The 63,191-nt window shown below is 38.6% G+C and overlaps 11 protein-coding genes across 18 annotated transcripts; 5 read left to right on the top strand and 6 right to left on the bottom strand.

The window, feature by feature from the left end:
• Window positions 1-4,878: 4,878 nt before the first annotated feature.
• Window positions 4,879-8,546, bottom strand: LOC103419668 (internal alternative NAD(P)H-ubiquinone oxidoreductase A1, mitochondrial-like). The gene is made up of 9 exons (XM_008357767.4): window positions 8,339-8,546; window positions 6,992-7,674; window positions 6,633-6,846; window positions 6,362-6,522; window positions 6,197-6,262; window positions 5,950-6,113; window positions 5,736-5,850; window positions 5,347-5,526; window positions 4,879-5,236 (listed from the first exon to the last, which is right to left on the bottom strand). The coding sequence occupies exons 2-9, from the start codon at window positions 7,586-7,588 to the stop codon at window positions 5,084-5,086; spliced, it is 1,650 nt and encodes a 549-aa protein (XP_008355989.2). The 5' UTR covers window positions 7,589-7,674; window positions 8,339-8,546; the 3' UTR covers window positions 4,879-5,083.
• Window positions 8,547-9,865: 1,319 nt separating this feature from the next.
• LOC103408832 (endonuclease 1) lies at window positions 9,866-11,191 on the bottom strand. Its single transcript, XM_029103222.2, has 6 exons — window positions 11,126-11,191; window positions 10,912-10,995; window positions 10,723-10,818; window positions 10,577-10,641; window positions 10,392-10,465; window positions 9,866-10,280 (listed from the first exon to the last, which is right to left on the bottom strand). The coding sequence occupies exons 1-6, from the start codon at window positions 11,174-11,176 to the stop codon at window positions 10,138-10,140; spliced, it is 513 nt and encodes a 170-aa protein (XP_028959055.2). The 5' UTR covers window positions 11,177-11,191; the 3' UTR covers window positions 9,866-10,137.
• A 950-nt stretch (window positions 11,192-12,141) lies between these two features.
• Window positions 12,142-15,802, bottom strand: LOC103408833 (endonuclease 4-like). Its single transcript, XM_017325115.3, has 9 exons — window positions 15,548-15,802; window positions 15,010-15,190; window positions 14,658-14,768; window positions 14,510-14,565; window positions 14,116-14,199; window positions 13,858-13,950; window positions 13,653-13,720; window positions 13,499-13,572; window positions 12,142-12,900 (listed from the first exon to the last, which is right to left on the bottom strand). The coding sequence occupies exons 1-9, from the start codon at window positions 15,659-15,661 to the stop codon at window positions 12,779-12,781; spliced, it is 903 nt and encodes a 300-aa protein (XP_017180604.2). The 5' UTR covers window positions 15,662-15,802; the 3' UTR covers window positions 12,142-12,778.
• Window positions 15,803-15,867: 65 nt separating this feature from the next.
• Window positions 15,868-19,592, top strand: LOC103435053 (uncharacterized). 2 transcript variants are annotated; one of them, XM_029103221.2, is made up of 6 exons: window positions 15,868-16,272; window positions 18,195-18,374; window positions 18,477-18,558; window positions 18,631-18,738; window positions 18,860-19,018; window positions 19,249-19,592. In XM_029103221.2, exons 1-6 carry the CDS (start codon window positions 15,868-15,870, stop codon window positions 19,443-19,445), a joined length of 1,131 nt encoding a protein of 376 aa, XP_028959054.2. In that variant the 3' UTR covers window positions 19,446-19,592. The 2 variants fall into 2 exon arrangements, with proteins under 2 accessions (XP_028959054.2, XP_070677626.1); XM_070821525.1 differs by lacking the exon at window positions 15,868-16,272 and adding an exon at window positions 16,917-17,378.
• Window positions 19,593-21,364: 1,772 nt separating this feature from the next.
• Window positions 21,365-24,185, top strand: LOC103434719 (uncharacterized). Its single transcript, XM_008373067.4, has 5 exons — window positions 21,365-21,708; window positions 22,427-22,756; window positions 22,848-22,970; window positions 23,090-23,380; window positions 23,787-24,185. Exons 2-5 carry the CDS (start codon window positions 22,493-22,495, stop codon window positions 23,991-23,993), a joined length of 885 nt encoding a protein of 294 aa, XP_008371289.2. The 5' UTR covers window positions 21,365-21,708; window positions 22,427-22,492; the 3' UTR covers window positions 23,994-24,185.
• A 686-nt stretch (window positions 24,186-24,871) lies between these two features.
• On the top strand, window positions 24,872-29,191 carry LOC103434720 (ADP-ribosylation factor GTPase-activating protein AGD5-like). Of its 5 annotated transcripts, none has more exons than XM_008373069.4 (11): window positions 24,872-25,430; window positions 26,208-26,266; window positions 26,479-26,569; window positions 26,710-26,764; window positions 26,861-26,951; window positions 27,069-27,264; window positions 27,401-27,725; window positions 27,866-28,044; window positions 28,151-28,381; window positions 28,465-28,523; window positions 28,689-29,191. In XM_008373069.4, the coding sequence occupies exons 1-11, from the start codon at window positions 25,380-25,382 to the stop codon at window positions 28,846-28,848; spliced, it is 1,497 nt and encodes a 498-aa protein (XP_008371291.2). In that variant the 5' UTR covers window positions 24,872-25,379; the 3' UTR covers window positions 28,849-29,191. The 5 variants fall into 5 exon arrangements, with proteins under 5 accessions (XP_008371291.2, XP_070677623.1, XP_070677622.1 ...); XM_070821522.1 differs by having other exon boundaries at window positions 27,866-27,960; XM_070821521.1 differs by having other exon boundaries at window positions 27,869-28,044.
• A 9,719-nt stretch (window positions 29,192-38,910) lies between these two features.
• Window positions 38,911-41,022, top strand: LOC103434726 (uncharacterized). Its single transcript, XM_008373079.4, has 2 exons — window positions 38,911-39,787; window positions 40,319-41,022. Exons 1-2 carry the CDS (start codon window positions 39,046-39,048, stop codon window positions 40,720-40,722), a joined length of 1,146 nt encoding a protein of 381 aa, XP_008371301.2. The 5' UTR covers window positions 38,911-39,045; the 3' UTR covers window positions 40,723-41,022.
• A 1,086-nt stretch (window positions 41,023-42,108) lies between these two features.
• LOC103434725 (uncharacterized) lies at window positions 42,109-46,971 on the bottom strand. The gene is made up of 5 exons (XM_008373078.4): window positions 45,180-46,971; window positions 44,327-44,511; window positions 44,079-44,249; window positions 42,950-43,402; window positions 42,109-42,799 (listed from the first exon to the last, which is right to left on the bottom strand). Exons 1-5 carry the CDS (start codon window positions 46,681-46,683, stop codon window positions 42,350-42,352), a joined length of 2,763 nt encoding a protein of 920 aa, XP_008371300.1. The 5' UTR covers window positions 46,684-46,971; the 3' UTR covers window positions 42,109-42,349.
• A 497-nt stretch (window positions 46,972-47,468) lies between these two features.
• On the top strand, window positions 47,469-49,447 carry LOC103434724 (vacuolar protein sorting-associated protein 28 homolog 2-like). 3 transcript variants are annotated; one of them, XM_008373075.4, is made up of 3 exons: window positions 47,469-47,781; window positions 48,204-48,278; window positions 48,482-49,447. In XM_008373075.4, the coding sequence occupies exon 3, from the start codon at window positions 48,584-48,586 to the stop codon at window positions 49,211-49,213; it is 630 nt and encodes a 209-aa protein (XP_008371297.1). In that variant the 5' UTR covers window positions 47,469-47,781; window positions 48,204-48,278; window positions 48,482-48,583; the 3' UTR covers window positions 49,214-49,447. The 3 variants fall into 3 exon arrangements, with proteins under 3 accessions (XP_008371297.1, XP_008371296.1, XP_008371298.1); XM_008373074.4 differs by having other exon boundaries at window positions 47,492-47,998; XM_008373076.4 differs by lacking the exon at window positions 48,204-48,278 and having other exon boundaries at window positions 47,578-47,781.
• A 1,004-nt stretch (window positions 49,448-50,451) lies between these two features.
• Window positions 50,452-52,018, bottom strand: LOC103434723 (syntaxin-124-like). Its single transcript, XM_008373073.4, has one exon. The coding sequence runs from the start codon at window positions 51,755-51,757 to the stop codon at window positions 50,846-50,848; it is 912 nt and encodes a 303-aa protein (XP_008371295.2). The 5' UTR covers window positions 51,758-52,018; the 3' UTR covers window positions 50,452-50,845.
• Window positions 52,019-52,651: 633 nt separating this feature from the next.
• Window positions 52,652-60,412, bottom strand: LOC103434721 (B3 domain-containing protein Os07g0563300-like). Its single transcript, XM_008373072.4, has 14 exons — window positions 60,059-60,412; window positions 58,602-58,683; window positions 58,263-58,361; window positions 57,789-58,134; window positions 57,338-57,656; window positions 57,069-57,165; window positions 56,752-56,926; window positions 56,389-56,468; window positions 56,047-56,094; window positions 55,684-55,947; window positions 55,069-55,118; window positions 54,374-54,487; window positions 54,200-54,270; window positions 52,652-53,983 (listed from the first exon to the last, which is right to left on the bottom strand). Exons 1-14 carry the CDS (start codon window positions 60,184-60,186, stop codon window positions 53,166-53,168), a joined length of 2,691 nt encoding a protein of 896 aa, XP_008371294.1. The 5' UTR covers window positions 60,187-60,412; the 3' UTR covers window positions 52,652-53,165.
• Between the last annotated feature and the right edge of the window lie 2,779 nt (window positions 60,413-63,191).

Below are 63,191 nucleotides of genomic sequence, written 5' to 3' on the forward strand. Positions count from 1 at the left end.
AAAGAGAAGAATTTGGATGGATATTAGGAACGACTCTTTACTTTTTCAGATTTTCCGGTAACTCATATTTTGCATATATAGCAAGTTTTACTTAAAAATTAACAGATAATTTGCATTTAGTGTACACTGTTCAGTGTGGTAAATCTCCCAATTTGTAAGAAATTTGTAACTCAAATAGTACATAACGTTTAACCGGGTATTTGAGGTTTTATGCTCAAATCCATCATCCCACAATATTGCTTCTATACATAAAACAAAAATTCTGCTTATTAGGCCTTGAATTATGGATTTTGATGGAGCTATTACAACGAGAGCTTTTTATGGTTTGTCATGCGTAGTGTATCGTAATGGTTGATTTATGGTAGGCGGTGTGTGATTTATGATCGATTCATGTATCGTAAAGCTCAAATTAATGATAATCAACATTCACCCACACAAAAATGATTGACTGTATATAAATCCAAAATACAATATTATCAAAATCCAATATCTAGGAATACATTAGATTGAATAATTCGCTAAATTCAATCCTATCATAAGTTCATATGATCCAAATTGTTTATGCAGTATTCAAATCTTTTTCACCCAAAACCTTTTGTGACATCTTTGTGGTCTATCTCAGAATTTGACACCGTCCACCTAGAATCCTCTGTATAAATGTCGTTGACCCAGAAGCCCAACCGTGTAGCGTGAAACCCAAGTGATATGTGATTAATGGCGTTTAAACATAAAGTTTGGAGAGTACATATGTCAAACTCTGAGATAAGTCACAGATAGATCATATAACATTTGGGGTACACAAGATTTAAACTCATTTATGCACTAGGGTATATGATATAATTTGTAAGATATGGGTAGATTACGATATGAAGAAAACCGAACAACCACCAACCCACCTCTTACAAATATCAAAACAATCTCACTTCCTAGATCGAATCTATGCCTCTTTTAACACAATCTGACATGCTTAAAACACTTGTTCCTGCATATACTGGACGAACGTACATATGAACCAAGTCCTTTTCAATATAAGATTCAGTGCATGCATCGTACCATACTATGATTTGCTCTCCTAATAGTTAGTAATATAACTTTGTTTATGGCCGTGCTGTAGGGTTTCACGTCCTCCACCGAGTGCATATAGAGAACAATTTTTATGGCACAAGTGCACTGTTATTGTAATGTTTTGTATTAATAATACAATGCGACTTAAAAAAACATGATACACAATATTATATAACTAACTCAAAAGGTTACGATTCTAATATACTTGTGACATGAAAGTCATTCTCAAATATTGAACATATACTCTTCTTTTCCAAAGCGCACTGATTATTATATTAAAATGGGTGACTCTAAGCCAACAATACTATCCGCGTTGCAGGATCAGGGAAGGAGAACGTTTATCGTACGCCTTACTCTTACTTTGTAAATATTTTTTTTTACGACACGAATTCGTAACCTTTTGGTCACAAAAGAGTAATCTTTTTATTGTGTTAAGACTCGTCCTGAACTGATTGTTATATTTATCGGAAAGAAATTTAAAATCAAAAGAGAGAGATTGCAAGATCTTTGTTGATGAAAGGCTATTTGATATTTTTTAACCCTCGAACTAATAAATAATTGCAAATGAGTCCTACACGAGGAGACGCAACCAAGTTTCACTTTTGGAATACATACGTCTTTTCTTAGTGGGAGCAAGCAAAATGGTCATGTGATTCATGTGTGGACCCTAATACTGTTTTCGCTTTGATTAACTGAAACTTTACTGCTTTGATCGTCTAATAATATTCAAATTCTTTGCTTACCAGGTTGTCGTGTTCATATTTACTGGTTTCTTTTGTTGGTTTTCCATTTGATGATTTGGTGGCTATGGAACTCAACAGCTGGCAGGGTCAATGTCGCCAACAAATAAAAACAGTGAGCCGTAAAGAAATAATGACGCAGCACAAAATACATTGTAACCCATTGAAGAACAAAGTTCTATGAAATCAATCAGAGTTGGGAGAAAACAGAAACTTTTTATTAAATAATACTTGAATGATGATTACAATACCAGCCATAAAGCATAAATATACTTAACTCGATTATTAGAACTATTTGGAGAGTCGTAGAGAATGTAAAAGAAGTAAATTGAACATAAAATGAAGTCTGATTTTTATTACAAACTTTAAAATGCAATTTTGGAAGTTTAAACGACCTCATATAGTTAAAATCAATTGTACATCTTAGCAAATCGGTGCGCTTGAACTGGAACATCGCGCTCTTTTGGGGATGGTATTATGCGTCCGAAACGGAGTTCGAACGCTAAATTTGTAAATGCTCACTGTGTCTTTTTGTCTTCCCTCGCTCCATTTCATCTTTATTCCACTCGACCATCTGTTCTACTGCATCAAATAAATTGTAAAAAGTATCCATAAACCCAAAGATCAATTTTGAGATTGTCAGACTTGGTAGATGATTATTTTAAACCTCACAAAAGTATGAACTTCTTCTATATTTTGATCTTATCAACGTCACATTGGTTTTATTAATGGGAGAAAATTATCTTATGTGGTAAACGTATACAACATCTATTTATGCATGAATAAACGACCACGTCACAAAAATATGAGATGGAAGCTTCTGTATGGCTAGTACAAACATTGTCCAAATCAAATAGTCACATCGAAGTTTCTTTCCTGGTATAAAGTTACCGTTTCATGGTGCTCAGTTCTAACTACTAGAAAAACATTTGCACTTTAGAAAAAAGAATTAGCATAGCTGTACTTCTTTCATTTATTTTGAGGAAAACTAATGAAAAGGGATTGAAAACTTTGAGTTTTAATGATAAGGACAAAATAAAGGATAAAGTGAATAGTAACAAGATTGACTTTTTTGTGTAAAAATGTGGTTTTTCGTTAAAGTGAACAGTACCGGGTGCTTTTCATTAAAGTTCCATTTATTTTGTTCGTAATCCAAATGATTAGACCCAAATCTCCTCCTTTCCAAACATAATCTGACATAATTAAAATACAATTAAGGTGAAATACAAAGAATCAAGGTGTTCCCCTCCACTATCAGATTCAGTGAATGGTATTAACAGTTTACGTTTAATTAATTAATTATATTAGTGGCAGGGACATTATGTTTAAACAGGTTTTAATCACTAGGCCTTCATTGACCAAAAAAAAAAAAGAGGTTTGAGCTAGGGGAAAGGGATCATCTCAGGATCTTTTTCTCCTAATCTATCAATTTCGAGAATCTAGATTGTTGAAATTTAATCCAATAATTACAAATAAGGGCTCACTTTAAAAGTTATAATAACTTTAGCAGTTGGATCAAATTTCAATAATCTGAATTTCTGAACTTGATGAATTAGGAAAAAAATGATCATTCTTGAGTTAGGTGGTACTGAGTCCTGCGGGACCGGGCGGGCCCACTTGAATTTGAATCTAGAACATGCCCTTATGGGACCGGGCTGGCCCGGATCCAGGATTAGCTTTGGCTCTTCAGAAAAGGTAGAGCTAAAGACAAATGGCCATGTGATTTTTATGCATTATTTCTTTTTCATTTTTCTTTATAGTTGTTGAAATTTTATAATAATATATAATCGTGTTCACATTACCTAGCCAGTCATTTTCTCTATTATTAAATTTTAGAATAATATAAAATTCTTGTATATAGAAATCAAACTCACATAAATCGTCGTAAAATACATTACCACTCACAACCTTGATCATCTCCACGTATTTTCTTATTTATACAATTTTTAAAAAATGAATCAACTAATAGCTTTCTTACGTCAATTTACTTTTTTTAGGATCAAAGAAATTCACCAACGTTAACAATTAAACTCAAAACGTTCCGTTTAAAGTACTGGCTTAAATTCATGTTCAACGATTGAAGTTGAACCTGTGGTGGTTCGTTATGTATGATTTATGTTGAAGGACTTTTCCTGGTCAAGCCGTTGTGAAGAATGAAGGGATAAGCTATTTGATTTATGAATTCAAGGAGCAGAGGGAATAAACGATTTGTAAAATATGAAACTGACAAAGCAAAGCCAGTGAAAATGTGAGGTGTGAACACGACCAAGAAGGTCAAGATTGTCTTTATCGGACCAAAAAAATAAAGAAAATACAGTCAAATTAAAATATTAATTTCCCCAAAATAAAAAAAAACAAAAAACACTGATGTCCTTGGCGCTATATAAACCCAAGCAAGAGAACCCAAATCACAAAACAAACTCACAGCTCAAAAGCTTCAAGCTTTCAAGATCCAAACGTCCATTTCTTCTCTCTTTCGTAGTAGAAAGACTGATTTCAGCATCGAGAAGAGCTTTCGAAGTGTAGAATATTCGATTATTAAGATAATCAGAAGGGAAAGAAGAGATGGAGGGTTCAAGGAGTGCTATGATCAACGGGGGGAGTTTCTCTGGCCGTCTGATCCCCAAGAGGGGTCAGGTGAAGGTGGCTATTGTGGGGGTTCTGCGTCACTCTCTCTCATCCATTTTCTCTGCCAGCAGCCGCCGTGGCGGCGGCCGCTGTGAATCCGGCGATGCTCATCACTTCTCTTAAGTGGTCAGATCAGATCATGTGATGGTCAATCAACCAGTCCAGATTTTTGGTGGAAGAGTTGTACTTTTTAGATGAATGTGTGACAGGGAAGGGTAAAGGTTTTTTTAGCTCTTTTCTTGCAACAAAAGGCTGTAAAATTTTTGTAGTTTAAACATTATGATGAGTGGAATATGTTTTAATACTCTTGGTTTTTTTATTTTTTATTTTATCATTTTTCAATCCGGCCGTTACAATATGAGCATCCAACTCAAAACTAATCGACGATGAATACAAAAATGCTCGAGATCTTTTTAAGTATCAATGCTACAAAGTGGACGCGAGATACTCTGAACATCGACAATATTTTGCAACAAAAGATTGAGAGATCGAGTTTAACCTGAACCAAATATTTCACCCAATTCAACAAATTGAGGGATCAAGGTCTCAAGCCTCTTAACATATGTATTTCGAATAGGCGAAACGAGGAGCGTGAAAATCACTAGCCTATAACATATGGCAATGTGTGTGGTGTGACTTGTAGCATCAACCTATATTCTTGAGTTATCTCTGCCAAATACAAGAGTAGTGGCCCAGTTCACTGCAACATAGAACCTGTTCCTCCAGCTGACAACACGCGTCAGATAAGCGGAGCGCCAAATTAACCAGCTGAGAAATCCGGCAAGGGATATGCCCTTTGCATCCTGCAAAAATTTAATCAACAGGTTAAGGAAAATGCTTGGTAGAAAAGCACTTTGAAAGTGCTCGGCGGAAAAGCACATTGCCCTTCAGCATAAAGGCAAAGAAAATCTACCTTAGACTGGCGCAGATCAACCAAAGCCTTATAGCCTCCAACTGTTGCCATGCTTCCTAGGTGCTTGTACACAAATTGCTCCCCGAGAGGAATGTCTTTCGCGCTGAAGGCCTTCCCGGCATCCTGCTTCCCAATCCTGTTAAACAGCTCCACCAGATACTTTCCTTCCCTTTCTGCCACCTATTTGAAACGAAGGGAACTTGGTTAGTTCTAAGGTGGCTTCACATTTGCTCATTTGCTCTTTCTGCGTCGATCTATCAGCAAGTTCAAAAGTCCGAATTCGGTTGAAAGATTTTACTATAAATTGTCACTTATATATAAGGAATGTGTAGGAAATATGACAGGCTTGAACAGCAATGTGTAATTTCTGGAGCAAACTAAAAGTTAACCTGAGCTAAAGCCGGAAGGACTGGCCTCCCCGTCTCCTCGAGAAAACCGGCACAATCTCCCAGTGCAAACACATCTTCCACTGAAGGAACCCGCATCCACCCATCGACACCAATCCTGTGTCACTCAAGAAAATATTATTTTAGATCCTTGCTCCATTGAACATAAAAAAGAAACCAACCGAAAAAATGAGCAAAGAAATGCTGGTGGATATACCTTCCGCCTGGGGACTTTGGAAGATCGAGTTTTTTCACAAACTCTGAGGGACCAACGCCGGTAGACCAGACCAAAAGGCCATATGGAACATCAGTGCCATCGTTGAGAACTATCTTCTTCGGATGCACTTCTTTCACAACGCCTCGCATAAGGCGAACGCCAACCTGGTGAAAAGGTCCACATTTCAAATCCATCCCAAGAATTAACAAGAAGTAGCCTTCAGTATTAGAAGGCAGACCAAACTTACCTTGGTCAAGTGATTTGTTGCGTATTGCCTTAACCCAACATCGAACGATGACAAAATCTCATTCGCCTGTCACAAAAAAAAAGAAGAGAAAAAGATCATTGGTTTCATAATTTATCTCCGCAAGAAGCCAATCCATAAATATATGTGAGAATTACAAATAAGTACCTCAATGAGAGTGACTTTGATGTAATCCTTAACGTGACTAAACCGTTCTTGTACATCTTTCATGATGAAATCGCTCAATTCGCCACTGAACTCCACCCCTGTAGGGCCACCTCCAATAACAACACAATGCAGGACGCGTTTCCTTTCTTCCTCCGATATGCCTGCGAAGTAAAATGCATAAGATGTTAGAGGTAGGAACACTGATTCTTGGCAATTGTCCTCACTCAAGTCCTCGAATATCTGTATACTCTGAGACGCATATAACACTCACCTGGATGTTCCGAAAGCATGAGGTTCAAGAGAAGCTTCTTCCTAATCTCTTGGGCATGATTCACCTCGCGGAGGAAAAATGCATGTTCCTTCACACCCTTGATGCCAAACGTCAGGGGTTCAGCTCCGGCAGCTATGATGAGTTTGTCATACGCTACTTTGAACCTGTAAGGTTCATGAGATAAACCGCCATTGCTAATTGTCTCACAGTAAACCTAGCAGAAAGGAGAAGATTAACCTTTCTACTGATATGACTTAACAATGCTGCACTAGTCAGTGTGCCATATGTTACGATAACTGAACTATACAAATATTTTCCAAATTCGAACGAATCCAGTTGATAACTATTAATTCACTCACCTCATGTTTGTCAGTGTCAAGGCCGACGCAGGAAGCCATGTAAAAGTATGAACTGGGACTCGCTGCCAATGCAGATTGTATACGACTAACAGGTTCAGCTACCGAGCGAAATTCCAGGGTACCAACGCAAGTTGAAGCAAGCAAAGGAGTGAAGACCATGTGATTTCTCGGCGATATGCAAACAACATCATAAACCTTGGTGTCTAGTCCTTTGAGGAATCGACATGCAGCCCAGCCAGTACCAAGGACCACCACTCTTGGCTTTTCACTCGGCCTGGTTGCTTCTAGTCCCGGATACTTGGGGTCATTACACTCCGAATCGGACTCCTCAACAATCCTTTCCGCAGAAGGGAATTGATAATTCGGGGTTATGCTTATTCCCCTGCTCCAGAAACTATTGTGATTCACCTTTGAAATGCTGGAGAGATACGAAAGATTGTTGTTTCTCTTCTCCCTTTCGAGTGAAGGTACGGAGCAATATTTGCGTGTGGATGCTCGCTCACACAACATATCCTTCTCAGTTGTGCGCGAAGATGCTCCTGATGGCGACCTTCTGAATCCATGTCGAGCAGTCCTAGAAATCCTTTCGAATGCCATGTTCAGATTGAGTACTTCCCCCCAAAGCACGAGTGGCAAGTACTCTTTGACCCTCCTAAAGGATACCAAAATGGTGCGTGCTCAACCTGTTGGAATTGAACCAATGGAAGTGAGCTACGAAAATCGTTACCACTATATAACAATTGAAGGCAGAAATATTTATAGGTAAGCTGAACTGTCGCTCCAAACAGATGATGAGGTGAAGACAACAGGCAGGACAATTAGAGCACCACTCCAAACAGATTATTAGCATTTGACAGCAACTCGTGTCGAAAATACTACTTGGCTCGAAAACATAAACCAGTTGTATTTAGCCACAAGCTGATGGGGGAAACAAAGAGAAAGGCTCTTGTAAATTCAGGAGGAGTGAAAGATCATAAAAAGCAGTAGTATAATTCTATGCATTGCGTATAGACATTAACATTTAATTAGCACACAAAACACAGATCACACACACAAACACACCCGCGCTTGATCGCTTGTATCAAACATTAAAAAAGAACCCGGATGAATCCATACAGCCAGATTCATGAAATTTTAAAAAATTCAATCATTTGGCTAAAAAAATTGTATGGCATCAAAGCAACAAAGCTATATAAACATCCCTGCCAAAGATCAACACCAAAGGCACAAAAAAAAACACGACCCGAAAGCGAAAAAATACAGACTTTCAAATCCAGAAATCAAACTCAAATCTAACAGCAACCCATCGGCATCGTGAAGCAGAAATTGAATTAAAAGAATATTTACAGTAAATTTGGAGCGATGAAATCAATGAAAGTTGCTTGCTTTGGAATATCCAAGATTCTTGGAGCAGCTTCTTAGGACAAAAAACGAAAAGGGTTTTCGGTGTCTGTTTATATAAAGTTGGTGGGAGATCACAAAATATAAGAACTGATCTGGAAAGTAAAGGTTTGGGAAATCAAGAGAAAGTTGGAAGGGCACCGACTTGCGACGCAAGGAAGGTTGTTGGGATTCGATATGTAAATATTATTAAACATTAGGCAGTAAAAGAGTGACTAAAGTCCATGGTTGGCATTTATATTTCACTCTCTGGGAAATCAAAAAGTGGAAACTGGAAAGGAAAAAATGCAGAGGGAAAGGAAGAGGAAGAGAGTGGTAGACAGTACGACGAGCGTATGTAACACATTGTGGTGTCGTTTTGTTCAGTGGGTCCCACTTTCATGAACCATTTTCCACGAATGAGTATCCTCTTCAGATCTTCTTTACACGTCTGAGAATTTTCCAATCATATATGTTCATTGTATATGATCAGTTTTCATCAATTACCGTTTATATTTAATTTTAAATAAAAAGATTTACAATAATTTTTAACCGTACAATATACAATAAACGAATGTGATTGAAATTTTTTCATAATCCTCACAAAAAGAATTCGAAAAGGATGCTCATTCATTTTCCCCAGCTGTATGCGTAAATTCGAAAAGGATGCTCATTCATTTTCCCCAGCTGTATGCGTGTGAGTGTTAAACCCTAAGCCCGAGTTGGTAAGTGAGAGAGGAGACAAAAAATGGCGGTCGGTCAAGATTTGAGGTAGGTAGGGCGTGATTGAGTACAGTACAACTGTCTTGTCTCCCACAATTTCAGGGCGTCCTTTTGACTTTCCTTTTCCTAAAATTTTATGGGTCTCAGAAAATGGGCCCACTACTAGTACCCAAAAACCATAACTCAAATTGGGTCTATGACTACGAGGGCCAATCCAGGTCTTTTGATTGTTTTTGTGTGGCGGAAGTCCTTCGAAAATAAGTTTTGTGGTAATTTTTGGAGGAGAAATGCAAAGGGAACTCTCTCAAAAGAAAACTTTTCGTAAATTCTTTGTCATCTTATGTTTTTAGCATAATATTTTATAATGTAAGCACGAAAATTAACGTTAAAGTGTGAGATGACAGAGAATCCATGAAAAATCTCACTTTGGAAGAGTCCCATTAGCATTTCTCTTTTTGGAGAATCACCCAAAACCTATTAAAAATTGTGAGTTAGTGCAGAGTTTTTATTTGAAAAAATTGTATTGTTGAGTTTTGGAAAGCTCTTGCCTATTAAAAAAAATGTTACAAGCTATTTTGAAGCCGTTTTATCATTTATCAAGCCACATATGTGCTTTTTTTCTCTACTTTTCAAGTTAGAAAAAAAAGAAAGGAAAATCAATAAAAATATATGAGTTTGTAAAAAAATGTGATTCCTGATTTCCCGCAAGATCTTTCGTGATTACTCCATTTTCAACCTTCGATTTGGAACTATAAGAAGAAGGGGGGGGGGGGGGGGTCGGATAACATATTTATAGCAGCTTATAGCACATTGGAGGCAACATACATACATTAGCAATTTGAAGTGAAATAACAAGTTTTCAAATACGAAAGTACAAATTTTGGTTGATTGCCTAATCTTATAGGAAACTGTATAAGGGAGAAAGAATAACCAATTGAACTTTAAATTAGAATGTCAAGTTTTCTTCTAGCTAGCTAAGATCCTAGCCAGGCTTCAATCTTCATGCTTGAGTTTGATCATCAACTTCCGGTTAGTTGATTAGGTTAGGTGGGTGAATGTGATACGTCGTCATCAACTCCTGTATCTTGACTGGAAGAGAAGACGCGGTTGAGGATGGCCGCCAAGCGAACCCCTCCTTGAGCAATCCTCTTCTCCACCACAGGTAGCCGAGGAAGGAAGTAATCCTCTAAAATTTTCAAACACATCATTGGTTGGTTAACAATTTCGTATTGAAATTTGGAAGTGAGTGTGTGTGTAACGTATGTACACTGGTAAAAATGTGATTGGGCGTATATACCTGTAAGAGTATCACCCGCCTCAACGCCCTTGTAAGCCCACTTGCAAGCTATGTTTATACTCTCCGTCGCATACCTATACATGTACATACGTAACAAGGTATTCAACACTATCATCGACCACCAAAATATCAAGGCTGTGTATGTACGTACGTGCATGAGATCATGAACGTTGATCAAAGCTTACTTGTTTATACATGAACGTTGATCATCGCAGTGTTTCCATGATGTAACATCATCAGACCAGATTCCCTGTTAGCATAGTTAATAATTCAGTCGCATAATTCCATATATCGATCGATCCCTTGTAAGTTAATGAACATCGGTGCTTACATCTGTGATGTTCACCAGTATGTCTTGTAGGAGGAGTTCCATGTCTTTGTCATAATAGTCCTTCATAGCTTGTTGTATGATCTCCCTATCCCACACCTGCAGAAACAAGAAGTTTCGATTTTTAATAAAGAATGGATGTTCGTTCCATAGCCGGACTACTATTTGGTTGTTCCAACTTCAAGGGCTTACATGGTGAAGATTGGATTTGTGCCTGTACCAACGCAAGGCTATCGTGTTTCCTCCCTCATCTGTCGTGAACCCGACATGCATTGGCTGCCAAAGGATGCACGAAGACGATCAGAAACATAAAAACTTGGCAGAAATTCATATAAATTAAATCCCAAGAGAGAGGTAAAAAATAACATTCATATTTGTTGGAATTGCCCACGGGTATATATATTGCATGATGGATATCTCCCATAAAGTGTGACAAGAAAAGCAAGGCCTCAGTCATATTATCAGCAAAGATCCAAATACAAAAGAAACTATCATGTTGTTGTCGTGGAATACAAGAAACTAACGATTGACAAACCCTAAAGCAATACAATCAATCTATGCATAAAAAAAAATCGGGGTTTCTTACACAGACGGTCAGATGTTCCTTCTGTGTAGTGTGAAAGTTGAGAGGTGAAGTTTTGGACGGCACCAGCAACACACATGTTCTTCACGCCATGTTGATCATGACAATCCCCTATTTTTTCAAAAAACCAAACTTTGACTCAACGTTGCTTTCTTGCCAATCAAGCGGTACTAAATACTAATTAGTCAGGGGGAAGCTTACTTGAGTAGTCAAAGGTGCAAGCATTATCTGGTGTGTCGATGAAGTGAAGTGGGCTAGTCCACCGGTATCTGTACCAATGCCTGATCTGATCCGGCCATACGCAGAGAGCTGACAAGTCGCCATCCACGTAGTGAGGTAGTAGATTTTGAACAGCTTCTGCAGCCTCAGGCTCTAGGAGTGCCTGCAGCTTATCACTAGTTAGTGAGAGAGAGGACACTTGAAGGATTAAGCTTCTTTGAAAACTCAAAATCTAGAACTGATCAGCCTTTTGCTTGTTTGCTTTTTTGTTTCCCTTTTCTTTAGGGCATGTAAAGAATGGGGTAAGTTGGATTATCAAATCAAAAAAAGAAATAAAGAATTAGGGTCGTCAATTACTTTTGAGTAATTGCTTTTACGGTTTTTTCTTTTGGACATAATTTTAACTTGGATTTCGAGACAACTCATTTCATAGAAATTCTCTCGTGCGGACCCTAATGATGCTCATTGGGTATGCGTGTCCGGCACCAATAGGGTCCGTATAAGAGACTAGCTCATTTACCTGCGCAATCCGGCACATCATCATGTGACCCTCTTTGCTCCATCCTTGAGCCCTTGGAACCATAATAATGCAAACAAAAACCAACAACAAAACAAACCAATGAAGGGAAAATCCCCCAAAGCATCTATACTTCTCCATCTTATTATGTTCCTCAATATGTCGACAATATACATACAGACTATATTTATAGGCCCACCAGAAGGACTTAGTTCCTTATATTACAAGACATCAACGGTGTTCCATGAGTACAAGTTTGGTCTTCCAACTAAATTAAGTACCTTTAATGTCTTTATTTAACTAAATTAAGTACCCTAAAAGTCTTACATGAACACAAGCAAGGTGGAGATGAGGTGGAGCATATTCTGCAGAGGATATTCAGGACATCAGCAGCATCGTAGGGATATGCTGAGAATTAGGTTAAATTGCACTAATGGTCACTCTAGTTTACTCGGATTTTCACTATCATCAATACCGATTATGCTGTTTGTCCTTGCAGTTTCATTTTGTTTTTGCTAGTCCAATCCGTCAAGTTGGTTTTTTTTTTTCATCCATTTTTATGCAGATCTCATTTGAACAAATCCAGTTACAAGGAATTTTGCTTTATTTGACGGATTGGACCAACGGGCTAACAAAATGAAACTATAAGGACGGAAGTGAAAATCCGAACAGACTAGATGGACTATTAGGGCTATTTCGCCTAAGACTTGGCTAGTTTGGTACATCTCTATCCTTCCTCTTCATGCATCAGCAATTTGTTTTGCTTGGGAAGAGAAAATACGATTGAGGGTAGCAGCCAGGCGGACCCCACTTTGAGCTAGCCTCTTCTCCACAACAGGTAGCCGAGAGAGGAAGTAGTCATCTGATTAACAACAAAATTAGATGAGAATATGCCAGTATCAAAAGATAATGATGATCCACTTCTATGTGATGTGGAGAAAAAATGGATTAAAGAAGCCAGAAATGTGATTATATAAACATTTGTAGGACATGCAATTATGCAGGTAGGTTGTCATTGCTGCAATATTCAACTATTCGAGAAGAGCTTACACGCAACTGGACATGCAATTATGGTGACGGTATTCCAAGTCAATCATGCACCGTCATGCGGGAAAGTCTAGACACATGATGGGGCATGATAGGCTTGAAATATTGCCACAACAACGCTGCAGGTGTAGTTTTTTTCTCCATTTTCACACCAATAACTCCACATATGTTATCTACTTTTCCCTTGCCAAGGAGAGACTTAAAAAGCTATGTGAAAGTTAAAACACATGAATCGTAATATTGTATATTGGTCCGGGATGCCATGGACCATTGTGCCAACCCGAGGGTTCCCCTTTCCCAATTGAGTAAACGAAACTTACAATGGGAATTTGTTTGGTGCTAAATCCAAACCTAACGCTGCTTACTAGGCCTTGTTATGAAAGAGAAAACATTTATCAGAAAAGAGAACATACCTGTCAGTGTGCTTCCAGGTGTGGCATTTCTGTAAGCATATTTGCATGCCAAACTAATGCTTTCAGAGGCATGCCTGCATGACCAAAAACAAGTCAAATCATATCTAAATATGATGTATCGAGCATTAAAGAAACAAAGAGAACATTTACATACTCGTTCGGACATACAGTCTGATTATTTGCACAAATCTTCCATGACGGTATAACATTGAACCAACCATCCTACAAATAGTAATATACAGATAAACAGAAAGGAGAATATAGGTATCGCATTGCAGCAGATGATGTGTACTATTTGTGAGGACAAAAAGCAGAAGAAACTAACAAACTAAAACGACAACAAAAGATGAACATCATACCGTAATATTCCTTTCAATGGCCTTTATCATGATTGCAAGATCCTTACTGTAGTATGTCTTTACAGCAGATTCAATGATCATATTATCCCAGACCTGCAATAACACCATTTTCACAGGATCAAACTACATGTTGCTTATAAAATGACATCAACAACAAATAAGCCATTTTTCTCATTGCAAAGTCTATCTGATCGTTGTTTCAACAATCATTCTCGTAAAAACATAAAGCCAGAAAACAGGTGGAGATTTAAGGCTTACATGGTGGAGATTCGTCTTCCTGCGATACCATCGGACTATTATTGTGTTCCCGCCTTCATCTCCAGTGAAGCCAACATGTAGGGGCTGTCACAGCAAAAGATGAATTTTCTAAGAAAAATGAAAGGCATCTTTTCTTGTACAAAATTTTGCAAAAAATCTATAAACCTCTAGTCTAAACCATTCAATTAATTTGTTTCATTAATTTGCACCGCTTCATTTGGATAAACTCTACAATGTGGATGGAAAAATCATATACATACTGAAATTAAAAATATTTAATGAAAAAAAATGTAATATTTGTTTTCCAAGAAAACTTTCAAGTAGCATGCCATCGCACTGTTTGCCTTTTAAGTAAGACAGTAAAAGCTTTTATGTATCAGTACAAAGAACAAACCTGATGCACATCCCCAATAAAATGAGACAAGAACATAAGTGCCTCTGTTAAGTTGTCTGTAAATAGAAAAGGGAGGAGGAATTTGGTAATTACTAAAACAAACAGTTATATGTTAGAACGGAAGTTATATAATAATATGGCTGCTCACATCCTGATTCTGAGATGGACTCATGGTAACCCGAAGAGAGTTGCATCGAATAGTTGTAAATCGCTGCAGTGACACACCTATCTTTATGTCCAGCAGAGTCATGGCAGTCTCCTATTCAAGTAGGGCAATTATCTTTTATTTTCAGATTGAACTTAAACTTCGCAATCACTGATCAGTGATCACAAGTGCACCATAGACAACAGCACGCACAAGCTACTGAATTAATAATACAGGCCAAAGTATTCCAGATTAGAGAATCTCACATTCATATACTTAGAGAAACATTCATAAAACGTAAACCATACCACATTAAAAACTAGCATCAGTGAACCATCGAAAGTTTGCGACTTACTGCAGTATTTGTAGTTACACTTAAAATCCGGTGTGTCAACATAGTGCAAAGGACCACTCCATCGCCAATGGTAGCTATGACGAATCTCATCAGGCCAGGAGCAAACTTCTGCAAGATCACCTTTGGCAGATGCCGGTAGCAACTCTTTCACCGCAGCGAGAGCCTCTTCACTCAGAAATCCCTGGACAAAGAAACCGATTGAGCATCATCCAAATTAAGCATGTAGCAATTTTCATACCAAATTACCAATGATATCAATCCAGTAACACACCTATTCACATTGATCAATTCAAATCTTGTAGCATCCAAGATATTTACAAAATACCAGAGCAAAAATTTCCAGTTATAAATTTTCATAAATTTCCCAGGACCTATCACGCAGCCTAAATTATTGAAAAATCAAAGAAAGATACAAAAGTAACTGAATTTTTAAATTTATGGCCAAAGTTAAGCTCCTAATTTCATAAATTTCAGTTTTTTTTTTCTATATCAAATTACAAATATAGCCAAAATCCCAGTGTTTTAGCACAAAACTCACCTCTGCAATCTTGCAAATTGTGTAGTGGCCTTCTTTGCCCCAACCCAGAATTCCTGGCACCAATAGCATAGACCCAAGCACCCTCCAAGTCCACCAAAACCCAGTCCCACCCATCACTGTCACAGCAGAATTAAGCTAGAAAGAATCAAAATTTCCCGAGAAAATCAATACCTTGAATTCAACCACTGTTTGGCTGCTGAGAAAATGTGAGGCCCAGAACTCTGGTCAGATTTGAATTGGAGCTGTGACAGCGTGACTGGTGGTTCTATTTTCTCAGAAACCAAGCAAAGGGGAAAAAGAACCAACCATCACAGCCCGACATGTCGTTTCCTCATTGGTCCCTCAAAAGCTGTGCCACGACATGTCGTTTTCCCCACGGCATGTCGTTTGCCCCACCTTTTAGTTTAACCTTCCTCTGTTGCGAACGTGCCAGAGTCCTGCAGTCAGTGGGAAGCTCAAAGTTGAAAGCTTCAATGAAGGCCGTAGTGATAACGTCTCCAGGTGGGCCCGACGTCCTGAAGCTCCAGGAAGTCGAGAACCCACAGGTCAAAGACGATGAAGTTCTGATCAAAGTCGCCGCCACGGCGGTGAACCGGGCCGACACGATTCAGAGGAAGGGGGCGTATCCGCCGCCTCCGGGTTCCAGCCCCTACCTGGGACTCGAGTGTTCTGGAACCATCGAGGCCGTCGGGAAACACGTGTCGCGCTGGCAAGCCGGTGATCGGGTAATTTGAAATTTGGATTTTTGTTTTTGATGTGTTTGGTTGGTGAGAAAATGGTGGGAAAGTAGAAGGAAAGTAGTTGTTTGGTTATTTGGGTGTATGCATATATTGAATGAAAGACATTTGAGAAGGTGGTCTGCTGTTAAAAATTTGAGCTTTTTCTACAGATATGTGTTAGGCTTGAAATTTTCCCAGGACCTATCACACAGCCTAAATTATTGAAAAATCAAAGAAAGATACAAAAGTAACTGAATTTTTAAATTTATGGCCAAAATTAAGCTTCTAATTTCATAAATTTCAGCTTATTTTCTATAACAAATTACAAATATAGCCAAAAAAAGAAAAAAACTCAGCCAAAATCCCAGTGTTTTAGCACAAAACTCACCTCTGCAATCTTGCAAATTGTGTAGTGGCCTTTGCCCCAACCCAGAATTCCTGGCACCAATAGCAGAGACCTAAGCACCCTCCAAGTCCACCAAAACCCAGTCCCACCCATCACTGTCACAGCAGAATTAAGCTAGAAAGAATCAAAATTTCCCGAGAAAATCAGTACCTTGAGTTTAACCCACTGTTTGGCTGCTGAGAAAATGTGAGGCCCAGAACTCTGGTCGGATTTGAATTGGAGCTGTGACAGCGTGACTGGTGGTTCTATTTTCTCAGAAACCAAGCAAAGGGGAAAAAGAACCAATCATCACAGCCCGACATGTCGTTTCCTCATTGGTCCCTCAAAAGCTGTGCCACGACATGTCGTTTTCCCCACGGCATGTTGTTTGCCCCACCTCTTAGTTTAAACCTTCCTCTGTTGCGAACGTGCCAGAGTCCTGCAGTCAGTGGGAAGCTCAAAGTTGAAAGCTTCAATGAAGGCCGTAGTGATAACGTCTCCAGGTGGGCCTGACGTCCTGAAGCTCCAGGAAGTCGAGGACCCACAGCTCAAGGACGATGAAGTTCTGATCAAAGTAGCCGCCGCGGCGGTGAACGGGTCTGACACGATTCAGAGGAAGGGGGCGTATCCGCCGCCACCGGGTTCCAGCCCCTACCTGGGACTCGAGTGTTCTGGAACCATCGAGGCCGTCGGGAAACACGTGTCGCGCTGGCAAGCCGGTGATCGGGTAATTTGAAATTTGGATTTTTGTTTTTGATGTGTTTGGTTGGTGAGAGAATGGTGGGAAAGTAGAAGGAAAATAGGTGTGTGGTCATTTGGGTGTATGCATATATTGAATGAAAGAAATTTGAGAAGGTGGTCCTCTTTAAAATTTGAGCTTTTTTCTACAGATATGTGTTAAGCTTGAAATTCATCAGGGCAGTGTGCCCGCCGCTTTGCGCCCAAGTTCAAATCTCTTACTTCGTAGGTTATAGTAGTTATGATATCGTCGTTGTCAAAAGAATCCAGATTTTAACATTCAGTTGACTCAATAAGCTGAAACTAAAATGAAAAATGAATCATATAAGGAAGTTAAATTGGGGTGATCACTATTTGAATTTGCTTGAGTTTTACTTTCTATATATAGGACAAGGTAATGGATTGATATCCTAGTTTGCCCATCAAAACTTTTTGGGGCAATGCGTTGAGTCTTGCAAAACTGGAAAAGGAAGCGGTTTTTGCTTAGCTTGTTCATAGTGCAGGTCCCAGTTGCATATAGTATTTGGCTTAAGAAGAAGCATTGGACTGGTTGGAGTTCTTAACATGAGAGAATGGTCGGGAAATAAATTGTATCGCGTGAGGAGCCGGAGACACCCCGTATGCACTTAGTTTTACACCTAAGATATGCATCTTTAGCGTTTCACTGTATTTTACTATAGCCCTTTGTTCCACTCTGGCAGTGAAATAGGATTTGAGTCTATGTTTTCCCCCAAAGGGTTTATTGATTCAAGTATAGAAATGATGGATGTAGTGTACTTGAACCGTGTCATCCTGTGTTGTGCAGGTGTGTGCTCTTCTTAGTGGAGGAGGGTATGCCGAGAAGGTGGCTGTTCCAGCAGGACACGTTTTTCCCATCCCACCTGGTATTTCTATGACGGATGCTGCTAGCTTTCCTGAGGTGGCATGCACTGTTTGGTCGACTGTATTTATGATGAGTCGGCTTTCTGCTGGTGAAACATTTCTGGTAACTTCCAGACCTACTTTACCATACGTGATAAGGTCGATTACTTTCTTCGTCTGTGATGCATCGCTTTATATATCACTGAACGACCTGCTAAAATCTCAGGTTCATGGGGGCTCCAGTGGAATTGGTACATTTGCGATTCAGATAGCCAAATACCAAGGAGCAAGGGTTTTTGTCACAGCGGGTAAGCTGGCGTTTTTTTTTTTGGGCATAAAATCAGTTTTTCATGTTTATTGATATAGATCTTGATCTCCAGGAAATGAGGAAAAGTTAGCTGCTTGCAAGAATCTTGGAGCCGATGTATGCATCAATTACAAGACAGAGGACTTTGTTGCACGGGTGAAAGAAGAAACAGGCGGCAAAGGTTTGGTCACTTGCATCAACACCCTATTAGTCATCCCCAAAAATAGATTACCATACCTTTTAATTTTTATTTAGTGGTACTATGGGATAAGAAAAAACATATTGGTATACAACAATGGCAGGTGTTGATGTTATCTTGGATAGCATTGGGGCAGACTATTTCCGGCGGAACCTTGACAGCTTAAACTTTGATGGGAGGCTTTTTGTTATTGGGCTCATGAGTGGTCCTGTTACAGAACTAGACCTTCGTGCTGTGCTTTCGAGGCGTCTCACCATCCAAGGTAGTGGAATTTATACTGGGTCTTAGTAACATGGTTTGGACATTCGAGTTTGGGTTTTCTCATTTAAGATGTTGACGTAGTTTAAGTGCTATGCTTTCAATCAAGTACTGATTTTTCCAGTCATCAGTGACATTGTTCTCCTCGCATTTGCAAAAAGCTTTTGTGCGTTATGCAATCTAATAATTTGTGGTAGTTACATCCTTATATTATATGGTTGGTTGTGTATGCAGCTGCTGGCTTGCGATACAGAAGTCCCGAGAACAAAGCGGTAATTGTTAGGGAGGTGGAGAACAATGTGTGGCCAGCAATTGTTGCTGGCAAGGTGAAAACTGTGATATACAAGTCTTTTCCGTTATCTGAAGCAGCGGAAGCTCACCGGCTCATGGAAAGTAGCCAGCATATCGGAAAGATACTGCTCGTTGTATGATTATTGTAATCAAGTGTGATCAAGCGAACAATATGGTTTAGACCTCGTGATGTTGGGTCTAGAATAACGCTGGATGCGCATATGTGATATCGCAATGCTTATGTCGTCGTACACATGTATTACGAGAATAAATTTTCGTACAAAAGACATGCCATTTGAACATTTACATAACGAATACTATACGTATGTAGAGATGGATCATGAGATTCTGACCAATTAGAGGGATGGCGCCGATGGATGGCAGGCGGCTAATATAGCAGTTGAATTATTTGAACAAACTCTCTCCCGTGGTTCATGTCCAGGAACTGGTGTCGGCCGCCACGGGAGCACAAAAGGGAAGACAATACCTCGTTCGCGCAGCACAGTTGAACATGGCAATGTGTTGAGACGATTCAAGATACAAGATATCCCCATCATTTGGGTCCAAAGCAAGCAAATAAACCTTGTTACCAAGGCGGAGGTCAAAATTATACAGGTTCACTCTGCCTGTTAAGCTCCAAGAGTATATGCCTGCTGCTGCCTCATCATCTTTCACGTAATCCCAAACACACACATCACGAACAAACCTCGACTACCTAAAGTGAACTGGCACATTCGCACACAAGATCCCGATGATGATCTACTCAAATCTAGGAAGTCAGATTGTACTGCATCTTTACCATCATCTCCGCATCCACCACCACCAGCAGAAGCAGCAGTACTAGTAGTAGGAGGACTCGCGGGAGGAGGGATACAGTTGTCATCGTTGGAGTAGGGATCCAAACCAAGAACAAGGCCATTGCTGCTCAAGAAGTACAGCATTCCATTGAAAACAACTGCCGCATGCCTTGGAACCAAATTACCAACACAAAATCTTGTATTTTTTTGGGTATAACTCAACTCTTTCTGTCCAGTTACAAGTCTCAGAAGCAAAAAACTCCGTTTTGATCTGGCCGAGGGATGAATTATATCCTTCGTCTCTATCATCAGGATAATTATTCGCACAACCTGTAACTATGCTGATCGTCCCAAACACGATGTAGGGATTGCACATGAGTCCAACCAACGACTACTTTCTTGGTGCATTGAGGAGGGGAAGGGCACCCCATTGCATGGTGTATGGATAACATATGTAGTAATCCTGTTGAAACCACCTCGTCCCGGTGCATAAAACTACAATCGGTTCACCCCCTTCAGCTATTGTCTTGACAGGCCCTTGAAAACAAGGGAGGAAGCTCAAAGAGAAGTTGCGCCGCTGCCGGTCGCCGCGGTGTACTTTTTCGGCACCCAAGGCTACTCGGACGTGGTAAGGCCATCTCCAACCGACCTAGCCAAAGGGTCATAGGGCTAAAAATAGTCCATTTTGACACGAAAACCGTCTTCAACCGAGGACTAGGCCAAAGGGCTCGTGGTCCCCACCCAGCCAAAAATGGGAGAACCAGCCAAAGGGCTGGCCAAGAGTAGCCAGCCCTCCAGCTCAACCCATTTGAATGCCAACGACTACTTGGCGTCAGCGTGACGCCAGCTAGCAACGGTTAGCTGACGTCATGTTGCCGCTAAGTTACAGTTGAAATTTGATTTTTTGACAAATTTAAAAAAAAAAAAAAACTCATATAAATACCTAAGCCATTCCCATTCCTACACCATTTCTCACATATTTTTCACCATTTCATACTATCTTACCTCATTTTATTTCAATTCTTCACATTCTATTCTCTTACTCTTCCAATAATCTTTCCTTCAAATTTTTCAATAATTTTCAAATGGCCACATCTGCAATGAAATGAAGATGAAGCTCTTTGCAACGTTTATAGACGGAGAGAGAGTGTAGATTTGATTTATATTCAATCTTATTCGAATCTGACGACTGTTACAATTTTAAATATATATTTAAAAATTAAATAACATATATATTTTTTATTTCGGTTCGGTTCGGGATTACCGAACTAACGAAAACTTGAGATCGATTTCCCGTACCGAAAATTTCAGTTTGATTCGGTATTGGATACCGAATTATTTGAGAATTTTTCGGTTCGGTTTGGGATATTTGGTATTTTCTTCCGCCCCTCTCTGAGAGATTGAGAGGGTTCGCATGTGATAAATGGGCAAAGCATTCAGCTTCCGATTACAAGACAGCAATCGGCATGGACGCTCACTGATCCAATTCAAGTAACAAGCTCAAGTGGGTCGGCGAGAATCCCATTCCTTCACTTAAATTTCAGCACAAACACAGAAGGGTCTCTCAGGTTTCGTGAATTGGATCCACTCAATTACTCGGATTCGGGTGATTTTCTTCTTCTTCTTCTTCTTTTTCTGCTCCTTCAATTCTTGTAACTTGTATACAATCTTTATTTAAAGACCTTAGCTTTAGTACGATTTCCGGAACTAGTTAAAACTGTTTCAGAAAAACCATGCTCTTGCTTTTTTGTTCTTTCACCAACTTTCAAATTCGTTATTTAATAATCTTGTTTTTCGCTATGATAGTTTCGATCAATCATGGGTTTTCTGTGTGAATTGTCATTGTTTTAGAAAACTCAGACGAAATGCTGATATGTCTTGTGAAATCAAGATGGTTGTTTTGTTGCAATTTTCAAGCTTTAGAGGTATAATGGTGGCCAATTGGCTATCTGAACTAAAATCTTATGAGGAAGTGAAAAGTTAGAAAAAGGGTACTCTCAATGATCATGAATTTTTCTGGTGTAATTGAAATAATCATGAATAGCGGAACCAATTGTAGAGTTTCGGTCTCGAATCTCGATAGTCTTATTGCAACATCCTTAACAACCAATTCTAGTGTGAAATTTTGGGGTAAGAAGTTAACAATGTTAGGCAATTCGGAGATTGTAGTATGTAGACGCTTGCGAAGATATATGTTGATGGAGATTGTAGGTGCCTATTTGAGGTGTTGCTCCTGTAAATGTTTACTTTGGTAGGCATGCTTGAATATGCATCACTTGGATCTGTCTGACTTTTATACCTTCCACATTGAACTTAACATGTAGAATCGGAGGATCATTTAATATTCTTTGGGGAGATTGCAACCTTGGTTTCCATCCAACTGCTGAATAATGGATTTTAGTACAATGGATCGTGCCCAGTTGACCCTGCTAGGATCCGCAGGTTGTGTGATGCTCACAATGCATTTCACAATACAATTAGTGTCGCAACATCTCTTTTACTGGAAGAACCCGAAGGAGCAGAAGGCAATAATAATTATTATTCTTATGGCTCCTATATATGCAGTTGACTCCTTTGTGGGTTTATTGGATATTAAGGGAAGCAAAACTTTTTTCATGTTTTTGGACTCTATTAAGGAATGTTACGAGGCTCTGGTGAGTGCTTTCAACTTCATTATGGTTTTTGTATTGTCAACTGTCTCATATCGCTTGCACAATTGCTAACTTCTATTGTCCCTACTTCCAGGTGATTGCTAAGTTCTTGGCTCTTCTGTATAGTTACCTGAAGATATCCATAAGCAAAAATATCGTGCCAGATGAAATCAAAGGAAGAGAAATTCACCACTCGTTTCCTATGACTCTTTTTCAGGTACGAGTTAGCTTTATGCTGTTTCAGTTTCCATCGCTATGGATATGTAAGCATAATTCATTGTGTATGTTAAATCTATCATATAATAACACATAACAATGGGGCTTTACAAACTGCAGCCTCGCACTGTTCGGCTAAACCACCAGACCCTGAAGCTACTCAAATATTGGACGTGGCAGTTTGTCATCATACGCCCAGTTTGTTCTGTTTTGATGATAACTCTACAAGCATTTGGGCTGTACCCCAGTTGGTTGAGCTGGACCTTCACTGTAATTCTTAACCTTTCAGTTTCTTTAGCGTTGTACTCTCTAGTGCTGTTTTACCATGTGTTTGCAAAGGAATTGGCACCGCATTCGCCCCTTGCAAAGTTCCTGTGCATCAAGGGAATTGTCTTCTTCGTCTTTTGGCAGGTACGTCTCGTTCATTCTTTTGCATGCGCAATTTGTGTATGCAGCCTTAGAGAAAATGCAGCCAAGGATATAGAATGTGAACAAATCCACAAGGATACTGAGGAAAAGGATATGAAACCCCGTCTATAGGATATCCAAGCTATTAGTATTATCTATTGTGGTTAGTTTTGGTCTTTTGAACATGAAACTTATTTTACTTGTTCCAAACTGTTCGCCGAATTTGATAGAATTACAATCTAAGAGTGATTATTTGCAACTTTGGTTTGTCATTCTCGGGTTTGTAACTGATCAGCTTTTGGTTAAACGCCACGTAAAGATTATTTTAAGGCCAATTATCGACTTAACTCACTCTATAAACCTTTGATTGTGCCATTTATTAACACAAAAGGTTTTGATCCAATTGCAGGGAGTGGTCATTGACATATTAGCTGCTGTGGGCGTCATTCGATCTCACCATTTCTGGTTAGATGTGGAGCACATCGAGGAAGCTATTCAAAATGTCTTGATATGTTTGGAGATGGTTGTGTTTTCGGTTCTTCAGCAATACGCGTACCACGTTGCTCCTTACAGCGGAGACGTAGAGAAGAAGATGTTAAACAAGAAGAGGGAGTGATTCGAAGCGTTCTCTCGTGTACGTGAATGCGATTTTTGGTTTTCCGTGTGTCAATATTTTTACCTCCCAGTCATATTACCTGGGTTTGGATTTGGATCAACTCTGAACTCTCTCATTCTTTGAAGATGAGGTGTTCAATTAGTTCGTTTAACAATGTATTTCTCAAAGATAATATTTTATATTTTGTGTTTAGTTGGTGTTCATAATTGATGATTTTAATTTTTTTTTAATATATATATTATTGGTGTTGGTACAACCAAACCGTAGGACCAAATTAATATTACAACCATGCATCAATCATAATGTGTAGCAAGGAGTGTCACATCCCGGTCCGGGCACCCACCACATCTCGGGCTCAACTCCGTCGTAACATGATATTGTCTGTTTTGGGTTCCGACCATGCTCTTACGGTTTTGTTTCTAGAAACTCACGAGAACTTACTAGTGAGTCACCCATCCTGAGATTGCTCTCGTGCGAACTCGCTTAACTTCGGAGTTCCGATGGAACTCGAAGTTGAGCTCCTAAAAGGCCTCATGCTAGGTAAAGATCATAATATACATATAAGGCTTACAGGATCCTCAACCCTGGACGATGTGGGATCTTACAAGGAGAGTACTCATGCCATGAAAGTCATTCTCGTCAGCAAGAGATCCTAGAAGGCAGTAACCCACATCATAATCATTGCATAATTTGTGCATATTTGTACCTAATAAAGTAATTAATTACAAGTCATCCCTTTCTTGCTTATGAAAACTTGGTATTACCTTGCTCGTTGCATTGGATTTTGATTTAATCCACCTAATCTAAAGGAAGGAGAATACTTGGTTTATGTATTGTGTCAATATGGGTATATATTATGCTGTCGAGATGAATTAGATAACCAATCTATATTTTCTACAGCATAACACATCAGGCCGAAATAAAACGTATTTCCTCTACTTTACAAAAAATTGGTGGTATTTACAAGGTAGAGGTTGCACAGGGAGCGGCAGATTGTTTTGTTTTCTTGATCGACGGGAGCGGCAGATAAGAGGGTTGGGACTGAATAAAAGGGACTAAAAATATGTATGATTGTCTGGTCGTTAAACCAAACAGTGGAGTGGAGAAGAAAATTCCAAACGAATGAAAAAACTGAGGACGGCGCCGTCAAAGGCCAACAACACGCGTGACGCGAAGAGAAAAGGCCAAAAATTCCATGCCACCTTCCAAACTCCAACACACAACGACGACATCATCAGCAAGGCAAAGCAAAGATTCCCACTTTTCCCATTTCCAGAAGCACAAACAAAGACGCAACCTTTTTTAGAGAGAGAAACAGAGGAGAGAGAGAGTTTAAGAGAAAGAGAGAGAGAGGGGGTGTTTGGATAATTGGGTGGCAGCAGCAACATGAACCAGAAGGCTAGCGTTTCTAAAGAGCTTAATGCAAAACACAGAAAGGTCTCTCTCTCCTCGTTTTTTTTACTCTTGTAATATCAAGTTCTGTAATTTTCTCCACTTTTTGGTTCAAAGATTTGATTTTCTCTATTATTTTTACTCCAGTTCTGTAAACTCCATTCCCGCAAGTCCTTGTTATTGCGGGAATGGAGTTTTTGGCTTCGTAGGTTTGAGTTTTTAGCTCAGCATGAATTAACAAATATGTTCCAAGTTGGCTATGGCATAATACCTTGCAATCTTAGGCCTTGTTTGGTGTGAAGGATTAGATGGGATTGGATTGGACTGGATAGAGATAACTGCTAAATTCAATGTTTGTTGAATGAAAAAAAAATGGATGTCGCTCCAAGTTTGCTTCTAGATGGAAAACTGTAATTGGGTTTATGTGCTTTAGTGATTTATGAACTTTTGCAGTGCTGCTTTTTTATTTTGGCTGAGCAAACTGGGTTTTTATAAGTCATGATTTTTATCGGTTTTGAAAATTTCTTCAAAACCCATCAACAATTTTATTTTTGATCATTGTCACCGGCCGTGTAAGTTTATCTTGCGCTGCCAGTCTCAAGCCAGGAAAGGGCATCAGGTAATCAACAGTCGGCATTCATTTTTTCCACATCGAATCCTTATGATATTGTTACCGCCCCGTATTATTCTTAAAGTACCCTAGATTGACTCTTAATCTTATTTTGGTTACGACACTATCTACCCGAGCTAGAGTGGATGTTCATCTTATTACCTCTGATTTGGTTTGGTCTCATCTGTTTTTTTTTTTTTTTTCGTATGTAGAGATTGGAGGGTCTTCTTAAACTACAAGAGAACAGAGAATGCGCAGACTGCAAAACCAAGTACGTATCTTGTGACGAACTATTGAGATTAGTATTTTTTTTCATTAAATCATAAGCACACGATAGGTTGAATTGCAAAGAGCAAGGGGAAGAAACCGACTAATGCAAACTATTTAGTTTTAACACTGTATTTTGGTAAAGGATTATTTCATCATTAACATCTTATATGAATGGGTAACTTCTTGTAATGTTACCTCATTTTTTTGGTGCAGAGCTCCACGATGGGCTAGCGTGAATCTTGGTATCTTCATATGCATGCAATGTTCAGGGATCCACAGGAGTCTTGGGGTACATATATCACAGGTATAATTCTCGGCTATGCAAACTTCGAATTCATTTTCCTGTTTGTATAGTGCTCAATTCCGTATTTTCTGCATTATGCTAATGAATTTCGGTTCAATTTTTTTTCCTGCATTATTCTGATGATTTGGATGCTTTTGTAGGTGAGATCTGCCACTTTGGATACATGGCTCCCAGAGCAGGTTGCGTTTATCCAATGTAAGTACCAATGCTGTTTTACCGGCTTCTTATCATTCTGGTGGGAGTCGAGTTTGAAATAATGGTACAAGTACTGAAATTCATTTTGGTTGCTAGCTATGGGAAACGATAAAGCGAATAGCTATTGGGAAGCCGAGTTGCCTCCTAAGTATGACAGAGTTGGAATCGAGAATTTCATTCGAGCAAAGTATGACTTCGTTTTTTCTTGGTTTAGATTCTTGGTATATGTATGATGCACTACTAGTTTTTCATGATCGGTTCATATTTTGGGCTTAGGTGTTTGAGTGCTTATGTTCTCCATTAGGTATGAACACAAAAAATGGGTTCCTGGGGATGGAAAAGCGAAATCACCTGCGAGGGTGAGTGAGGCAATGACTTCCGTTTATAGAGCGAGACCTGAAACTAGTACTCAACATGTCCATTTGAAAAAGATGGAACAGTTTTCTGAGGAGCAGAAAGGTGCTCGTACACACGGTACAAATAACTTGACAACGCAGCAGGTAGATTTTATTCGGTTATTTCCCTCTCGATTGACAACTGATACATATCATGCTGCTTGTTGTTTTAGTACATCTCTTGGTTCCTTTCTCTGTTGATGGTGTTGATGAAAGTAAGCTTGTTGGTCTTGGTGGACAGATCAGTCATGATCCAAAACCACAAGCACTTGTGCAGAAACCAAAACAACAAGAACTTGTGCAGAAACCAAAACAACAAGAACTTGTGCAGAAACCAAAACAACAAGAACTTGTTCAGAAACCTAAACCACAAGAACTTGCACAGGAACCAAAACCAGTAGTCTTGAAAGTTGAACCAGCAAGTGAGGCGGGTAGTGTTAGGCCCGTTTCAGTACCAGTTAAAGTGGATTATGCTACTCATTTGTTCAATTTGCTATCCATGGAGGAAGCTGTAGAAAATGACTCAGTGATATCTGCCAACACGAATACATTGGCTGGTAACCACGGTATGTTTCTTTTATTTATCATCATGACAGAACTGTTGCTTAATTATCTTGCGTTCCATCGATGAAAATCTCCAAATCAATTACATCTTGCAAGTTTGGCTTTGGCATTACCGCTGACCTCGTACCTCTTTAACATGCAGCAGTTGAAACAAAGTTGACAGAAGAGAAAAGTAAAAGGCCAGAATCATCCGAAAGCAAGATTCAACCAAAATATGGTGGTCTCGAGGATTTATTTGTACATCCAACCCCCGACACTCAACCGTTCTCAATGAAACCTCAGAATTATGTGCAGAATGACATTATGAACTTATTCGAGAAGGTATATGTTGCAAAGTTATTTAGCATGCAGTGTTGTGGTAGAATTTGATCTGTCGATGAACTATGTAGGTTTACGTTTAACAAATTTCATATTGGATTTTGGGCAGTCCAGTGTGGCTTCTCCATCCTCTGTGCATCAACAGCAACTTGCAATGCCATACCAACAACAGGCATTACCCATGGCGACTGTGGCGAAATCTAGTGGATCCCATTCCGTTCCTGCAAACGTACAACCTGGCTCCCATTCTATCCAGCACTTACCCGCCCGAAATGGGCAAAGCATTGGTCGCCAAGTTCCTGGATACCTGGTACCTGTTCATCCTCAACATTATCCTCAGGTTGTTCTTATGACAAAGCTTACAACTAGTGTTTTCCATTTGATGTTCCATCTCTTAACTTGTCATTGCGTTTCTTGCACCAGATTGGAAACAGCTATCATACACGTCCGGTAGAGAATACAGTTCCTTTCCAAACATCAAGGTACACATTATATCAGTTCGACATGATCATGATCAATTCACCCTATACTACAATATAGGCCGGTATCTGAAACCATATTATTCAGACTGAAATATTTTTTGAAATTAAAATAATGAAGAACATTGATTAACCATGTGATTTTTTTGTGAAACTTTTCTGTTGCAGCATGTACAGGACGAGGCCAGTAACACCAATTAATGGTGTCACAAACATCAGAGCTAATGGATTTTCATCAGCGTCACCAATATCTTCTTTCCCTTCAACTAAGTCAGGAAGCGATTTCGATTTCTCATCATTAACTCAAGGATTGTTTACCAAACGGTGAGCAGTTGCTCCTGCTGCGAGTAAAACGAGCCGCTCCAATCAATCATCGGTGATTCTACAGAATGAAAGAAATTGATGGAGAATTATTGGAGCAATAGTATTTTAGATGATTCCTTCCTAAGATGTTGATTTCAATTGTATCAGTAGGCCTGTCTCAGTAAATTTGGGTTCATATTGCTTGGAATGAATTCACCTTCTTTTAGTTGCTTGTAATTAGGCCTTTTCATCTCTGTTAAATGACGAAAACTAGGATTAAACGTGTTCATCCCAGCACGCGAGGTCATGTTCATTCCCTTCCCCTTTATACAGATCACGATTGACTAAATACGATCCATATTCATTTTTGTTGGTCTTCATTCTTCACGCGCATGAAGCAGCACCTTATAACGATGTGTGAAACCACAGGTAGTTCTATTCGTTTTTCTTGTTTCCTTCTAATTTTTGCTTTTGTTGCAGGTTAGTTCTAGTACCTCGTTAATTCTTACTACCTTTAGGGCTGGTTTATTTTCAAGTATTCAAATTTCTAATGGAGTTGTTATTGGTCCTATAAAAATGTCATCCCGCTTTCTTTTTAATTGGAGTGTAAGACTTTTTGGAATGCCAATAACAGTTTCCGTTTCCAATTTGTTTGTGAGTTTTCATCGAGAAGAAAGAAAACTAATTTGGAGGCTGATTAGGAGTACCCTAATACTAATCCTTGTCTAATTAGGAGAGTTTTATTTTCAGTCTCCTGCATTGTGTGTATAACTTATCCTTGTACGATTAGTCTATTTGGCCTTTCTTGCTGTCCACGCTTTATGAATCTCTATATATAATATATTTACCTTCTTAAGGAGACGAACACACATTCAAAGAGTACTCAGATTGAAATATTACGGTAAACCTGTTCTTGACATAATTTCAGAAGATAGTTCCGGTATCGCCCTACCTAATTAGTGTCAGACAATCATCTCATCTTAGGTATCTCCAAGTCTTTCCTTCCCCATGGAGCATCAGCATAAAAAGAACGTCGTGAATATTAATGATCTCCCTGAGGACTTATTCGTTCGAATCCTTTCTCGGCTCCCTTGCAACATGGTTTTCCAATGCATGTGCGTGTCCAAGCGTTGGTTCGTGCTCCTCAATAGTTCGTATTTTGTTCGCCAGTTTTCACGTTTCCAAAGGGAATTAGAGCAAAATCCCATCACGGGTACTGTGTTGTTCTCTTGGTATTCATCACGTCACCACAATCGTTGCCTATATCCCAAGCTCCCAAAATCTATAACACACAGATTTTATACTAGGAGTTTCCTTCCCCGGCGTTCTGATGGTGTATTTTACAAATCACTGTTAGTGTCGATGTATAATGACTTAGCTTTGTGCAACAACGAACATGGGGGAAGTTATTACTACATCTGCAATACATACACCATGCAATGGGTTGCTCTTCCGCCATTGAAATTCGAGTGGAGGAGAGATAGAGTAGGATTCATCTGCGATCCTTATATGGAAGATGATAAAAATTTGGAACAAGATGGTACTAGTAGTTGTAACGCTGAATATAGGTGCAGGGTTGTGCTAATTCATCACAAACACAATGCTCTTAAATTAAACATGGTGATGTTTTCTTCCGAGACTGGTGAATGGAGAGAGTTTGTTGTACCATGCCGACCAAAAACTCATTTGGTGCTCTGCGAGTCTTACATGAATTTGGCCCAGCCGGAAGGAGTTGCTTTCAAAGGAAAGTTGTATTGGTCGGGTAAAGCCGGGATTATGGAGTTGGATCCGTTGGCATACGACAGTAACAAAAACATTAGTACTAGTAATGCTGATGTTTTCGATAAATGTCGCTTCATTAATATTGATCACGAGCATCCAGATGAATCGGATTACTCTAGATCTAGACGCTTATGTGTGCGGCGAGGCTGTTTGTGCCTCACAGGTGTGGTCAATGGGAGTCGCGTTCATATTTGGGAGTTCAAGGGAGAGATTGAGGAAGGAAACTTTTGCTTGATATATAACGTTTCCTTGTCCCCAATGCTCGATGAATCTGGTCTTCGTCACTTGCATCGTGCTTCATCTAAACTGCTGCATTTGAACTCGTTTGATGAGGATATCGTGTATATAGAAGCGGATAAATGCATCTTCATTTGCAACATTCGTACAGAGACGGTTCTGGCTAAGCATGAATCGGATGATAAAAAAATCCGTGCGTTCCCGTTTGTCCTCCCACGGTGGCCCACACCACTTCCTAGCATAGCCACCATGCGTGCTTCCACAACAAGCAGTTTAAGTAAGCTCAGATTAGAAGTCCAGAACTACTAAAGTTTGAAGCAGTGACGTTTCTACGATTCATACTGTCAACCACACTTAGTGAAATAAGGTTTTGTTGTTATTTTTATTGTATCCTTCATGATATACATGATTAGAAGTCAGAACTTATTAGTTGTACTTTAATTTTTGTTGTTGTTGTTGAATATAATCAAGATTTTCAGTTTTCTTTAGCAATGTGAGAGGAGATCAATGTAAAAATACTAACAAAGTTACGATGCTCCTACAACCATACAAAATTAGATGATAGTTTTGTTCGCAAAAATAATTAAAATAAAAAAGAATGTCTCGCATCATACAATTTTTGTGAATAAACTGCTATTGTTAAATTTGAGCATTAAAAAACGTTTTCGAACTTGTCTTACTATTTATTGAGAAAGATTCTAATTTGATCGTATGATCGATGAGCCTCATGCGCATATTCTTTCCATCTCTCTTCTCGTGCGGGTATTGTCTGAGGTGTAGGGTTGAGTGATCCAATTCATATTATAGAGAATATACTGAGATGCAACCATGAATATTCTGTAAACCGTAACAATTGAGAAATTTTTAGTTGTGACGGGAACACAAGTGGTACACTACGTGTTTTAATAGGAATAGTGAAAAATTTTATTTTTTTAAGTTATTAATTTTTTAGCACATATATCTTATCATTTATTTAATAACACGTGATGTACCATCCCATATACCAATCACACTGAAAAATCTGTCGTAGCAATGGAGGAAATTTACAAATGGCAGACACTCAAGAAATGGACGGTGTAAACGGTAACCTGTTGATCAGTAACGACTTTGGACTGAAGACTTTGACTGGGAGTCCTCGTACGTGCGTAACCAAATCTCCTTCCGTTGTATTGCAGCTGCCCAATCAGCACACTCCCATTCACCACCGCCCGCCCACGATCCCCTATCCAATATTTTGAGGAGAGGGTGACAAATCACTGGCATGCAAAAGTAACCAAGCATCTTTATGATTAATTTAATTTAATTTGATTAGCTACCTTTATTATCCTTATTCAACTTACTTTGAATAAACTAATTTAATTAATCTGACAACGACTAGCACAATCCCATAACATGGTAACGGCCATTGTGCACTTTTTTCTTGTCAATGGCCCCAACTCCACCGTTCGTTCACACTGGAGATAAATAATTAGTTGTATATTATCATGTTTTCATTTTTAGAAAGAGATCAGTTGGTGTTTTCGTTACTGTAGTTCACTATTTTGAAAGTCAGAAAGACGTATGAGGCATTTTAGCCTCCGGTTGGCCACCATTGTATGTTTCATCAGCACCAGAATTCAAACTCAAGACGTGTGGTGTGAAATACAGATGTATTCGTAAATTAATATCCCATAAATTCTTTACCAAAAAAATATTCCCTTTATACTGGGGTCCACACGTTATCCATATCATATTTGTGCATGTAGTTGGGGGCAGTTGGATAAAGTATAGGTGGAAAAGAGATGAATATGTGCCTTGTTAAGTTTACGTTTGATTTCGTAGAAGTTGGCCATTTGGTGAAATCGCAGGCATGCAAAGGTTTTGCAATTTGGACGATTATTTCAGGTCCACAGAAAAGTGCCATGTATATAAGATTAAGACCGACAGATTTACCTGAAACGAAAGCACCGCGAACAGATTGACTTATCCTTCTTCTGTTTATCTGTAAATATACATGCATTGCTTAATTGACAAGGTTGTCATATATTTATTTATCAACTGTCTGTATTTGTGACGTATATTAACTACCTCCCAAGTCTCAACGAACAATAAACTGCCATTTAAGTCAATATTTGTCCCATTTGTTTCGTTTATCCATTTTTTCCATGGATGGTCGGTTTGGCTCTAGGAAGCAATCCACCCAACCATGCAAAAATGTAATCTCTTGACAGTCGACAACATCGTCACACGCGTATATCCTATCAATATGCAGTTTCTACCTCATTAAGTTAAAGGTATTGTCCATCAATTTTGGAGTCTCATTTTTTCTCATATCGCTTGTATTACAAAAAATATTCAGCCTAACCACATGAAAATTGACGGATATTAGGGTAAGGTGGTTAATTGTTAGTTGTCGGGACACTATAAGATATGTCCTTTACACTTGGACGCTAAAATGTCAATCACTATTGCTAGTTTTTCTTATTAAGTAGGCGTATATATCTATAGGCCAAAATAGCTTCGTAGATTGGTATAACTCCTCACTTTAATCACCGATGAGATCGTCAAATATTTTGGTCATTCCATGAAAAATCTCCGTTAATACGACCAAAAAGAAAAAAAAAAGAAAAAACCCTTTGTCAAATCATTTTAACCCATTGTTTATTAAATTAAGATATTTTTGTCGTTTTGGTCCCTTATTTAATAGAAAATTTTCACGTTGACCAAAATTATTGATGATGGAACTCATGACCAGTTCTATAATGTTAAATCTCAGAGACCAAAATGATGGCTTAAACCAATCTCAGATACCATTTTGACTAAAGTGCCTTATCTATCTATATATCCACGACCCCACTATATGGTTTGCAATTTAATTACTTGGTATTTCGATGTGGACTTGCTTTTCATATTGTTAAATCTTGCTTATTTTCTACAAGTTCTAGATGATTTTTCATCATCTGGTCAGACAAATAAACCTACTGCATATTATTTGAGTCGACAAGCACCATCTATCTGTCCCTCCTTGTTTCGCTGATAATTACTGTATGTTAACTGCCAATTTTTCTACATGTTCATGATATTTGTAGTTTAGTCTGTCAAATATTTCTACATGTCCATGATAGCCTAAATATTTTGTTCGTTTAAAGGGAAGCTATTAACATCTTGCATGACATTGCCACACCCGTCACGAAGCAAACATAAACTTTTATGTGAATCACCAGCACAAATCATGTAATGTATAATTTCATAAGTTATAGTAAAGGTGGACGACATAATTGGTATATTATATTATTTAAAATAAGTAACGAAATACTAACTCGTGTGCTATTATATTAGTGGTATGGTAATGTTACGCCACCGTATCCCAAATTCATCAAAAACAAAAAAACAAAAAAAAAATTGCTCATAAAACAACGACCAATCTCATGGGACTTCGGAGGAGTTTCATGGGGTAGTCTGTAGTTGCCTCCGAAGGAGGCAACAGGCAACTAACGATGCATCTTTATCAATCAATTACCTTTTCCTCTATTTATTTAGTTTCTTCTGCAATTAACTAATTTTTGAGAGCGACTAGTTACAATTTCATACCATGACACGCACTTTGTCTACACAAATTAAAGACGCACGCTAGTTGATATAAAATTTGGTGGTTCCTTGGATTATTATTAGAATTGTCTTAAATTTCAGATAGACGGGCTATGGGCCCACTCCAACAACACTGATACTGTTCCCACTTGGCCACCTGCTCAATCCATCAACACTGATACTGTCCCCACTTGGCCACCTGCTCAATCCGTCAGGTGTGGGGTTTTAATACAAAAGGCCTCGTTGTTAGTTAGAGTAAGGTAATTCTATATAAATGGCTTGTTCTCAAGCCTTCTAGCCGATGTGGGACAAAGGAATTCTAATAAATTGCGAGTCTTGACGCAACAGAAATGTTGCTTCTTTGTGACCAAAAGGTTACGGGTTCGAGTCATGGAAACAAACTCTTTGCAAAGTAATAGTAAGACTGTATACGATAGACGTTTCTTCTTCCCTCACAAAGTGGGGAGCTTTGTTAGCTTAAGGTCGCTCTTTTTTATGTCACTTGAGAGCTTTTTTTTAGTTTAATAAGATACGTGATTTTACTAACTCACATGTCATAATATAAGTGTAGATTTTTACTTTGCAATTTGGGAGAGTTCAGGTGGACAAAAAAGTATCACGACCAGAAGTTCACCTGAAACTAAAGCACACCGACCAGTTGACTAACCTTCTGTTTGTCTCCATATATATATATAATATATCGCTTAATTGACAATTTAACTTCCATATATAATTACCAAGTAATTACCTGTCATTTAACGTCCAAAATACTAATTACATCTCTGTGAACAATTGACTAATCTTCAGTTTGCCCATTTGTTTATCTGTTAATTCTTCTGCAGTTGTCTACCGAAAACTTCCCGTTGTTTCGGTTGTCCGTTTTCTCCTGATTAGGAATTGTGGTAGTATTATTACAAATGCTATAAGGGCCATGTTAAGTGTGGATATTATTATTTAAATTTCAAATAATGGATACTATTGATCTTCTTCAAGACTTCAAATATTTGTAGGTCATCTTTCATGAATGCATCGTATGGTCAGTCGTCAGATGTCTACACAAACATAGACGGAGGGAGGTAAGGCCTAGTGGGGGTACATGCCCTCTCTCATCCCTTTTGTTTCATTACAATTTATTCAATTAATCATGCTTTGCGGATTATTCAATTAATCATATTAAAATAATGAAAATACTCTTTTAGTTTTTAAATGTCTTTTCGTCTTGTATATTTTTCTCATGCACTAATGTCTAAACCTTGTTGAGTTGCATGTACTTGGTTAATTAGTACAAATGAGCATTAGATTGTCAACAATTAAAGACAAAATTAGACAATAGAGTAATAAATTAGGCTTTTGTAATTAATTTTTTCAGCATTTGTAAAATAACTAGCTTTATTTGTCCAAAAAAGGAGCTCAACTTTTTTAAGATGTCCCCTCTTAGTTAAATTTCTGGCTTCATCCCTGTACACAAATAGCCATATATTTAGTTGAATTGACAAGCACCAACCATCTTAATGCCCCTCTTTGCTTCTATGTCAAATTATTAATTAACTGTCATTTTCAGGGAAAACTTACTTACACTCCCAGATTTTACCAAGACGTTCAAGATCAATGGTATAATGTTATGTAGGAAAGATATATAAAACATATGGCACAATATCATAAGCACTGTGGTCGGCATTATGAGAGTGTAGGAAGTTTCTCTCATCATTTTCTTCTCCTAAACGAATGTTGACGGATGAGTGACACTATTTTTGTAACATAATTTTTTACAGATGTTTTTGTAAGGTCTATTTCGTAATGTATTTTAACGAGTTAAACCGTCTATCTTTTAGGTCTTCTGTCAATGATCATGTCTACCAAAAATCACTTAAATCTAAAACCATATGAAAGTTGGATTAAGGGTTTAAGGTTTATTTGTAAATCGTATTTGTTTATTTTCTTCATTACAAATTAATGTTTTAATGGTTTTGAATTTGTCCAATTTTTTCAATGATGATCTATAAATGATGTTATAAAAGATAAATAGTTCGGATAGTTAACATACATTATTGAATGAGCTATACAAAAACGTGTATAAAAAATTTGCAAAATAGTTGGTTCCAGGATCCACCCCATAAATATACACGCCATGAAAAAATTAAGTTCATCTCCAAGGATCAAGCTATAAATTTTCTTTTGTCATGCTACGGTTTGTTATGTCAAACTTAATGTTTTTTTTCATTGTGCAAACTGTGGTGTGGAAAATTCGTTAAATTTTTATTTTGCTGGACTTAGGGGTATACGTACATTTGTTGAATCATTAAACATATATTTACGTATGTAATGATCCTTTTGCGTATCTGATTAAGAAGCATGGTCACTTAATCTATCCATAGATTATAATTATAAAACATTAGATTAGTCGATTAGATGGTTAAGATTAGTCAAGATTATTCTAATCAAGTTAACTTAAACAAATAAATATTCTTATAATCTTTCAGCCGCAGGATCCAGTGCCATAAGATCAAGGTTACGTGGTCGGTTTAGAGGTACACTTTGCGAGGTACAAAACATGCGGTGTCACTGGCCAGCTGCTAGGGAGGAGCGTCTCCGCCCCCTTGGACCAGCGACTCATGTTTATGACTCTTCCATGTATCAGGAACACGGCTCGATAAATTAAATGTAATAACACAACTATTGGAGAATTTTTTTCATGTTTTCAACTTATTGTATTTTTACATTTAGTGTTTCAGGCCGTGTTTCTAACACTATGAAACTTTTTTTCCATGATCATGATATTGCTACGCCAAAAAATATCTTAGTACTACAGTCTAGTGGTATTCATTTTTACTTGTAAGTGAAAGATTTTGGAAGTATTATATCGTTTGTTCAAGAAAAAAAATTCAAAATAATGCTCACGATCTTAATATTCTCCTCAAGTAACGGTCAAATAAAATAATGCTCCCAAGATTTCAAAGTAATGCCTTCAAGAACTAATTCGAACTAAAGCTTTCTATACTTTTTGATAAATAATAATACTACTAAACTTTTTCTATCACCTAAAGCCAGTCCTCTTTACCTTGATCCGAAAAAAAACATGGTGACCCCATTTACAAATGAATAGTGGTCTAAACAAACAAAAGAGCTGAAAAGTCATTTTCTTCAAACGATAGGCGATTGTTCTTCAGATGTTAACGCATCTGATGTGGATTTGAAGAACGTTGAAGAGTTTGTTGAAAGAGGGAATTAGTGGTTTGTGTTACCCATATTTAGGGTAAACTGTATGTTAGATTTTTCTCAACGCAACCTGTATTTAAGAAAGATAAAATATCATGTACAACGACGGAACATAAAAATCATAAATGAAAAGAAAATTAGAAAGAAAAAGATAAGTGGTTGAGTTTAATGTGAAAAGGAAACTAAACACTAGTTCACCGCTTAATGTCACTTGTCAATGTGTTGCCAACTTGCCAAATTGCCATCCTGCCATGCACACGCTTAATTAAGAAGTGGTGACTCCATGCCCACGCATGTTTAAACTTAAACCTATAAACAGGGGCGGAGCCACCAAGGGACTAGGGTAGTCCCTGGCCCATCCTGACTTCATCTGACGTGTGAACCTCATGGAAGAAGATGAAGCAAACGACGTCGTTAAGCTGTTTTGATTTTAAATCTTTTCGGCTGTCTAATGAAACAATAAGTTTGGCAGGGGAGTTTTAAAAGAGATGTGCAATTTTAAATGGAAAAAGCAACCCCACTTCTGGTTCGATTCTCTCACCTAACAGTAATATACACCCAATAATTTTCTAAAGTAACCCACCTTCTTTATTTGTAGACCTCTCCCCCTTTTCCTTCTTTTTCTACTTCTTTGTATTTTCTTTAGCCTTCCACAACCTACCTCTTACTTGGTTGTCTGGGTTTTTACATTTTTTTTCTTCTTAGTATTGAATTTAAGAGAATTTTTTCAGTTTTGTGAGGATTACACAAATTGCATATGTTAACATGTTATGAATTCAACTTTTTACACTCATATATATATATATATATATACATATATATATATACATATATATATATATACATATATACATATATACATATATATATATATACATATTTGTGAAAGGCCCCTCCTCATTCAGAATTCTAGTTCTGCCACTGCCTATAAATATTAGGTTGTTATATCCACACACGTTTTTTTACCTCTCAAACATCCCTTCCCGGCCATTGGATTAAATAAGTTGAAGAAGATTAAAGAACGAAAATTAATAATAAATGTATGGAAGGTAAAAATGAATGTGTGAATAGCATCACCATAAATATATACAGCTCATCACTTCATCTCTGGATCATGTATGGGTCGCCACGCGGATATTCTCTCTAACAAGAGTGGGCCATCCTCACTCACCGAGACAATAATCCACCGTCGATCACTCCTCCTCTGAATCCGACGGCTCAAGTCCCATCACAAGAACGCGTCCCACACTCTCCTTCTCTATATATTCCCCATGCAATTCCGTTTCTCTCAAACCCCCGCTCAGTGCTCACATCTCCAATTCCCAGTTTCCCACTCACTCCCTGTCTTAAACACTCACCCCCGTAATCACCGTAATCAATTAAAATCAAACTTGATTAAGATCTTAATTAACCAAAAAAAATGTCTTGGTTAGCTTCTCTGAAGATTGTCCTAATATCGAGTGGCGTCGTGGCGTTGGCTCTGGCCATGAAGCTCTCTGTTCCGATGGCGACGGAGTTCGTAGCATCTCACTTGCCGGTCATGTGCTCCTACTTCCGATCCTTGTTCCGTCCTCCGTACCTCTACGTCCTTATCAACTGCATCATCATCACCATCGCCGCTTCCTCCAGGTTCAATGGCCACGGCAGGTCGCCTCAGCCGAAGCTTCAACCGGAGTCGGAGGCGAGCGTTTCGGATCCTCCGGCGGTTTACGAGTCAATGTATCGAGAGTCGGAGGTTGTTCATGAGCTGAAGTATGCGGTTGTGATCAAACCGGAGTCGGAGGCCATTTACGAACCGAGGTATCGAGAGCCTGAGGTTGTTCATGAGCTGACATCGGAGTCGGAGGTGGTTTCCGAACAGAGGTATCGAGAGCCTGAGGTTGTTCATGAGCTGACATCGGAGTCGGAGGTGGTTTCCGAACCGAGGTATCGAGAGCCTGAGGTTGTTTATGAGCTGACGTCTGCGGTTGTGATCAATGGATATGTAGAAGAAGCAGAGCCTGAGGCGGCTGAGATTAAAGATGATCGTAAATACGAAGACAAGCTTGTGATCTTGCCGCCGAAGAGTATGTTGGAGTCCGACGAGATTGCTTTGCCGGTGGAGAAACCTCCAGTTTCGGCGAGATTCAGTCACCGGAAACCGGCCAGGTCCATTCCTGAAGGTATTTTCATTTTCATTTTCGTAACCCTAGTTTCATTTTTAAATAGTTTAATCGTAATTACGGTTTGTTTGATATTTGGTTTAATAAGAAGCACTTTTGCTAATTGCAGACCAAAAATTTTATTAAAAATTAAAAATACAAGAAGTATTTTCAGTTATTTAAAAATAATTTTGCCATTTTCAGAGCATTCTTTCTCACTTTCGAAAGATGCATGCTTTTTAAAATCCAAAAGTGCTTGTAATAATTTCTGACGAAACATTTTTAATAACGCTTTTCGTTATCTTAAAACATTTTAAAGTATTTAAAAATATTTTCAGCCATTTGAAAAACATTATCGAGCATTTGTTACCGGTAAATCAAGTAACGGCATAGAAGTCTGAAAACAAAGCAGAGTTCAAATGTGGTGTGCAAATGTCTGTGACTCTCTATCACATCCGGTGGTGCGTAATGTCTAATAAGCCCTTTTGTATCTCTAGCTCAAAGGGGTAAGGTGGACATTTTACTGACGTATATTACCGCGAAATTTAACAGGTGGTAGGCCGTTGAGGGTGGCGAAGCCGAAACGGAACGACACGCTGGAGAACACGTGGAAGGCGATAACGGAAGGTCGGTCGATGCCGTTGAGCAGGCACACGAAGAAGACCGAGACGTTGCCGAATCACGGCCGTCAGTTAAAAGTTGACTTGACGTCGGCAGTGGACACGTCAGTGATGGTGAAGGCAGAGACGTTTAAGGAACCAACCAACCAAAGCCTGACAACTGTCGCCACCGGGGATGGAAGTGGAGGGAGGCTGAGGAAAGAGCCGTCGCTGAGTCAGGACGAGTTGAACCGCCAAGTGGAGGCGTTCATAAACAAGTTCAACGATGAAATGAGGATGCAGAGACAGCAGTCTTTGGATCAGTACAAGAAGATGGTCAACGGTGGAAGCCATTGATACACATATTTGGTCAAAGGTTTTTTTCATCTAATTTACTAGATTTTATTTTTAATATTTCATTTGAATTCATTTTAACCCCCCAAAAAAGGAAAAAATATAACAAAATTACAATTAGGGTTTATGAGGAAATATTAATTATATGTTGGTCTGTAAAGCAAAGAAACCTTTTTTATCTTAGTTATTTCTTTTGACTGTAAAGGAAAGTAAGAAATTTTAGGAGTGTTCATTTCGATGTAAATTTTTTATTATATCACCATTTTCGTAGGTGCTCAGAAATATCAGATATTTCAAATTTTAGATCTTTTGGTCAAAAAATAAATAGTATTCTACTCAGATGAAATGCACGGCTAATGATGCATAATATCTTAGCCATCTGGCGTAACCACGACTACTAGCATCCCGACAGTTGTGAAAACCCTACTCAAGTAGGTGGACCACGTCATTATCACCAATCTTAATTATTTTAGCTAAGTTTATAATCTTTAAGTTACCTGATGAAGACCCAGTCCATAAATATAATTAGTGAGTACTCAAGGCTTTCCATCTGTCCATGGTCTTAATTATTTAGGAGGAAAATTAACGAAAATATTTAAAAATTTTGAGTTTTAATGATAAGGATAAAATAAAAAGTAAAATGAATAGTACCAGAATTGATTTTTTAGTGTAAAAATATGATTTTTCGTTAAAGTGAACAGTATTGAAAACTTTTCGTTAAAATTCTTTTATTTAGGTCCTAACCTAAAAGTATATAAGATTAGTCGTGTAAACTATTGATTTGATGGCTTGTATTCATAGACAACGATGGAGACGTACTTGAATATTCGAGATAGAAATGATTAAGAAGAAAAATATTCAAGATTCAACACCTCACCTATTATGCCGACACGCCAGATGAGGTTAGCCTGATGTAATCCGGGTGTTGGATCCTAGAATTTCTCCGGGTGTAAAATCATGCAGACGCAAGTTATGAGAAAGTTACATTAAAGAGAATCGAACCGGAGAGTTTCCAAATTGAGACAGATTATCTGCGTTCCCACTTTCTGTGCCCTCCTGTTTTGTATGATTATAGTTAAACTACGTTAAAAAAATTTTTTAGTAATATAAAATGTTAACATGACTTAACTGTGACCACACAAACAAGAGGGCATGGGAAATGAGGGTAGAGAATCTGCCTCCTCTCTAAATTGATATAGCAGCCTCTCTAAATTGATATAGCAGCCTTTTTCAGTTACCAACTCAGACTCTTATTTTATGTGGTCACGATTAAATCACGTCAACATTTTATATATATTTTTTTATAGAGATAATAAGACAAAAAATAATAATAATATAAAATATTAACATAACTTAGCCGTAACCACACAAACAGTAAGGCACAGGAAATGAGAGGGTAGAGAATCTGCCTCCTTTCTAAATTGATATAGCAGCCTTTTTCAGTTACCAACTCGGACCGTACTCCGGGACATCAAAAGATCAAGAGAGCGTACGGTTGTGTTACATACTTTTGCCAAGCTAACCACTTTCGAGAGATGCTTAAAATATACAGGTTCAAATACAATGGCAAAAGGGACAAAAATAAACCTGAATACGGTCAGTGAACATACGCGTCAAAATTGCTCGTAAATCAGGCGCCTCGTTTTAGCCTTTTTATTCTCTCAAGGGCACCAAGGCGGCTGCCATCGTCCTTGGTATCAGCATCTCCGCCCTCGTCTTTTTCGGCCTCCTTTCTCTTGTTAGCCAACTCTCCAAAAACAGCATCCGGGACCTCCTTCTGTGCAATTTGAATCTCCACCCTTTCGTCGTCTTCTGAATCATTTTCTTCCGGTAGCTCAATGTCTTCAGGATTTGCGGTAACTTTGATCCCTCCGTCGGTCTGTTGAATTGCTCCAGCACTCACAAAGCCTATTCTACTGCTATCTTTAGTGGTAGTATCGTTGGCCACAGGTGCCAACTGCCTCTCTAGAGCAGCCATTTCATCTTCGGGGACTCCTGCCTGTTTCAACTTGTCTTTTGCCTCGTCCATGTTCAGCCTCTGATCCTTTTGCATCATATACTCGGGTAGAATAAAGTGCGTCTGGTAGAACGATACAAATTAAAATGAGCAATTCAGGAACCCTTTCTCTGAGACCCTAATAAAACATTTACCTAAATTGCTGGAGAAAGAAAAAAAACTGAAAGTAATAAGCTTTTTAGATAAAACCAGATACAGAACTAATGAACTTACCTGGCTATAGCTTGCGGAAACACTTCGTTTAATTCGAAGCATCTCCCGGAAGGTATCTTCATTTCCGTGCTGCACTTCAAACTCATGCCATTTGTTCCAGAAATCCACATCAGATCGTGGATCCGAAAACTGTGACGCAAATGTATACACTCCCCGAGCACGATCAATTTCTCCCAAGCTCTTCTCAAGCTCAGCAAACTTTAAACACATTGTCTTCACATCTTTGTCTGGAAGACCAGAATCTATGGCCTGCTGGTATATATCCCTTGTTTTTGGGACGCCAAATATCTCTGTGGCACGGGCAATATAGATTTCATACATGCCCAGTTTCTCATGGTTTGGAACAGCCTTCGTTGCTTCATCATAGACTTTCATCGCCCGCTTTGATAGGCCATAATCCTCCTCCAGCTTTGCATATTGAAGATACAAAGGCTTCTTCGCATCAGCAGGGGCCTGATATACCATGTTAAGGTTAGTATCAGATAAAATAATAATATAAAAGGGCAACATTCTAGCATATTGAAGAACTCAAACCTGAAATGATTTTAAAAAATACAAAAGTCCACACAAATTCTAATACACAGAGAGTGGGTGATATGCAGAACACCAGTAAAACAGAAGGAGAACTATTGAAATGAAAAACATATAGGCTCCGTGCAATCAACTGTGATAAACTTTGGACAGCTAGACCAAGAGAACATCATTGCGCACTTCAATATCAACTTGGCCTATAATATTCATGTGATTATTCCATTCACTCGATAACAGAGTGCACACATATAATCACAGTAAGTATGAAGACACCAAAATGCAGTCCCCACATATAAAGGTACATGTATATTTCTATGTATAAATTAATATAAAATAGAAAAACCCTAATTATAGGTCAATAGTTTGTCGGGTTTCACTTTATACAATGGATAGTATGACTATGACAGAAGAAGGATATGATAAGACAGAATCTCAAAAAATGAACCATATGATTGCTAATCAGATATGAACAAAATCATTAACTTAACCGATGTAAAAAATGTTGAAAATCAATGCTAAATTAAAATTTAGTGCTTTAGAAATACCACAGTAATTTATCATATCCAGACTAAAGTCTAAAGGGGTAGAATGCTAGTACCGCTTGAACAGCCTCCTCAAATAGCTCTCTTGCGCGCTCAAGTTCTTTCTTCCCATATCTCTTTACAAATCTAGAGAGATATGTAACCCATATGTCTTTGACATGTGGATACTTGAATATTTTAGTACCTTTTTGATACACCTTGAACGCATCTTCAAAGTATTTATGCTCCTGTGCAATCAAATTCTAAACATAAGATGCTTACAAGTGAATGTTCCAAGAAAAGAGCAATGGGAGGAATGCCATACCTCAAGAAGTGATGCATAATTGATTATGATCTGCGGTGTGGCTATTTTCAAATCCAATATCCTCTCGTAAACAGCTCGAGTGGACTCTAATTTACCCAGGCTCTCCTCCAAGTCCACATAAAAGGCCCAAATCCTCAAGCATTTATGCAGCTTCATCTGAACCGGTGCATTCCCATCAGCAGCCACTGCAACAGCATAAGCCAAAGTCCCAAAGTTTAATTATAGCTCCCACAAAATCCATATACCTAACCTAACCTAACCATTTAACTTCTTTTTCCTTTCAACAGTTAAAATAAAATAGTGCAAACACAACTCGATAGAAAAGCCACAACTCGATGGGGGCTCTTAACAAACCCAAAGACTAGTGCAAACACAGAATCAACCAAAAACACAGTGCCTGTCAAAAAGCGCAATAAGAATGGAAAAGGAAGTAAACAAGAATATGGAAACCAAATATGGGAAACAGACACATTTCTTTTAACCAATTCAAATGCTAAAACTTAGTAAAATCACCATTATATTACCATTAAGAAGGCACTTGGAAGTCCAGCAGAATTATAGATCTCAAAGACAGTATTTGGAATAAGAATAATAGAGACATGGCCAAACAATTCAAAGCAAATCAAGGTGATTTTCAAATTGGAAAGAAAATTTCTGGTTCCAAAGTAAATACAAAAGCAAGCAGCATAAGAATTACAGGGAAGATACCAGGTGCAAGATATTTCAGGAAATATATCTACGTTTGAGATTATTGAAACATAATAATAACTGTATAAAAAGCTCTCTAAAGTTTTTATTTGAACTTCCAACACATACAAAACTACAAAACAAACCAATGAAGGATGAACATTACCTCTTCGTTTCACCTCAACAGATGGCTCTGCAGTAGCCCGCCTCATCAGTTCCAGTGCTCCTTTGAAATTCTTATGCCTCAATTCCATTTCTGCCCACTCACACCACAGACTAGCCAAATTATCCACGGTCTTGTAATTCACCTGCACTGCTTTATCAAAAATCACTCTGGCATTGACAATATCGTTGTGGTTCTCATACAACTTAGCAAAAGCAACCCACAAAGTGTGAGGCTTCCCAACCGCTTTCATTGGATCAATTGTCCTCACTGCCTCAGTGTAAGTAAGTATCTGCTTGGTTGGATTGCCCTCATAAAGCTTCACTCTTCGGTGCCACTGCTCTACATTATGAGGATTTTGTCGTAAAAGAACACTATTTGCTAGTACAGGTCTTCTATCCATGAGATGGTCCAATCGAGCTAATCTCAAATCTATATCCTTATCATCATGTAACCAAAACCCATCAAGCATTTTCTTCTCAAGCTCAGCCACAGACAAGTTAATATCCAATCGAAGATCTTCTTCCTCCTCATTTCCATCCTCCGCAACCCCATTCTCTTTGTCCTCCTCATCATCACTCAAATCAGCAGTTTCCATCTTATGGGCAAGCACAATCTCTTCAAAATGAGCATACGAATCAAAAATCACACTAAAATCTCTCACCGTTACCACAGTTGTCATACCCTCCTCGAATATATCCCTCGCCTTCTCATGCAAATTCCTTCTAATGTAATAGTCCGCAAGAGAGGTCCACAACCGCCCCACCTCATCTGTAAACTTCCTAATCCCACCTCTAATTATAGCATCCACATTGAGGCCCGAAACCTCGGTGGCATGCTTAGTAAGCAAATCACACAATTCTAGCCACAGCCTATGTTTCGTCTTCCCCTTTATCGAGTAAAACTTATCATCATTCAATACAGCAGCCAGCCTCTCGGCAGCCTCTTGCCAAAGACTAGAATTAATCAAGAACTCGATGAAATCTTCAATATGGGTAGGGTCATATTTCAAATACCTGCGATAAACCCGAAGCGAGGTCTCGATTGGGATGCCCTTTTGGCTCACGAACACGAGGTAGGGCTCCCAAATGCGATCGTGCTGCGTCACGGGAAGAGCACACAGCGCTCTGTCAAAGGTCCGGCGAGTCTTGGTGACCAATTTCTGCTCCGTCAAAGTCTGCAAGTACATAATCCAAATCCTGGGCATCTTGTGCATCGTCACTAGGGCTCGTTCAAACGTGTTGACTAGTGTTTCATACTGCGAGTGAGTGATGGGCAAGTTCCTTACAAGCTCGAGTCTTTCGCGGAGGTAAGCGTACCAGAGCTTGTAGCTTCCGGGCAGAGCCTTGAGGGCTCGCTCGTAGATTATGAAGCGCTTCTTGAACGGAGATTCGGCTCGAGCGATTAGGTAGCGCCACCATAGCTTGAGGCTGAATGGGTTGCGGAGAAGCTCCTCTTCGTAGAGCAGGTCGTCTTGCGATGGGTATAGCTCCTGAGAGATCGCCATGGGAGAGTGAATCTGCAGGGATAGCAATTGGTAGTGCCTGAAAAAACCCTAAACCCTATAGAAACAATTAGGCGAAGTTTAAATTTTTGAGGATTTTGAAGTTTCAATGCAGCATAGTCCGGGATTTTGGGGGTTGAAGAAACCCTAAATTTATCAAATTATACAAACAGAGAGAGAGAGAGAAGGCGGAGGGAGAAGTGAACAGATTGAAATCTGTTAACCGGGAATTGGAATTTGTTTTCGGCTCGTTTAGATCATTTTAAAATGTTGAAAGTCCTTTTTGAAAAAGTGTTTTTGAGTTTTAAAAGTATTTTAAGTATTTTTTCACAATTTACTTATATTTTGATTGAGGATTGATTTTAAAAATATTTTCACCAAAACAGCTTTCAATTATTTTGGTTTGATATTACTCTGCTTTGAAAAAAAACTGTTTTTGTTGTGCTTTGAGAATAAGCTCATTTTTACTGCTTCACATTTTTATTCACCAAAAACTATGAAAATAAGCTGTTTTTAAGTGTTTACCAAACACATTTTTGAGCTTAGCTCTTTTTTATACCCACATTTTATAAAAGCATATCAGTACCAATCAAGTACTAAAGCATATCCAAACGAGTCTTGTTTGATTGAAATGTTTTTGGGCTCAAGCCCATGAAAAGGCCCCGCCCAATCGTATGCCGGGCCCTTAATACAAGGCCATGAAAACGGCGGCCCATTAGGCTCATTGAAATGGGCCTAACAAGCCCACAATGACAATGATTTTTGCGGGCAGTGACGTAAAACGACGCGGTCTGCGAAAACAGAGAAAGGAGAGAAGGGCTCGTCGCTTTCCAACTGCTACACGTAGATGCCGTAAGCAGCAGCAATCATATACGCCAACGCGCACGCAACCCCTCTCTCCTCTTTTCTCTTCTCTCTCTCTCTCTCTCTCTCTCTCCTCTGTGTTCTCGGAGACTTTTACAAATACCCCCTGGCGCGGCCCCTCCCTCGAGTTTTTCTTTAATTTTTTTTTTCAATTTTTTATTTCTGAATCTCACCCACTCGGACCCAGCTGCAGCAGTACAAAGTTCTCAACTTTTCCCCATCCGAGCTGCGATTTAGGTAGAATCTCAGAGCTCCGAATTTGAATTTTCAGTTTCTTAGGTTCATTTCGATTTGGGGTTGTTTTGGATTCTGGGATTTCTTTGGTTTTCTGGTTTGTAAGCTGCGGCCATGGCCTCTTGAGATGACAGGGCCATGGCGTCCATGGCTGCTTCCGTGTTTGCTTAGTGTGAGAGGCTGATTTGCTTTTGGGTGTGTGTGTTCTTAATAACCTAAGGTAATTTTGGTTCTTAATTTGCTGGGTTTTTCATGGAATTTATTTTTTTTCAATTTTTGATAATTTTCCATGAAGAATTGGACCTGTTTAGGGTTTAGATTTCAGCTGAAATGTTCATATGCTGGGTGAAAAGAAATCATCATTGTTGTTGAATAAAGCTGAATATTGCAGCAGACTTGATTGACTTGAGTTTTCTGTTTTGTAGGTTGATTAATCGAAGTCCTGACCATAAAAAAAAAAAAACTGGAATCCTGACCTCCAAAGAAAACTGAAATTTATGGTATGTGATGAATATAAGTTGATCGTTTACTGCATTTTTCTAGCAACCAAAATCGACCCATGCCATTGAATTTTTCTCTTCCCAAGCATAAAAGTATGTTGATTTTCGTGGATGCTGAGGTCTTTCGTTTCTTTTGCTGGTTGTCAAGCAAATAGGTTCTCATACTTTCCCTTTGTTTTCTTTGTATGCATTTCTTTCTTCAGTGAATAAGGTTCTTTCTCTCCTTTGCGCGTGTCCCGTTCTCTTCTCCAATCCTCCACATTCACACGCACACCTGAGATTCCTCTTTCACATACATCAGTACAATGGAGGTCAAGCTGGCCAATGACAAGCGTGAAAGAGAAATGTATGATAGTTTTGCCGAACTATACGCCATTATCAAGACCACTGAGAAGCTTGAGAAGGCGTATATTCGGGATGTGATCACTTCTTCTGCGTATGAGGCGGAATGCCAAAAACTCATTGCCCACTTTAAGACATTGGCCTCCACGCTCAAGGACACCATCCCAAGCATTGAGCGGTTTGCAGATACATACAAGATGGACTGCCCGGCGGCTATAAACCGTCTTGTGACCTCAGGGGTGCCTGCCACAGTGGAGCACCGGGCTGCTGCAGCTTCCTCCATGACTTCCTCAGCCGCCGCTGTGGCAGAATGCACACAGAATTTCATCACTGCAATGGACTCCTTGAAGCTGAATATGGTGGCAGTCGATCAGGTGCACCCGCTGCTCTCGGACCTCTCAACGTCTCTTGGAAAGTTGACCTTTCTACCACCGGACTTTTTGGGGAAGGTAAAGCTGAAGGAGTGGATTGCAAGGCTATCGAAGATGGGAGCAGCCGATGAGTTGACGGAGCAGCAGTCCAGGCAGCTTCACTTTGATCTCGAATCATCATACAACTCGTTTATGGTGGCTTTGCCGAATTATGGTAGTTGACACAGCCACTTGCTAAAACTCTGATCTCCTATCACGGATTACTAATTTGCTGCAGCATATATATGTATATTTTTGGGAATGCCTGAGTTCTGAACTCAGTGATTAGTTTCGATATTTTGTGTCGATCGTTTGATCGTTCCAGATATGATTTCCGAACGATATTGTAGGAAGTACTTGAATCTAGTTTCTTGATTTTTAATGGCATATGATCTCGGTGGCGTGATTGAAATGAAATTGCTCAATATTGGGGCCATATTGTGAAAGTAAATTGTTCGATGCCCATTTTGTGAAAGCAAATTGAACGATCGATTAATGATTAATTTCTCTACACCTTTATGCAGCAATGATTAGTTTCTCTACTACTTTTGGAGAGGCGTCACACGATGTGGTATACCATGTGCTCCTATATAAATGGTGAGTTATACGTGTTAAAAGGTTAATAACTTAAAAATTAAAATTTTTCACCACTTGCATAAAAACACGTAGTGGACGATCTGTGTTCCCGTCACAACTAAAATTTTAGGAAGACTAATGAGAATGATTTGAAAATTTTAAGTTTTAACAATAAGAACAAACTAAAAGGTAAAGTAAATATCATGATTGACTTTTTAGTATAAAAATGTGATTTTTCATTAAAATGAACAATACCAGAAGATTTTCGTTAAAGTTACCTAAAAATTTCTACTTTTGGTTTGGTGCACCAACCGTGGCCTAACTCTATTAAACTAGTGTCAGGAATCAGAGATTCGAATGAGACGGGTGCACTGATTGCGGTTTTATTGTGTCTTTTGCGTTTGTTTGGAAAGTGTTTGTGTTAAAATAGCACTGGAATTGCTTTCCGGAAGGAAAAAAAAACACTTACAATGCACTTCTTTAAGAAATCACTTGGATTTGGACATGTTTTTAATAAAAGCACATTTTTAGTAAAAGCACTTTAGGAAAAAGCATTTCCATAGCTCGTCAAACTCAAAAAGGTTTTGACTTTAACATGTGAGGTGCGGAGAATTATCATTGGGTAGTTCAGTGATTGAGGATGAATCACAAGTTTGTATTTTACACTGCACATTCTCGATTTGAGTCCTGACATTGGTGAATCACATGACGGTGGTCAGGAAGATGCCTATGTAAGTTTTCCTGACCCTCGAAAGAGTAGATTACCATGAGGAGTCACCAGCCGGTCCCTTATTAAAAAAAAAAAGTGGGAGGTGTGGAGATGTAAGAGTTTGGGAAGGAAAAAGTAGTTTAAAAGGCAATGTCATTCATAAAATGAGGATAAAATTGGTTACAAAGAAATGCCTCTAATTGGTTACATCATGTGTTTACCATCTGCCAATTAGGTCCCTTTGCCCCGAGAGATTTAAAAGCTTGGAGGATTCCATTTCTAAAGTTTCGCTACTTTTGTGTCACAATTTTTGTGTGTGAGACATTGAAACCGCACCCTTCGAGAACAAACGGTTTTTTTCTTTTAGCATAGGGATTGTGGCGCTCTACTTTTAGACGTATGCACTGCAAAATGAATATGTGCAGGAGGCTAAAAGAGGAGCGTCAAAATCATTAGCCTTTTTTTTTTTTTTCCTTCTGAACTCGCCGTAAGATCTAACTATGAACAAAGTCTTCCCCTTTTCCCTCTTACTACTTCATATGAGGCAAAATTTGTAACATAATTGGAATTAGGAGGAGAATGATGAGAACTATTCCAAGAATTATAGCAATGCATGTCCACTTCCTTGATTTCTTCTGCTGTTCTTTGGCTACCTGAAGGTTGTCAGTGCCTCGTCTCACGAAAGAACTTGCGTGCATGACGTGGCTCTCGATGTCGTTGAGCTGATGGCCCTGGGCTTCGACCAGGGCGGCCATGTCCATGAATATCTGATGCAGCTCGATCAAATTCTTCTCGATCTCCTTCACAGCATCGTGTCTCTCCTGCATTTCGGATATGGTGTCCATAATCTGACCTCTCCCCTGCTCCTGAATCGCCTTCTGCAGAAAACTCTCACTCTCTCCGCTCGAAATCAAAGTTTCGATGGTATCCTCGCTTGCTTTCTCTCCGGTGATTGTGAAATACCTGCGTTCTATTGTTTCCTTGTACTCGGCTGTCATCCTAGCTCTCAACCCTTGAAAGTCATCCATCATGTCCTTTAGCTTCTTCCCCAAGCCACTAACCACCGAGGTCCTCGTTCGATCAGCAGAGGATCCAGGGCCACACCCGGGAAGGTTCCTGTGCTCTGCGTTCGAACGCTCTAAACCTTCGAGCTTCCCCTTGATGATTTTGACCCTTTTGAGGACCTGCTCGACGTCCAAGTCCATTCGGGTCCGGAGCTCCTTCATGGTTTGAGCATTGTGCACAGTCTTGCTCTCCTCATTGGATTCTTGCAGCTGCTTGTACAGCCTCTCGACCTGCCTCATGTCCTCCTTCACATTCTCAATGTCTTCGAAGAACTTGTCGAGGTTAACGCTTTCCTTGCCGGCCTCCACGTCGTCGAGGTAGGCCTGCTGCTTCAGGTCCGTGTACTTCTTGAACGAGCTCGAAAATAAGTCGTTCATCCTGCCTGGATCTTATGTATAACCAAAGGTGCTTTTCGATGGGGATTTCTTTCTCTCTTATGCTGGTGAAGATTGAGTGGACGAACAGAAAAGCACGTTAAGTTGTAACCATATGCGTACAACAATTAAGTAAGCTAAATCAATCGAAGGGTGCTTTTTCTTAAAAGTGCTTTTGGATGAGGGGTTCGGGCTTCTGCATCCTCCTCTGCATCCACATTGAGTGTAAGGAGGAGGAGGGGACAAAAGCAGAAGCTGTCACCAACATATGGACGAAAGCAGAAGTTTCCGTGTTTTTGGTGAGGAGGGGGGTGGTGGGATTAGCATGGGTTTGGATTAATTACATAATTAGGACCAGCCAAATTAACCTACAAATCCGTTTTAACGATGGCTGTACAGTAGATCCTGAGTTGACACGTGGCAGAGCCCCTTTCTCTTCATCTGTTTGTTGACTTGGTCGTACATTTCTCTCCTCCCAATCACTAGTTTGGTATAAGATATTTGTGGATAAATTAACCAGGCCTAATTAGAAATGGATAGCAAAAAGTAGTTGTAATTAACCATTTGTATTAGCAGACTAATGATATTCAATTTAGTGATTTATTACAAAAAAGAGTTAACAAGCTCACAAAGATAATAAAGGCGACTTCAATCCAACAAGATTCACAAAGATAATAACCTAATTATGGAAATCCAATCAGATCAGAAAAGGCATTAAAATTACCCCTTAATTGCAACGTACCAAAAAATAACAGATGGAAAGAGCGATATTTTAAACTACTGTAACCTATAAAAAGGAAATTCGAACTAAAGTACAAGGAGAAGAGGTGTCTAATTAGCTGCAGCTAGCAAAAAATATTTATTATTGAGATACCGCGCGAAGTTACTAGCAATAAATGCAAAATAAACAATAGGTTTTTTTTTAAATACTATTATCCAGGACCGAGAAGAGAGTTCGAAACTACTACAATAATTTATAAACGAGAGTTTCAAACTCGAGACACATGGGTAAAAACCTAACAACCTATCCAATGGATAATGCAATTTCTAGTTGAATAGGCGGGAAAAGAGATACTAGTTACATTACATCCCTCAGTGTCTCACAGCAATGTATCGAGGTGAGCTTCTAAAATGAAACTGCGTAGCTTCTACCTGCCACACGCTTCAGCCGCCTTCATCGTTTTCCGGTCAAAAAACCGGCTATCGTGTCCATTTATATTAATTCGGAGAGGACAACATCGTATCAAATTATAGTTTCTCGACCAAGTTACCCACTTTCCACCTCTTTATGTACAAACGTGGAGATGCGCGGTGCTGGTGTTGATGAATGTACAACAAAATTCTCCAGTTCAGAACACCACCGGAGGTTGCTGATGACCGGCCTATCATTGCACAGAAGAAGACATTGATGTTATCCCGTGGCAGTCATGGATGCCGATGGTTTGATGGATAAAGTTGCAGGACAGTCGTTGCTGCTGTCATGATTGCTATTTTCGAGGTTTACACCATTGCTACTTTCGAGGTTTACACCATTGCTGAGGGGTTCTCCCCCTCCCCCTCCACCTGCTTCACTTGCAGCTCGTTGTGACCCGTTGCCTGATGACTTTTCACTACCACCAGAGCTTGACAATCTCTGCTGCCTGAGATACCTTGCTGTGGCATCGTGAAGCAACTTCATCATGCCGCCTGAATCGGATCCAGGTGACAGCTCATCCTCGCGTTCTGGCTGGATATTCAGGTCAATTTGGCCTTTGAAAGGTGAAGTTGAGGATTTCGTCATGTTAAGGTCATCATCGGAAAGTTCAAGGATCTCTATTTTCTGGTTTGGACTGCTGCTTCCTACGTTACAATATGATAGGGTGTCGTCCTCCTGTTTATCAACCACCAGTAATTGCCCCTTGTGCTGCTTTCTGCGTGTAGTTTCTGCTTCTTTATCTGACTGTTTCTTCTCACGCCGCATCATTAATGTACGGAAGCGACGCTTCACTGTTAAGCATACATTGCAGGTGCATGTTTGCTTGTGTTTAGGACCCTTCCCACTAGGGGGCTGGATGCAGACAATACATGAGCATCCGGGCCTATGTCGGGGGTGCTTTGTGGTGGCCTGAGCTGATGATGGGAGCGACTCACCCTCTCCCAAGATGGCTAGGTTCGCAAGTGTGTCAAGGCCCTCCAGAACTTCAATGTTATCGGGGTCCTGTTTAGCAGCCTTCATTTTCTTCGAAGCAACTGCCCAATCAGAATAAAAAACACCGTTGCAATTTTGATTAATTGGAAGGATATGCGCATGTAAATGTTAGGGAAAACTTGCATGTAGGAAAAGAAAAATTACCATTAAACATAGATAGGCAAAAAGAAGAAAATGTATGCCCACAACCAATTTGTTCTCTAAACACACGACTTGATGAGCTCTGAATTATGATAACTGTTTCCAGCAATTCATACCTGTATTACAGCGGGGTAGCAAATCTTGGAGCTGTTCCGTTGTCAATTCTTGAGCTGCTGAACACAAAGATCTGGCAAAATATTTTTCAAAACATTAGAAAATCAGTTTTACCAATATGCACATCCTTGGAGATCATATCAATTTAAGGTGACCTTAGGGAGATGTCCATTTACCTTTCAGGGTCCCATGAATTCTCAGAACAAGTCCACTTTGATGGTAGAAGAGCATTGATTGGCAGTTTGCGCCATTTGAAACAATCTTCGCATTGAACCCACTGAATCTTCTCACTGGCAAGAATGAAACAAAGCATTTGAATTTGGAAATCTGCTAATTTATACGACACAAATAATGGACATTGAAAAGCTCAGAGTTTAGGCTGAAGAATAGACAGGGCGAAAGTAATTCTTCACCTTCATTCGAGGCATAAAAACATGTTTCATATGCATGGTGCAGGCTGGGTTTAGACACCATTTAACCAAGATTTATATATATATATATATAAAAGATGCATTTTCTTACCCAGAACAGAATAATCTAACAAAAAGACAATAATCAGACAGCCCTAAAATATTTTATTACGTGCCTTTTAATCTCTTCAAAAGATTCCAGAAATGTCAAAGAAGACAGAAAATTTCACCCACCAACAGCACACCCAGGCACAATTTTGTGAACCAATAAATGTTAACCTACAAACTTATCAAATGAGCCCACTTTGGTAGAGCAAATACCAATAATTTTTTGTGATAAATACGTAAAATAAACTAAAGTATTAAGAAGTAACACAGAGAAGTAATTGTTTTTTTGGTCAGGACATTGAAAACTAGATACAAGTCTTCACAAACAGATTTTAGCACTAAAATTGGCTTACCCTGCTCTGCCCGTCGCATAAATTGTTGGCTTCCCAAGAATTGGAGCATCCTGTAATTTGAAATAGTAGATCAGTATCCATAATGGAGCGGTCCTAACGCAATATTGAACAAGAAAACATAACGCATCAAAGACTACAAAGATGCAATGAAAAGATGTAACACTCCCCTATTAAGTGCCAAGCTATATTTCCCGCTAAGAGGAAGTTTTGATTCAACAGTTCAAGATCACATTATTATATCATATAATATTGCCACGAGTCACTTTGGAATTGATTACATAAAAGAAGCTTTCGGAGATTCATCTAGCATTAATTTTCCATTTGAGTTTTGTTAATAAATAACTCAATATCAATTTCTTTCTGAGTTTTGGAACTAAGTACAAAAGAATGGCATCCAAATAAAGTATATATGTGTAGCTCCATCGTGACAAGATATAAACGTTATTTTACCCCATCTTACAATAGTAATTGCAATCTGTTAGAAAACGAATTTATGCAATAGATGTGGCGTAAGGGAATGAACAGACACATCAGACCGAAGGAATGAGAAAAAATCATGAGCAACATAGGGCAACATGAACCCTTTCAGAAAAGGAATAATAATGAACCATGTACCTCATATTCCTCAAACTCAAAGCCTTCAATCACCACAACAGTGGGAACATGGTTAGCAGGAGGGCGAAGCAGGCCTTGAGCTTCTTCCCATGTAACCTTCAGTTCTATCAGGTCTTCATTTTCAATTCTCAGACGCTTACTCTTAGAACCCAAGTTACTGTTCTTCCTTTTTTTAGGGATCAAAGATTTATCTTCCAGTGCTTCTTTTGCTATGTAACCTGACTTATCAACATTAGACCATGAGCTAGGATCTGCCAATTCAACCTGGTTCATTGATAAAAAGCTCCGTGATTCTGAACCCTTTATGAATGACAAAAGTTTGAAAAAACTTCACCAGATAGATAAAGTTTCTGTTTTACTCACTTCTGCATGGACCGAAACTCCGTTGGTTGTCTTGTTTGCCTCATTTTCCTACCATTGTAATGTAAAAGGAAATGAAACCTAAATAATAAACCTTACAGAAAACCAAATGCAAAGATCGACATAAATAAGATAAATGCATGCAATAGAGATTATCAAGGGAATCAGTGCAGACTCAGAGACAAAAATGCCATTAGCTGATCATGCAACTTAATTGAAGTGCATAAATAGTCTGGATATCAGTAACAAAAACAGCATCCTGAATACATGCCGCTTAAATCATATTGCCAATCATCACAAAAAATTAAATTCACCACAGGAACTGGGTGTTGAGCAGGGCAAAACCTGATCAGATTGTAGGGAAGTTGAAGCCTTTCTGAACCCCATAACCAATTTCCCTTCTGGCTCCAATCGACTAAATGTCACTGGGAAAACAGATAAACTCTTCAGTGCAAAAATGAGGGAACAAAATAACAAAATGAATTAATTTACATTGAGAGCATCAAATCCAAAAGGCAAAATAACTTTATAACGCAAGAATTCAGAAAACTAACAACATTGAACCAAATTAAAATATATATATATATATATATATATATATATATAATAAAAAAATCTTCTCAAAAAAGTACCGGCAGAGTCCTTGCCAAGTTTAAGCATGAACCCTAACATTCATCAGAAATTTCTCCAGTGATGTAATATCATTACCTATGTCACCGGCCAGCAATTGCATGGATTGTATGCAAGGGGTAACCCCCTCCAAAACATACATTCTGCTATTGTTGTTGGGCCAGAAGCGAAACTGAAATATCCATTCCTTGCCTTTTGAATCCTGGACTTTTAGAGGCAACCCTTCGGGCTGAGAAATTGGAGGAAAGTAGGCCTGTCACGGAGGGGCAGAATGTTAATGGAATATGACATGAAAAACTAAGTTAACCTAAAAATTGTATGACAAATTCAAAAAGAAGATTCTTTCCATTATGCCTCAAAATGACAGGTTAGGCTTAGAAAGCATGAAGACACACCTCTGCACATTTTTTTGGCAACACCAAACGCCCGATCCGCCCAGCATCACTAGCGCTCAACATTTTCTCGAATAATGGAGTGATTACAGAATTTTTACTTAGATATGGTTAAGGTGTACAGTATATAAGAATCAAGAGACAACAAATTTTAAGAAAAGGCAGTACCATTAGTACCATTATACAAACAGCCTTAAGAAATGTAATTTAAAACATATTCAACATTGTCATGTTAGAGAAAAGGAAAAAATATATATTGACATAAAGGATACTCTCCAGATATATGCTGCAGCTCTTGATCAGTGAATCTAGGCCAGTACCGAGGAAGTAACTGATTTCTTCCCCGGGCATCTGCTCGAGGCCTTGCATTGCGGATCTGATTATCACCAGATGATTCAACCCCATTACCATTATAATTCTTTGCCAAAGGAGCGATTGGCCGCAAATTAGTTCCAGTAACCCCCAGTTGTGGATTTGTTTCACTTGGAGATCCATAAGGTACAAACTGTGGAGTAGACGGTTCCTCCTTCAAAGAGGCAGACTGCTGGGATATATTTAAACATGAACTACTTTTCTCCTCGTGGTTAATTCCTACAACAAAATGTTCACAACAATTTAACAACCATCTACCCATTTCATTCTACAGCATGGAGCAGAAGCAAGGAAAGTTGGCATATCCTACTATCTTCCTCACTATGCTAAATGTCATGAAAAAACCATTACCTGGGTTTCCAATCCCATTTTCAAGACTCTGTTGTGTGCCAATACTTAGGTTTACTTTCATTAGTCTTTCAGAAAATTCCTCAACTTTCTTCTTTTCCAAGGTGGAGACAAATATTCTCTCACTGGCATTAAGCTTGTTAATTCCAGTTGAACCATCAACTTCATGTGGCACCCTCGTATGCAACTCAGATGAAGGAATAGAAGAATTGAATAAACTGGGTGCTTGCCTCCATGGTACAGGACCAGATCCAGCCAACTGAGTCCAATTTTTGGTAGACAGGTCCTTAAGTCTCTCAGATAAAGGTGAATGGAAGAACATAGATGTTGGCCATGCTGGGTTTGATGTCTGGATTAACAACAGAATAGCACAGTTTTTGGTATATTCAAGGAAATACTAAAATAATCAAGGGTCGCCGTAGCAAAAATTGACGATTGAAACATATGATTTTAGTTATTTGATGAAAGCCTCCTTACCATTACATAATTTTTCCTTGCACATGTCATGCACTCAATTCCTCCGGGATCCAACAATGTAAATGCGTGACTTGAAACGATGCATCCACAATGAACCCGCTGCAAAGGAAGACTAAACAAATCAGCATTTATACTAGAAATTCAAAGCTAAAGTTGGTACGACATTCTTTATAAAATTAAATGTATACTACAACAACAACAACAACAAAGCCTTTTCCCACCAAGTGGGGTCGGCTATATGAATCCTAGAACGTCATTGCACTCGGTTCTGTGTCATGTTTTCCGTTAATAAATGTATAACAAAGGATATTAATTAATATGGATAAACCATCCACTCACCTTCCCACAAGACTCACAGCACCTCCAACCAGCAGCATTCGTATGAAAGGTCTCACAGAATCTCCCTTCCTCATAAGCAACACTTGGATCACAGAAGAAGAAAAAGAAAAGGAAAGATATCTTTCAGTATATTGATCATGAAATATAAAGAAAGATTTAAGGTAGATGAATCATTGAGTAGCGTCTAATTTTGATCCTTCACAGTGCCGGCTGAAATTTTAAGGTGTCTTAAAATTAATTCAGCAATCATGCCATCCCTGCTTCCCTAATTAAAGTTAAGTATCAGAACTAACTCACTAACTACTAATGAAGCTTGAAAATCTGGCAATCCTAGCGACATAAATTCGTCGCCTGAGTAAGTCTGCAAATTTACACCACAGGCAGACCTTTCATAGGCCTAGTATTGGAACAAGCAGTTTAAATTTTACTTTTTCTTCATAATTTTCGGCCATCGATAAATTCCTTTTCTGCATGAATCTTCGAAAACAAAAGCTTCCCATTACCATCAGATGTGGCGGAAGTTTGATTCATTTGAGTGCCTCAAATGGTCAAACTCTCACATGAATCTTCCTTATTTGACCAAAACATGAAAGAATTAAAAACCATCTTGTAGTTTCACTCCTTTAAGGTTTTCATTGCATCTCTCTAAGAGAGCACCGACTACGTTAAGTAAACTAAAGCTACTTTACAATTTTACCCTCATGTCTTCGGTTCTCCATATCTTAACGCGTACAGACAAAAAAACAGCAAAGACTATAAAATTCCATCTTCTAGAGAACTACTTAAATTACGCAAAACATAAGCATTGCAGGTGTGCATTCGCCAAAAACAAGTACCAGAGGGTTAGGATTCACTGAGAAGTATATTCTAAGCAAAGTTATATTTGAACATAACATACAGACAAAAACGAAAATCTCATAACCAACTGAGGCTATATACAATTGTTGTTTCATAAGCACCACATTCAAGCATCTGCTGAATTCGACGGAGCAACGGTTAATTCAAAGAATCATTTCATCTTTCCCCTAAATTAAATTACAGTATATCTCTTCATTCCTGTTCCCCAAAGCAGTTCAGTACTAATTCAAACGCATTTTACTAAATACAAGTCAAGCTATTCATCTCCCTCAATCGAATTCGAAAGACTAAATGAAGAAAATGGAGCAAAAGCCGGTGTTCCCAAACTACCCTTCAAAAAAAACCCAATCTTGCTGCGCATAACGCCACGACATGCTCCAAATTTAGCAAATTCCCACCAAAAAAACCCACTCCTAAAACCCTAAGCTCGATTTCAAATCAACCAACGAAACCCTAATGACGTCGCACGAAGCAGTAAGTTGAAGCAAGCAGAGTTCAGAAGGCAGCGGAGATATACCCAAGAAAAACCACCGAACGAGTACAAAAATAGAAATTCAAAAACATTAAGAGAGAAATGGAATGGAAAATGCTTGACTTACTAGCACCGATCGCAGAGCTCGCAGTACTCGCCAGTCCGGAGCCGCCAGCCCTTTCTCGGAAACTCCGATTTCACCTCCTTGCACTCAGAATTGTAGCAGACCTTGGAAGACGACGAAGACGACGACATCGGGGAAGCCCCGTTTATAAGAAGCTAAAACCTAGAAATTAAGCAGCGGAGGAGTTGTAGAGAGAGAAAGTAGTGAGAGAGGACGCGGTAAAGAAATGGAAATACAGTGGTTTCCGCCTGATCTGTACGTAATCATATAGCACGAGAGACACTGACAGAAAGAGTTGGAGAGGGTTTTAGAGAGAGGAGAAAAAAAGTATTTTTTTTTTTTGGTTGAAAATGCTTCTTTTTTTTCTTTTCCTTTTTTTATAAATACGTCGTAATGAGATAGTTAACAAGCTTAATTCACAACTAAATAATTACCCTAAAAATCTTTAAGGAATACTTATCGAATTCACATGTAAAAGAACAAACACATTATTTTTTACCATCAAAATAATGACTCGTAAGTTAAATACGGCTAACGCATTACTATATTTAACTATCTTTCCAAACTTACAATGAATATTTACTTACCGAAACTGAATTAAAGAGCAAAATGTACATTGAGCCAAGCAATCTGACAAAATATATGGTCGAACTCGAGTGCAAATGATGAAACACTAATGTTCGATTTAGCTGGATTAATTCATATTCGAATTCAAGTATAAGAGAACGTATATATGTATTATCCATGTTATAAAAATAAAAATAAAAATTGAAGGTTAAAACAGGATTTAAAATCACGTCGGTCGTTTTGCCGTCGTCGTTTCTCGGAAGTCATTCTTGTCGCGGGCATTGACCCAAAAATTCCATTTTATCTGACAAGCCACTGACGTGAATGCCCACCTGAGCTAACGATGCAGGGGTACATCGGTAATTTCGGTACATATTGACTTGGTTGGACTAGTGGGAGAGCGAGTTGCGAGGTTTATGTACTCGCGCGCGGGGGTAGAGAATTTTGGTCGCTTAGAAGGTATGAGCGGTGTGGAGAATAATCATGTGCATGGCCCGCAAAAGGTCATGCAATCACGTAACGCCCACTTCTGCGGAAGCAGATTGTCTACCCTCGGGTGACTTTTTCATCCCTCTTATTTATATGCACGTTAATATTTTATATTTTTATTACTTTTTATCTTATTATCATTATAAAAAAATTAATATAAAATGTTAACATAATTTAACCGTAACCGTACAAAATAGAATGAGATAAAAAGGACATCCAAGAGAGCAGACAATCTACCTCTACTTCTGCGGACTTGTTGGTTCGACGTCGGCTTCCATTTCCCACTTTTAAACGACTGCGTTCTTCCTTCTTGGTGGGTTTTTGGGTTTTTTGGGCTACAATGTCTCTCCCTTTTGTTTTTACTCATTATGATATTTTTGTTTGGAATAAGAAGGTTTTTGGTCTTTTACACGTAATGAGTCATATTTACTTTTAATTTAATATATATGAAAAATGATTATTGTATACTTTTACGAAAGTGTTAGTTTTTAATTTACGTACTAATTTTATAATTAGAATTGTTCATTCTCTTTATCAATATTATATATATGCGCAAAAAATCACTTAATTTAGAACTGACATGACATGAACAAACATTGTCGTATGATTATATTACAAGTTGAATAGATTGGCAACGTCGAGTCGGAACGTACGTCATGAATGAAACATGTATCGATTACATCGTGATGAGTATATATTAAGCTTGTTTATATATGTGAGTCAATATTAGAGGTTAGCAAAGAGTCTTCGGCCATATCTAACAATGTTCCTAGGAGTAAGAGCAAGCCTAACAATTAAGTTTTGCAATTTAGTGATCGGGCACTGGCGGGTAGCCACATGTCTTCTTGCATGTGTGAAAGAGATAAGAAGCTTTTCGGGTCAGTTTGCATGTCATATATATATATATATATATATATATATATATATGAAACATGCAACAGATAATACCAAACACATTATATGATTATATATATATATGTATGTATGTATGTATAGTACTACTTTTGGCTTAGCTGGTTTATTTGTCAAACCCATCGACCGATACGTAAAAATTGAAGAAAATAAAATATAAAATAAAGAGGGGATAGGCTGAATAAAAGAGGTCGATTGCTTGGTGGTGTCTGTATGTGTAGGTTTTAGGACTGTACGTGTTTTGTAAGAAAACTACAAACTCAAAAGCAAGTGATGATTGAGATAGGGTGGTGCTATCCAATATCCACACCTCTTTTTATCTTGCACACATTTTTTTATTTTTTGATCGTTGAATTGAATGAATTAAAGAATATCAAATGATGAAAATTAATAAGCAGTGCGTAGAAGGTAAAAATGAGTGTATGAATATCACCAACCTTGAGATATATGCATATGTGTGAATGCTACTTGTTTTGCAAGGTATATTACATGCCAAGGATGGATGGAATGCATACATTATACACGTTGGTCTTGCCAAAATCAGTGCGTTTTACGAAAATGGAATATAATGAATTAGTCTTGTTTAATAAGATAACACTATATGTAATAATATATGAGTTGGATGACTTGGTTCGTGTTTTACAATTTTTTTTTTATATATAAAAAGGGGATAACTGATGAAAAATCATGGTTATCCACTCCTTTCGGGTCGAAGAGGCTATCAAGAATTTCAACTTGCCCGTGACCATAATCAAGCAAACTCACCATCTATTATGAATAAATATATTATGTTAAAACATAAGTGAATTAAGACAACACTATATGTTATAACGAGAATCTCTTCGTTCAAGAGAAATCATCATATTTTCCTTGACTTATTGATGCATTTACAATGCGCGGGTTAATTAGTAACCATAAATGTCAAATCTAAAGGCTCGTTTGGTGGACTGAATGTGATAGATTATAGCCAATTAAAATGGTTATGAGTCCAAGTCTAATGTTTGATGGTGCTAAATATAAGTTGGAAGGGATTAGACAAGATGGACTACAAACCCAAAATTTGGTGGGTTATGTAACCCGACTTGTAACACAGGTTACAAATTATATTTGCGTGAGACTTTTTATGAACTATTTGTCAATCATCTTATGTTCTTTATATATTAATTTA

This window comes from Malus domestica, chromosome 05, assembly GCF_042453785.1.
Source record: "Malus domestica chromosome 05, GDT2T_hap1".
NCBI lineage: Eukaryota > Viridiplantae > Streptophyta > Magnoliopsida > Rosales > Rosaceae > Malus > Malus domestica.

What these genes read in the sequence shown, in the direction of transcription:
- LOC103419668 (XM_008357767.4), bottom strand. Translation starts at nt 7,588, where the DNA reads ATGGCATTCGAAAGGATTTCTAGGACTGCTCGACATGGATTCAGAAGG. An exon ending in CCAAAGTCCCCAGGCGGAAG is followed by an intron (nt 5,851 to 5,949) that starts GTATATCCACCA and finishes TGAGTGACACAG; the next exon opens with GATTGGTGTCGATGGGTGGA. An exon ending in TCCTTCCGGCTTTAGCTCAG is followed by an intron (nt 5,527 to 5,735) that starts GTTAACTTTTAG and finishes CGTTTCAAATAG; the next exon opens with GTGGCAGAAAGGGAAGGAAA.
- LOC103408832 (XM_029103222.2), bottom strand. Translation starts at nt 11,176, where the DNA reads ATGACTGAGGCCTTGCTTTTCTTGTCACACTTTATGGGAGATATCCAT. An exon ending in CAACGTTCATGTATAAACAA is followed by an intron (nt 10,466 to 10,576) that starts GTAAGCTTTGAT and finishes GTACATGTATAG; the next exon opens with GTATGCGACGGAGAGTATAA. An exon ending in GGCGGGTGATACTCTTACAG is followed by an intron (nt 10,281 to 10,391) that starts GTATATACGCCC and finishes TGAAAATTTTAG; the next exon opens with AGGATTACTTCCTTCCTCGG.
- LOC103408833 (XM_017325115.3), bottom strand. Translation starts at nt 15,661, where the DNA reads ATGGGTGGGACTGGGTTTTGGTGGACTTGGAGGGTGCTTGGGTCTATG. An exon ending in GTGTAACTACAAATACTGCA is followed by an intron (nt 14,769 to 15,009) that starts GTAAGTCGCAAA and finishes CTACTTGAATAG; the next exon opens with GAGACTGCCATGACTCTGCT. An exon ending in TTATTGGGGATGTGCATCAG is followed by an intron (nt 14,200 to 14,509) that starts GTTTGTTCTTTG and finishes TTGCTGTGACAG; the next exon opens with CCCCTACATGTTGGCTTCAC.
- LOC103435053 (XM_029103221.2), top strand. Translation starts at nt 15,868, where the DNA reads ATGTCGTTTCCTCATTGGTCCCTCAAAAGCTGTGCCACGACATGTCGT. An exon ending in GCTGGCAAGCCGGTGATCGG is followed by an intron (nt 16,273 to 18,194) that starts GTAATTTGAAAT and finishes TGTGTTGTGCAG; the next exon opens with GTGTGTGCTCTTCTTAGTGG. An exon ending in GAGGCGTCTCACCATCCAAG is followed by an intron (nt 19,019 to 19,248) that starts GTAGTGGAATTT and finishes TTGTGTATGCAG; the next exon opens with CTGCTGGCTTGCGATACAGA.
- LOC103434719 (XM_008373067.4), top strand. Translation starts at nt 22,493, where the DNA reads ATGGATTTTAGTACAATGGATCGTGCCCAGTTGACCCTGCTAGGATCC. An exon ending in AGGAATGTTACGAGGCTCTG is followed by an intron (nt 22,757 to 22,847) that starts GTGAGTGCTTTC and finishes CCCTACTTCCAG; the next exon opens with GTGATTGCTAAGTTCTTGGC. An exon ending in TCTTCTTCGTCTTTTGGCAG is followed by an intron (nt 23,381 to 23,786) that starts GTACGTCTCGTT and finishes ATCCAATTGCAG; the next exon opens with GGAGTGGTCATTGACATATT.
- LOC103434720 (XM_008373069.4), top strand. Translation starts at nt 25,380, where the DNA reads ATGAACCAGAAGGCTAGCGTTTCTAAAGAGCTTAATGCAAAACACAGA. An exon ending in GCAGGTTGCGTTTATCCAAT is followed by an intron (nt 26,765 to 26,860) that starts GTAAGTACCAAT and finishes TTTGGTTGCTAG; the next exon opens with CTATGGGAAACGATAAAGCG. An exon ending in TTATGAACTTATTCGAGAAG is followed by an intron (nt 28,045 to 28,150) that starts GTATATGTTGCA and finishes GATTTTGGGCAG; the next exon opens with TCCAGTGTGGCTTCTCCATC.
- LOC103434726 (XM_008373079.4), top strand. Translation starts at nt 39,046, where the DNA reads ATGTCTTGGTTAGCTTCTCTGAAGATTGTCCTAATATCGAGTGGCGTC. An exon ending in GGCCAGGTCCATTCCTGAAG is followed by an intron (nt 39,788 to 40,318) that starts GTATTTTCATTT and finishes GAAATTTAACAG; the next exon opens with GTGGTAGGCCGTTGAGGGTG.
- LOC103434725 (XM_008373078.4), bottom strand. Translation starts at nt 46,683, where the DNA reads ATGGCGATCTCTCAGGAGCTATACCCATCGCAAGACGACCTGCTCTAC. An exon ending in TGTTGAGGTGAAACGAAGAG is followed by an intron (nt 44,512 to 45,179) that starts GTAATGTTCATC and finishes ATGCTGTTGCAG; the next exon opens with TGGCTGCTGATGGGAATGCA. An exon ending in ATTATGCATCACTTCTTGAG is followed by an intron (nt 44,250 to 44,326) that starts GTATGGCATTCC and finishes TTGATTGCACAG; the next exon opens with GAGCATAAATACTTTGAAGA.
- LOC103434724 (XM_008373075.4), top strand. Translation starts at nt 48,584, where the DNA reads ATGGAGGTCAAGCTGGCCAATGACAAGCGTGAAAGAGAAATGTATGAT.
- LOC103434723 (XM_008373073.4), bottom strand. Translation starts at nt 51,757, where the DNA reads ATGAACGACTTATTTTCGAGCTCGTTCAAGAAGTACACGGACCTGAAG.
- LOC103434721 (XM_008373072.4), bottom strand. Translation starts at nt 60,186, where the DNA reads ATGTCGTCGTCTTCGTCGTCTTCCAAGGTCTGCTACAATTCTGAGTGC. An exon ending in CAAGGAAAAATTATGTAATG is followed by an intron (nt 58,135 to 58,262) that starts GTAAGGAGGCTT and finishes TTGTTAATCCAG; the next exon opens with ACATCAAACCCAGCATGGCC. An exon ending in CTGCAGCATATATCTGGAGA is followed by an intron (nt 57,166 to 57,337) that starts GTATCCTTTATG and finishes ACCATATCTAAG; the next exon opens with TAAAAATTCTGTAATCACTC.